Source organism: Dermacentor andersoni, chromosome 8 (genome assembly GCF_023375885.2).
Source record: "Dermacentor andersoni chromosome 8, qqDerAnde1_hic_scaffold, whole genome shotgun sequence".
Taxonomy (NCBI): Eukaryota; Metazoa; Arthropoda; class Arachnida; order Ixodida; family Ixodidae; genus Dermacentor; species Dermacentor andersoni.
Genome location: NC_092821.1, coordinates 130,522,740 through 130,594,667, shown reverse-complemented (window position 1 = coordinate 130,594,667; position 71,928 = coordinate 130,522,740). Strand labels below are relative to the sequence as shown.

General features: G+C 45.6%; 3 protein-coding genes across 4 annotated transcripts in view; 1 reads left to right on the top strand and 2 right to left on the bottom strand.

The window, feature by feature from the left end:
- Window positions 1-9,869, bottom strand: part of LOC126525666 (uncharacterized) — an 18,764-nt gene extending 8,895 nt beyond the window's left edge. Inside the window, exons 1-3 of one of the 2 annotated variants that reach the window (XM_050173580.2) lie at window positions 9,331-9,869; window positions 7,139-7,363; window positions 1,761-1,979 (exon numbers count right to left, since the gene is read on the bottom strand). In XM_050173580.2, the coding sequence (XP_050029537.1) occupies window positions 1,761-1,979; window positions 7,139-7,363; window positions 9,331-9,768 (882 nt within the window). In that variant the 5' untranslated portion in view covers window positions 9,769-9,869. The remainder of the gene's footprint in view (window positions 1-1,760; window positions 1,980-7,138; window positions 7,364-9,330) is intronic. The other variant, XM_055067636.1, reaches the window with a different exon arrangement.
- A 14,135-nt stretch (window positions 9,870-24,004) lies between these two features.
- LOC126526073 (BTB/POZ domain-containing protein KCTD9-like) lies at window positions 24,005-47,180 on the bottom strand. Its single transcript, XM_050174067.3, has 9 exons — window positions 47,138-47,180; window positions 44,945-45,032; window positions 42,735-42,931; window positions 41,930-41,997; window positions 41,319-41,462; window positions 38,981-39,130; window positions 36,298-36,412; window positions 31,756-31,889; window positions 24,005-24,173 (listed from the first exon to the last, which is right to left on the bottom strand). The coding sequence occupies exons 1-9, from the start codon at window positions 47,178-47,180 to the stop codon at window positions 24,126-24,128; spliced, it is 987 nt and encodes a 328-aa protein (XP_050030024.2). The 3' UTR covers window positions 24,005-24,125.
- A 1,971-nt stretch (window positions 47,181-49,151) lies between these two features.
- LOC126525665 (nudC domain-containing protein 3) lies at window positions 49,152-70,049 on the top strand. Its single transcript, XM_050173579.2, has 8 exons — window positions 49,152-49,294; window positions 50,890-50,971; window positions 53,420-53,501; window positions 56,183-56,432; window positions 59,161-59,263; window positions 61,519-61,698; window positions 63,735-63,923; window positions 67,380-70,049. Exons 1-8 carry the CDS (start codon window positions 49,185-49,187, stop codon window positions 67,488-67,490), a joined length of 1,107 nt encoding a protein of 368 aa, XP_050029536.1. The 5' UTR covers window positions 49,152-49,184; the 3' UTR covers window positions 67,491-70,049.
- Window positions 70,050-71,928: the final 1,879 nt, after the last annotated feature.

Below are 71,928 nucleotides of genomic sequence, written 5' to 3'. Positions count from 1 at the left end.
CTCACCTTTCAAGGTCCATTAACTACCATAGATGAGAATTCGATAGGAGGCAAGAAAACTGAAGTGTCTGCGCATGCGATGACTGAAAACAATAAAGCTAAAGGCTATGAGCGAAGAGGGTGAAGAAATTATAAAGCGTCTCCGTGGGCTTTCGTGGAAGAATGGACCTTGGCGCAAGGACACTGGATTTTCAGGAGAGAGCTGCTTCGCCTCCTCGCGATCCTTTTTTTTTTTTTTAGGACACTGACAAATTGAGCGACCGGTGACGTTTAGCAAGTAGTCACCACTCCTATAATGCAGTTGATAACCTCATTGGATAGGGAGTGACTCCTCGTTGAGTCCTAATACATCTGTATGCTGCAATGAACTGCTTATCTACGCGCATGTGTGCCCTCGCACGTTTAAAGGAGATGCTTGGGCCGAGAAATTCCCGACATACTCTTGCAAAACTAGATCTACCCTTCCCCCCCACCTCCGTAACTAGCTCCATTCTTCTCCCCCAGGGGTGAGTACGCGAAATTTAGAATAATGTCGAATAGCGCTCGCTAATCCATCTGTGTTTGATTCGAGGTTCCCTGTTCGAAACTGGAATATTCTTTTTTGTTATTATTATTCGACTACAAAGGATAAAAGCATTAATTCGTTTAGAATTTCAGAATGTCTGGCTAGTTGATAAGGATTCGTCTTATAAAAAACGTTGGGCGTGCAGATACTGGCACAATGAGAGGGAAACCGTGCCCGTCTGTGTTTTCACTTCGCTCTGTTTTGTGTCCGTATCTGCACACCTAACTTTTTTTTTTTCTAACTCTTATTGATGCATCCGCGGAGAAAGATAAGTGCAAATGGTGACAGTTACGAATGACAATATAAGTACAAATGGTGACAGTTACGAATGACAATATAAGTGCCAATGGTGACAGTTGCCAATGACAACATAAGTGCAAATGGTGACAGTTCCGAATGGTTCTGCTGCAGGAGAGTCGTGGTTGCTTCGCAGAAGCACTTGTTTCTGAGCAAACCGATGGAGTAGATTGCCTGTGCTGAATAACTTCCACAGGTTCATTAGGAATACCTCGCTTTTAGGCAGCCCAGGAATTCATTGTCTCTGTTTAGGCAAAGCGAATACTGTTGCAGTCTTACTATGTTTGCACGGCTTTAATATTGTGCGCGGTGATCAAGTATTACCGCGGTTTCCCTCACCGAACACAACATTTTACGAGCATCTGGGGAGAGTTTACGAGCATCCAATGCACTGGTGCAAAAATAACTAAAAACAGTTGTCATTTTCTAGGCTCCTCAGTTCACCGGGCGTCAGTTGCGAGCGGCATTACATGCATGTACCACCAGGTTATGTAAGTAAGCCATCTTTATTTACTAACCAGACTCCACGAATATTTTTAACATTCCTTTGCTTAGACATAGGAAATATTCGTCACTCGAGTCGATGTTCGAAGGTCATTTTTGTCGATTATTTGTGATTGATTCTGAGATTTCACTATTCAAGCATTCCTCACGCTTCGAATAAAGCTGCGCCCGAAAGAACTCACAACACCAAATTCAAGTTTTCCTTGCATACGGCACCACCGATGTACAGTTAGCGTTACAAATTTACCGTCCGCAAGACCTAAGAAAGCGCGACTGACTGTCTGTCTGCATAAAGTCGTCCGGAACGGCTGTTTCAACAAAGAATCAACTCCCCGGCCCCGGATTCAGCGCATTCCGAGACACCGGCAAAATACAGAAAAGTCGGCAACCCTCACATTAACCCCTTCGGCACCGGATGACATAACCTCCAGCATATTGGTCGCCTGGTGTTTGACGGCGCGGCCCACGGCCATCGAAGCCTTGCGTGCGGCGTTCGCGAAGCGTTGACGAGGAGACTGGGTGCCCTCTGGCGACTGGACGGGGGACTCCGCGCCGAAGCGAGCCCTGTCGGACTGCGGCACTACACTCCTTTTGCGATCCGGAAGGGCGTTCGTCTGCGAGATAAAGGAACTGACCTAAACGGTTCTGCATACAGTGCAAGGTACGCTGACAACTATACTCCGTTTCATACATCAGGTGTAACGCTGTGGAGGCTAGGGATACTTTTTGCAGTGGCTGCGTTCGTACTTAGAAATAGGTCGGTGTTTCTTACCCAAGTTTTGTGAAAATTTTCTTTATACAAGCTGTGCTGAATGAAAAAAAAAGGAATTTACTCTTAGAAACAAATAAACCATTTACTCTTACGGCTGCTAACGCATTGTTTTAAATAATTTGCTTTTCGTTTGCGAAAAGCAAATAATTTGCTTTTCGCGAGCAAGCGCCTCCTGGCGTGCACCGAAGCATAGACGGGAACGCGCGGAGTGTTAAAATTTTGTGACCGAACTTCTTGCGTAGCTTCCACAGCGTTGCACCTGATGTATGAAACGGAGTATATATAATGGTAACATTTGGTGAAACGACAAGAAAACAAACGGTTTATATGTGTTGCAAGAAATAAAACAGAACAAAAGACTCGTACGTCATTGTGCGTCTCCAAAGGGACTCCGTAATGCAATAGTGACATGCCTTTCGTGTTTTGTTCTGCATCCACCCACATCCACATCACCTTCTTCCTCGGTCCACGGTTCACGTTCACACGTTGACTGTGCTACTGGCCTTCTGATTCCATCCACTTCTTGACTCTTGAACCTGCAGCTACGTCACCAGCGTCCGCTCGCGATGCTCGCAATCGGTCTCGGTGTTCATGTGTAATTACTGCAAATTGCTGTAACTAGAACACCACATATAGTTGAAAATGACCAATATGTAAATTAACAAAGCCGTTCTGAGCTAAAGGCAATGCTTAGGCAAATCCAAACATTGTCAAATATCCCCGATGTGAGCTGAGCCAACATACTTGCAGTTGCTGTGCAAAAAAAGGCAAGAGTTCTCTCGAGTATCTCGTTTAACCGGAAGCCTTAACTCGGGCCCAACGCCGAGGCGGCCTGTTCAAATGCATGTAAAATGCAAAAACACTTTTCTGAGATAACTCCTGGACTGATTTTAATGAAATTTGTTGGATTTGAAAGAGAATAGTAAATTATAGTGACTGTTGGAAGCGGAATTTCGATTTAAGGCCTGAACTTCTGGAGAAAAAAATTAATAAATTCGAAAGTTCGAAAAAAAATAGAAGCACGAAGTTTACAAATTGTTAGCTCTGCATCAAAAACAGATATTGCGGTTCTGTAAACAGCATCCGTTAGATCACTTACAGCGGACAAATTCGATTTGTCATTTTATATCTTACGTGAACTTGTTACGTTGGTTACAAGGGTTCTGAAAAAGCTGTATTTCAAATACTACCGAATTTTTTTAGATCCATGTGCAACACATCAGTTTTGTCCGCTTTAGATGTACTATCGAATGCAATTAATAGAATTGTTACAATATTTTCCCTTGCTGAGTTACAGAGTTGTAAACATGGTAGTTTCGTTTTCTGAAAATTTTCAATTTTTGCAAACCTTTAATAAAAGATTGACGACCAAAATCGAAAATTCGAAAGCAATTATCCCCATATATTTTAAATATTCTTTTAAATGCAACAAAGCTCGTCAAATTTGGTGCAGTGGTTGCCGAGAAAAACGAATTTTCCTGTTACATGTATGTAGGTAGGAGAACCCGAACTAAAGCTTCTTCTTAATTAACCCTGCTTTGACGTGCCGTCGAATATAGCAGCGTCGCTGGAATCTCGGAAGCCACGCTACTTGGCAGGCAGCACTTAGACGAGTGACGAAGCTTCGGAGCAGCGTTGCTTTTGCGCATGTCGGTTGCATCAACAGCTTGGCCCCGGATGGTGCAATAGTAATTGCTTGTTAATTCATTTAAATAGTATATAAAATCAAGGAACACCTGACCGGCAGCCAGAGCAAGAGCGACTGGGTATAAGAGGAAGCGAGAAAGAGAGATATAGAGAGAGAGATGGGGGGAGGGAGGGATAGCCAAAATATGTAATTTAGGACCAGGGGCAATTATGACAATCATGAACGACCAGGGGAAATGACTAGTTATGAAACCACATAAATGGTTCGTGACTTCGATAAATCGTTCACTTTGCGTGCATGGCGCTGCAGACAGTGCTCGTTATGTGCTCTGTACACCGTCCCGTACGCACTGTTTCTAGAGAAGCCAGAGCATGAGTCCAGGCTGCTTTGCGGACATGTTCCCAACATGACAAGCACACACTTCGTGTTCACTTGATCGGCTTCCACAATCTATCATATGTTATGCAATCTCCTCGATGCTATGAAGCCTTCTCCAGACACTCCGCCGCAGATGTGCAAAGCGTTCGTCTGCTCCTCCCGACTAAGCGTGTATTCCATCAAGCTAGTCTAGAATCTGTCTGTCTGGCTATCAACGCAATAGGAACACGTTGTCTCTGTACAAAGGCCCTCACCGACTGCTGTCCTCCGTACCGTGGCTCTAGTTACATACGAAATTGTCCCAGTCGTGCATCATCTAGTGCCTCATCTGCAGCGCAGACCAGTGACGTTGTGCATGTCGCAGTCCTCAAGCCTTTAATGCGAAATCATTATATGCCCCATCACGCGAAAATCCGTAGATATTGTCGGCGTGACCGAAACAGGCTAATAAAAATGGCCGAGGGCGCAAACAGTAAAAACACGTCAAAAAAGATCAGCGATGATCACGATACCCCCTAATGAGAAATTTGAGCGCAGCTCTATACTTGTTTTCATTTCGCGATATATTGGCTGGCGCGGATAATCTGTATCGTGCGGCACGTTGCAAACGGAGCGAAGTGAGGTGCGACTGCCTCGCTAATCAGGAGATTGCGAGAGGCAGAGCGTGGGTGACGTGTGGGCGCGATTCACAGCAGCCGCCGCAGACAGACCTCCGCTCACGCAGCGCTTTGTTTCCGCGTGTGGTATCGGTGGACGCGCTCGCCACATGCCTTATCGATGGCGTCGTCGGTGAACAGACGACGCGCGATACTCTGGCGCCATCTCGTAGCGGTCGTCGCCGCAGAGCCCACCTTGCGTGGCAATACGCTTTCCTTCACACGCTTTTGTCATGCCTTCCTCCTCCTCTTTTCTCCTCCCGCTCTCCTCGCTATAGCCGTCTTTCATCCCCCGCTGCGCTCCACGTTCTCTCTTTCACCCTTCGCTGTGCTCGGTTACGCCGAGGAGGCCGACGCTCAGAGCAAGAACGGGTGCCTAAGATCTGCACACTAAGATGCTCGGACTGACGTCAAATTTTTCAGGGAAGTTCCTGTAAACAAAGTAAACTGGTTTAAAAAGGAAAATCTGGCAAATTTAGGTATGGGTGGGAATCGAGCCCGGGCCTTCGGGACGCGAAACGAGCACACTTCCACGACACCACGGCGGCTCCACGGTTCTGGCTGAGTCATGATGTGCCTAGTAGAGATGTAAAATTTCATGAAATTTTGAGGGGCATGAAAGAAACGGGTTTCTTTAATGCTTTTTTCAGAAAAATACGAAAATTGAAAAAAGGACGATTGCGCACGGAGCTATGTAAAACCCGACATATTTATTTCTCTAACGCAGAAAAGAATATAATTGTTACCTTATTGCATCACGAAAGTTCCAGCAGAGCTTCCGTGTTCAAAATCTAGGCACGATTTCACGTCAAGGCATTGATTTCGCATCATAGAGTCAAGACCGACATTTGTATCAATCTGCGTGCGATTCATTTCCGCTTGGTGCGCCAGTGCTTCGCTGCGCAGCGGACGAAGACTTCCGGACCTTGAGGTTCGAGTGCACGTACACAAGTTCTCGCAAGCGATTCCCTGCAAGCCTGTTGCGTAGCGTGGTGTGCACGTTTCCAAACTCGGACCAGTTTGGTTCACATGCCGCAGAAGAAGAGGGAATCTGCAGTACGCGACAGGCGAAGGGGCTCAAGGGTTGGTTGAAGCGAAGCCCTTGACACCACATGGATGGACTCAGGTGCTTCGCAGACTCCGCAAACTCTTTCTTTTGACCAAACTTTTAGATACGTAGAAAGGAGTCTCATCGCAGCAGAGGAATTATGCAGGGAAACTGCCTTTTCTTTGTTTTTTTTTTAATTTCATCCTGGTTGAAAAAACACGAAAAGAACCTGTGTTTTTGCGAAAGTTTCAATGTTTCCTTTTCAACCGCTTACATCTCTAGTGCCTAGTGCGTGCGTCATTGCACACGTCACGGCGCAGCCATCTGGCTGACTAAAGGTGTGGCCTAGTGCCTGCGTCATTGGTCACGTGACGGCGCATCCAATACCGAAGAGGTGGCGTCACGAGTGTATAACATGAGTGCGTCCATGGCGCTCCGAGTCTACAAATGGTACAATGCGTTCGCATTCCCACGAAAGCAGTCTTAAGTATATCTGCCGAATGTTTACTCCCCCATTAGCATCGATATCTAGACGGCCGGGACGGAGCTGCCGATGATAACGCTACGTGCATATTGCGTGCTTCTCTTGGGACGATACAAGCGTGCGTCCCGACGAAGAAGGTGAATTGTCCGTGGGGCTCGAGCTGTCGGATGAACTGGCCAGCGCTGCAGTTCCGTTCTAAATGTATCTTGTATATAGTCACCAGTAGAATTATAACCTTGTTCGCGAAACATTTTGGTAAATACTGCCGAGATACGAATGAAAAAGTAGAAGTAACAATCTCGGTATTCAGCACATTCAGGGACCGTCACGTGACATCAAGAAAAAATTGAAAGGGAAAAAATTGTCATCCACACGAATCTTAGCACGAAGCTACAAAGGAAACGCGTACGGGTTTCTCAGAAACAAAGCCTCGCAGTCGCGAACAAAAAAAATCGTCCTCGCCCGGGATTTTTCGAATTCTTTTCCGAATGTTTTCTTCAACTGCAAGACTTTGGTTCTGTGAAACCCTTTAGGTTTCCTTAGTACCTTCGTGCTACAATTCTGGTTGATCGCAACCTTTTTTTCCCTTTCATGTACTTTCCTCCCTCTAGGGGGCTTCCGCAGAACTGATTTGCCAATAGATTGTCTCAGGTTAGGGGACGCAAGGGGTCTGCGCATACGCACTACCATAAACCCTACTTCTTGCGTGTGGAAGCCGCTTGCGTCCCCTAACCTAAAGCTCTCTAATATCAAGGAAGGCGTGTCCCACAGTTCGTAGGACCCTAACCTGAACTGCTTCGCTGCCGATGGCCAGGGACTCCAGGATGTTGGTCGTCTGTAGCTTGACGGCACGACTCACGGCTACTGAGGCCCTGCGCGCGGCGTTCGCGAAACGCTGTCCGGGTGACCCAGCACCCCCGTCCGCGAGCTCAACGGACGCCGTGCCACTGTGAAGCGTGGGGGACGGCGCCTCCTCGGTTTCGGTTTTCTTGCGATCCGCAAGGGCCTGTGTCTGTCGGAGTAAACGAACTGAATTTAATTCGACAGGAAACAGACAACTAAATGAAGTGTCGATCGATTCGTGTAAACAAAGCAAAAAAAGTTGGAGTATTCGCGACGATTGCTCACAACCATCTCACAGCCATCCGCGGCGCGCCGGGTGTTTCCAGCCTGGTGGCGCAGCGTGCCATCTCTCGAAGGAGGCGGGAAAAACTCGCGCCGTGGAACTCACGGACCGCAGGCGTTGAAAAGAGGGCAGGCAATCCTGTCTCAGCGATAAAATATGGCAATCAAGTGTATGGTGCACTCCATCTGCCTTTTGAACGTCGCTATTGGAAATGGAAAATTAAACTTCAGCGTACAAGAAGTTACAGCTTGAATGATATTGTGAGCAAATATTAGGACGAAATCGGAAGCAATTTTTTTCTGTAACTTTTTTTGACGTTAAACAGCGTATGAAATGCGGTCCTGTACAAGATGTTCGGGGCAAGAGACTACATTTTCTTATGTTTTGACTGGTTGCCGGGATTATCTCATTTCCCACTCGCAACCATGCCCGGATCTTCTCATTTCGTCTCACCCCGTTCTCGTCCCATTCTTGTCTTGACTGCCTGGATAATGGCTCTGAATTTTGACTCAAGGTCTCTTGAAGGTCGCCGACAACGGTAGCTAAGAGCATTTCATGCTTAAGAGGAAGCTTTAGCTCAAGGCCAACTCCGACGCGGCCTATTTAAATACATGCAAAACGCAAAACCGTTTTTCTGCGATAACCGCTGGACCGATATTGATGAAATTTGCTGCATTTGAGAGAGAAAGTTAAATTCTAGTGACTGTTGGAAGCATAATTTTGATTTGGGGCCTGAATTTGTTACAAACACTTTCAGAAATTCAAAAGTTGGAAAACAAACAGAAGTGTGTGTGTGTGTGTGTGTGTGTGTGTGTGTGTGTGTGTGTGTGTGTGTGTGTGTGTGTGTGTGTGTGTGTGTGCGTGTGCGTGTGCGTGTGCGTGTGCGTGTGTGTGTGTGTGTGGGTGTGTGTGTGTGTGTGTGTGTGTGTGTGTGTGTGCGCGCGTGCGTGTGCGTGTGCGTGTGCGTGTGTGTTACGCCTTAGAACTGGGTGCGCTTCCCACGAAGCGACCGTTTCACCAGCCGGCCTTGACGACGACGCGGCCTGGCGCCGATGGTTAACGGGCAAACGAAGAATCTCCCTTCGAGGTGAAAGTAAGGGGCCAACGTCGACGACTGCCGCGGGAACAGCATCGACTTGAGATTCCCAATCTCCTCGTGGTTGTGCCGCATACGTGGGCGATTGCGCAACATCAGAGGCGCTGTCCAGCACGTTGGTGTGACTTCATGGGCGCACTGCTGAGAACACATGGGCCCTTCTCCTCGGCCGGGACAGAGTAATCGAATTCCCTCGTCTAGTGACCTAGAGAGCACGATGTTTTAATTAAAAAACACGGATCTTGGGTGTGCGTGCAGTGTGCTCATACATTCGGTGTGCTCAGACATGTAGTGCGATCAGACATGCAAATGTGCTCCGTTATGGAGTGTGCCCTCACATCCACGGAGCCAGTTGTGAGTTGTAAAATAAGCACATTCGTTTTCTTCAACCTCCTAACCTCAAGTCTCCTTACCAACAAGCAGCTCTCGACAATAGAGACGGACGATGACGTGAGTCCGCTTAGCACAGACTAGCCGGTATATATACCGGCATAAATACCGGTATAAGTTATACCGTGAGTCCGGTATAGCACATACTAGCTATCATGCTGTAGGCGCTCCAGCGGCGTAGGCAAGCCGCCGCCTGTGTCTCCGAACCACGAACCCAGAACCGGATCACAACAGTACGTACATGCGCATCCAGGATGTATACGGCTGTCCGAACATGGTCGAGTCACGACTACGGATTCAACGCATTCCTGGACACCTCCACAAAAAAAAAAAAAAAAATAGAGGACCGTCTGTACGTAGCCCTTACCTGAACCCCTTCTGGAGCGGAAGACAGGGCCTCCTGCATGCTGGCCGTCTGCTCCCTGGCGGCAATGTTCCAGCCCACCGAAGGCTTCTGGGCGGCATTCGCAAAGCGGCGTCCGGGGGACATGGCGCCTCTAGCCACCCGCTCGACGGACGTTGCGCCGCTGGGAGACTTGTCGGACGCCGGCTCAGCGGTCGGCTCGGCTGCATTCCGATCTGCGAGGACCGGTGGCTGCGTAATCGTTGCGGCGTCTCCCGTCGTCGTTTGCGGCGGGTGCGGAACCTGGGCGACCCCGCTCGGTGCCCCACCGCCGCCAGACGCTTTCTCGGGGGAAGGCCCGTACTTGCGCATCAGCAGCCACAGCACCACGAACAGCGCGATGGCGCCTATCAGGATTAAGGCCATGATGAGGACCTCGCTGTATGGCTCCGTGGTGTCCATGGTTTGCCAGCGACCGAGGACTAGAGCTTGCGTTGGGGCACGTATAGGAAATGTCTACGCGTTCTTTTCGACAGCGAAAAGGCTAGTCTCGAACGCGTGCAGCAACCGCCACTTCTTCTACTTCGTCTTCTACTTCTTCTTTTTGAGATGTATGCCATCCACGCATACATTTTTAAAACCAACAATTGCTCATACCCACTTCGCGGTGCCAATGCCCCCCCCCCCCCCCCCTTCCGTAGTAGGTATGACCTTCCCAGTATGAGGTTCCCAGTATGAGGTTCTCTCGAAAATTTCTCTAGAAGAAACATTATCTTCGCGGTCACTTATACAGGGTAATCATTTTTAAATTTTATGGAATCTTTAACAAATCGACTGTTGCAGATAACATAGTCGCAGTCCTTGAGCGGGATTGTTCACAGAGGCGGACATCACTTGCGCAAAAAATCGAAACACATTTCCCACTTATTAACGAAAAAACATCGAGGTACCTTCTTAATTATTTACGTTGTGGCACATATTGCAATTTACTAATTCTAGCCGGCGAGCTTGCAAGACGCAGCATCCACTTGAAATGAATTTCCGGGATGACACGAGTTTGGAGATATTGTTTCCCAAGCTTGGGACGAAATACGTGGGCGTTCCAGTTACTTTTGTGCTTCAATGCATAAAATAGCGTTTTTGTAAAAAGCTAAGCTGACCAACTGTGCTTTTTTATGGCAAGTTTGATGGCGCATATCTCCAAACCGGCGTCATTCTGGAACTTCATTCGATGTGGTTACGCCTGGCAAGCTCAATGGCTGCAGTTTGTAAATTGCAATATGTGCCATAATGCAACTGTGAGAAAAAGTTAATTAGTGCATTTATGTTAATTAGTTGAATATGTGTCTCAATATTTCCCGCAGGTAATATCCACCTCTCTTAGCAATCCAGTTCAATGACTGAAGTTATGGGACTTGCAACAGGTGATTTTTTTAAAATTCCCTAAATCCTAAATACGATCACCCCGTATAATGGCCAAGAATCGTTAAAAAAAATAAGGACGAATGCAGACATATTCAAATAATTATACAATAGGCTTGACACGTGGGTAAACAGTAATTTGCTGTACATTCTACAAGGGCGTACGATTTAACAGAGACGGAAGGTTAAAGAGTGCCTTTTGACGACCGTAACTACTTGGAAGTCATTAGAATCTGCCAAGTAGTAGAATCACAAACATTGGGAACACTTAATTTCCATTCTAATTTTGGCACGTCGGCCGTCCGCAAAGTGAGATGACCGGTAGACCAGCGGCCCGCATCGCCAAGCGCGGATAGCTCGTAAGCTCGAAGCACCGGAGCATTCATTACTTGGGCGAGCTCTATGGAAATCATGGAAGATTTCTCTAGTAGGAGGACGACTCATTGCCTCGATGAGCAGCAACAATCGGGCCAATCTGCAGTTCGTAAAGCTCCCTCCGTTGGATTCGAAGCGTTTCACTTGGGGAGCAAAGCTGAAGAGAATGCTTAGAAATTACCACGTTTACTCAAGAGCACTGCTCGATGTAATGGTCACTGCACTTTCCTTTTCACGGCTTCCGAGGTCTGGCGGCGGGTCAGGTCTCGGGAATATTTGCAGGAATCTGCAAATATTGGCCTCGTCCCACGACACTGAATTTCGGGCCATAGTGCTTTGAGACATGGATCCAACTACCGAGTCCTACTTAGTATATTGACACGTGTACTTATATATCTTTCTCGTGTGACCGCTTTTCACTGTCTAACAAATATGCCTATCAGTTTACACAAGATTATTGCTCAGCGCGTCCCACGCTGAGCGATAGTCGCTGAGCAGTGCGGCTCTTGCGCTGTCTGGTGGACTCCTGCCGGCCCTTGATCAGACGGCATTCCTGGCAACGAGGTCGCCAACCACGTGGCTCGAGATTTGACCCACCGAGCCAACGCCGAGGAATCTGAGCCCGAGCGCATGCACCCTCTATTCTCGTACCAAGACATCACACAACACTACAAGCTAGCCCGCAGAACATATGCACCCCCACACAAGTCACTACCTAGAGAGCAGGAGCGATTCCTCCGAGCTCTACAGGTTAATACATTCCCTCATCCAACCACAAATCACGTCATAGCCCCTACACAATTCTCTCCGCAATGCCGCTTCTGCGCAGAGTCCGGGTCCCTCAGGTAGGGGGTTGCAGAGCGGCACCATTAAATCCGCCGAACCCTTACCACACCAACGAGCTTTGGGAGAGAGCCTTGGCCAGCTCCGACCTCGAGGATGAGCAACGGCTGATTGCGAGGGCCCAGGACGCGGCCCGAGCTCAAGGCATTCTGGAATGAGGACGCCTTTCCAAAGCTGCATTCACCCAATAAAAATGTTTATTCTCTCTCTCTCTCTCTCTCTCGGCCCTTGAAAATCCGAGTGAGGGAGTGGGATTTTCGTGCCGGACAATGCCCACATCCGCAGCAGGACTCCAAGGTGAACAGCCCCTAGTCGATAGACCAATGTAGGTAAGGGAAGTCGGCAAAACGGATCCGTAACCATGGGAAAAGTATTGGCTCTGAGGGCTGAGCCGGTCGGGCTGGGGTCCAGAAGCAGGAACGGCACTGCACCGAGACCTTCTTAGAAATTGCCTGAGCGATAATCTTGTGCAATCTGAGTGCATATGCCCCGGGAATTCTGTAGAAATTTCTGTAAGAGACGCCGGCACCAGCGATTACTCTGGAACCTTCGATGGCTCATGCATAAAAGCTGACGCGCTTGACCCGCTGATCAAATTTTTGACGAACGCCGACTGTGCTCACCGCTGTCGCAGTTCTTTGAGTGTAGCCTGTTTTTTAGGGCACCAGTTCGCCCAATAAAACGCTAGTTTCGTCATTCCCGGCTTTTCTGCTTTATTCGCCGTCACTACTACGTGACAATATTGCCGCAACCAACCAGCATGCATTTGTAATAAAACTTATGCCACTGGGCAAACTTACAGAACAGAAAAAATCACCAATTTTCTCAAAACAAGCAGGCAAGAGACGTGTGCGAAAAGAACGAAAACGCTATAAAACCCACAGCGAAAATCTTCTGTGGGATAATTCCCACAAGCAAAACCAGAATTACAGTGTGGAAGACGACGTTAAAGCAGACAGACAAAATACACGTCATAACTCTTAAATTAAATCAAATGCCCAGCACATAAAATTCAGTTTGCGAGATCACACAATGTACGCCAGTAACCGTGGTAGCCAAACGATTCGCTGAAAGTGTCCTCTTCTGTCAACTCAGAGCTGGTCCCCAAGCAAGCGGGTGGCGGTGGCTACCGGGCTTGGCTTTCGCTAGCGCTAAGCCGTAGACAAATCCGCTATATATCGGCTCGGTAGAGGAGACGCAGAACAAACTAATGACGCTGCTTCAACAACAGCGCCGTGAGAGCAGGCTCTTCACGCAGTTAGAGCTCCAGAAACCACCGGAGCTTGGCCTGGAGAGCTGCTTTGGCCTGGGTAGCTGCTTCCAGCATTCCGTAGTCGTCAAGCACGGTTATGCCGACATAACTACCGGAACCAGACTGTCGTTAGGCACTGCAGATCGTCGACTACATCAAATCTGCTGCGCCTAATCTTTGTCGGCGATGGACAAAGATTGCGACGCAGCTGTCTCGTCAGTCGCTACAGCCACGGGCTTGGCGATGCCTTCTGCACTGTTAGATACAGATTTAGCAGTGGCTGTGGGGATATCGGAGGGCGACCTAATGCCGGTCTCATTTGCGGCTACCGCTGCTGCTGAGGCGTCCACCTCTGACCCAAAGGCCGCCGTGCCAGCATCTTTCGGTGCGGGCGAGGATGTGGCCGACTTGAAGTCATCTGTACCTGCCGAGGTCGGCGTCGTCGTCAGCTTGCTATCGGGGATCTGATTGGGCGATGCCCGTGGCAAGGCTGTAGCGTCTGCGATAGTCGTCGAGGCGTCTTTAGACTGCGTTAGTTCGACGGCTCCAGCTGACATGGACGGCATAACGTGGTCTTGCGCCGTCGCCTCGCCACTAGCAGCGATTGCCTGGTAAGTGACAGGTGGCCCCGATGGGTTCAGCCCACCGGCGATTGGCGTGCCCCCGGCGTCTTGAACGACGTCAGCAACACGTGCACAGCTGGCGCTGGCGGTGTGCCTGCTGGTCTTCCCGTGCAGCGATCTCTCAGCGGGCTTTACTGATGACCGCTCCGCAGCCTGCACATTGTGTCGAAGTGTGGTGCGTTACTGATTAGTTAAATTCAAGGTAAATATGAGGTGTTAATTTGGGATTTCAGTCATTGGAGGTCTAGACTTCTACAGGGGAGATGAGAGAGCAAGGTAAGGTGAGGTTGGATTTGGGCGCCAACGTTTGAAAATAAGGATGGTCTTCCTTTCTCAATGGTTGGTCAAAGCAAGCCTTCCTGTTAAAACTTTCACCCGTTGCTCAGGCGCTCCCTTTCCATTTTTTCCCACACTTCTCAAATATCAGCAACTTTGTTGCTTGTTTTTGGCAATATTGAGTGTTCTAGTTCCTCTGCAGGTACTGTGATCACAACTTACAGATTGCATCAGCAGATCTGAATGCAGCCTTTCCAAGTGAAGCAGATTCGCTGTATATTCTGTACTGTTTCAGATAGACGCCGTTCTAGCAATCTAGACCTGTAACAGTGAAGTGTGACAAAGAAAGCGTAATGATAATAGTATGCCTTCATAAAGAACGACATCAATGGCAGGACATACATTCATAATATTCGAACAGTCTTGATAGGATTACAATGACTAACTCCGTGTGCACGGCGAAGACGGCCAAACCGCTAACACCTAGAAAATGGAGTTTCATACAATAATTACTAGAAAGAACTCTGGCGCCAGTGTCTATGTGAGCTGCAAGAGGGGCGGTTCAGCGAGCATGGGAATTACGGGAAGTACATGGATTTGCCTAGGCTTAGCCCCTCTAGTTTCAAACGGCTTCGTGACTTTGTAAACTCGTCATTTTCAGCAATGTACGGTGTAATAAATAATCAAATAAACGTTATTAGAATTGTTCGACGGCGGGATTGAACACAAGGCATCTAGCACAGAAGCCCCATGTTGAAACCATTACGCCATGCACGCATGCATAGACAAGGGACAAAAAAGCCATTACGAATTTATCGCGGACAAGCCAGTGCTTTGAGGCGCTTGGCGCGTTTCGATTTGGCCACCTCGACAAGCTGAACCATTGCGATAAGTAGCGATCGTGCGCGTTCGCAGCGTCTTCAGCACATCGAAAGTGTAGACTGGTCAGAAATTTACTACAATGAAGGCATATAAAGCGCAATAAACAAAGCCACAAGAACGTCTGAATCCACAAGCACAAAGATCAGACAAATCCATGTACTTCCCATCATTCCCACGGTGAGTGAACGATTAGAGCGCCAGAGTTCCCTCTAGTAATTATAGTGTGAAACTAGAATATCTAGAATAGCCCTTTTCCCGAAGCTTCACAGTCGGGATCACATGGTCGTCTTTTTATATTCATGACCAGTGGGACACCGCATGCCTTCTGTCAACTTTTCTATGAGTCAGCTTTATTACTGTAAAGCCGTACGTGCCGCCACCACACAGTATAATACATGTTATACTTACTTCGTACTCGCCCTAAAAGATCTGCTCAGCCGGCCTTTTCCCTCAATCTTCCAGCTTCATCTATAATCTTTGCACATCAATCTCTCTTCGGCTGCTCGACCACCTAGTATCTACGGTGGCAGCGTTTAGCGTTCGTGCCTGCCTGTTCTGCATGTCCCTGACGGTTGTTTGTTGCGTTGTACGAGATTAATGCATACTACTTCGGGCAAGCATCACTTATGGGCTCCTCCCGAGATTTCATGACCAGTGCGTCTCACTGTATGCTCGAGGGCATCGGAGTGGACATGTGCTCCTGAAAGGGACTTCTCAGTGAGGGCTTCGTCGAGGAACGTTATTGAAATGCCTCGTCTGCGTCAAACTATTGTGTGCCGCTGTCCTGAACTCGCGGTGGAACATGGAAGAAATTGAAGTCAAGGCGCGTTTTGCGATTATGGGGTATGCATGGGACCGTCCTGTAACATGATAGCTCCCAAAGATTTCGTCCGCAGTTGCGTGAAGCAGCTCGCAAATTATCTCTTTCCTGCTCCCGCTGCTTCACTAAGGATGAACCTCTGTTACCTTTGAGGCATCCTGCATTGCGGTGGCCAAGCCGACAAGAGCGGGAGTGGCAACCGTGCTAGCGATCCCGGAAGCCGAGGTGCCGGCAGTCACATCTGCCACCTCCTGTGGAGGAGGAACAGATGACGCCACTTCCGGTTTGCTAGCGGCGGAAGGTTTAGCAGAATCCGCCTCCTGGCGGTGGTGCTTCTGCTTGCGCCTGGTTGAGACTGTGAATGAGTAAATAAATAAATAAATGGGTTGTGTATAAATGAGCGGATTAGTCGCTGGGTGGCCTGCATTCCGCCCAGATGGAATCTTATGAAGCTGCCTACAGTTCTTACACGGTGAAACGCTTCCTTACCAACAGATGTCTTCTCGCTGTGACCACCAGACGATTTTGTGGCCCTCTTTTTTTTTCGCCCCCCCTTGGACACGTGGTGCTCTTTGAGCCCGGCCGTCGACTTCGTATGATCTCCGGCAACCGAGAGATCCGTGGCGGTCAGACGCTCGATCTTTAACTCTTCCTTGGCCACCGACGGCGGTTTCCTCTGACCGTCGGTTTCTGGAACGTCCTGGCGGTGCCTCCTTTTCAGTCGACTCCCGGAGTGGCTCGCTCCTTCGGGTGGCCCATGCCTCTTCGGTTGGCCGTGCGGCTTCGCCGCCAGCTGTCGACTGGCCCCGTCGTCCGATTTCGAAGCGACAGTGGACTTCGATGCGACGGTGGACTTCGAAGCGCTTTCGGCGAGCCGATCCGGCGATTCTCCCGCTGCCGACGACTCTTTCGCGTGCACCTGAGCAGAATATGACCATGAGTTCGCCGTATTGTGCAGTTGGCACTGTTTTAAGCTGTCGCGAAGTTGTCGATGAGTACACGCGGCGAACGGATACGTCTGTCATCACACCAGTATGCTTTATTATCGATAACCAAAGCGCTTAATATCCAGCTCGCTATCGCTGTCAAACGTGTGAGCATTTGCGTGGAGCGGAGGACGCCAGGACCGATGGAAGGCCTCTAAACAGAGCAACGAAATGTACAGGACTCAAGGCGGCAATTTGTGCGTTTTGCAAGCTCTCTCTGCGCGACCAGTCAAAAAGCACGCGAGAGAAACGGTACTGACAAGAGAATACGTAGTTGTTGAGCGGAGGAACTTTGGCGTCGCAGTAACCTGGCTATAAAGAGGTGCCTATGTGCAGATTAATCTGCGTTGGATAAAATCTAGTAAAAACAACATGCGAGGCACTACCCTGTTTACTCTTCTACGCCGAGACAATTTGACATTTTTATGAATTTGTGATGGGTGCTCGGTTTGCCTCGTGCCTGGGACCATCGCTGTTAAGTGTGAATTGTTGGTGGGGGCAAATTAGGTTTTATTTCTTGGAAACTTTTTCTGGCAAGTAAACACGATAGCTGCGACAGGTGACACAAGAACTGCGTGCAACAAAGTTTAAAAATTTGGGCAGCATGTTGCAATCATGTAACACGTGAAGGCGAAAGCCTACTCCAAACTTGGTAATGCATTAAGTTATGCGATCGGAGGTCGGACTTCTTGCGAGACATAACGAGCCGCAGTGTGAAGTAAACGTGTGGCAAGCCGTGGTCAGCGAGCTTCGGCCTCCTCTCTACGTTGCCGCCTCGCATCGTCGCGTTGCTGCTTTCGCAGTTCGGCTTCTTCAGCTCATTTTCGACGCTTAGCTGCGGCTTCGCGCGCTCGTATAGCGGGGTCAGACTCGCGCCAACGACGATCTTCTTGGACTTTACGTTGCATCCTCTCAGCAGGAGAACGCAGCACTCGCGGTCGAACGCCTTGCTCCCGCCGCTTCGCACGTCCCACCTCGTTTCTCACCTGGCGAGCATCCTGGGCCGTAGCGTGCTTCCGAGAGGAGTATGCAATGCTATATTGATGGTTCGGATGCTTGTTTTGAGCTTGTTCTTTATTGAAACTTATGATGTTCTCTGTGTTGTATGGGTGATTTCAATGAATGTATGCACTGTTCGCTTCTCTTTGCTGAGCGCTTGTAGCCTCTGCCTTAAGGGGGAGGGAGGGTATGAGCCATTTCATTTTTTGTTTGCTGCTCACAGGGGTATGAACCATTGGTGATGATGAAATTTTTCGTGCCACTTGACTAGACGCCGCATTTTTCGGGTATGAGTCATTGCAACGAGCCACTTAAGGCTTTCGCCTTAATATTATCGCTGTCAAAACCTCGCAGCAGCACCTATAGGCTACGGAGGTGTGACCGGGCAGAAATCGAGCATTATTTTGGCCCCGTGGAGTTCTCTAACCGGCTCGCACACGTAGGTGCATGCATGTATTTTCATACCGCTGAAGCCAGGGATTGCACCCAAGGCTTTGTTGGTCATCAGAAGACCGCAATGACCACAGTGTCACAGTGGTGGGTTGGCCCTGTTAGAATTCTATACCGCAATCGTAATAAAGCTGGGCCGGGATATCGTAATGACTCTGTGACAATGCCATTTCTGTTCACGCTTCGTGAGTGGCGCTCCACCTGCTTAATCGACGGGGTCAACGGACCGTGAACGACGAATGATAAGGAGTGGCATAGAATCAAGCGGAAGGGATCGCCACAAAATATCGTTCCGGGTGAAGCTAGCAATCTGACATTCGCACTGCCCGTGACGTCTTATCGCGCCGATCGTTCTATCACGTGTGACGTGCCTGAACACGAAGGCAGACAAGAGGGCGCGCTTACATCAGAGAAGTTTTGTGAGCACGAGCCCTCGATTGCCCAAACGTATCGGTGTCCAGGCGGCAAGGTGTTAAAACGATTGTCAGGGAGTTGCTACGGGCACTGAACACTGACCGGCTCCCTACACGATGTACCGACGCCAGCCGCTTGGACTCTACGCTTGCTCGAACCTGATAAACAAAGAATTTCCTCAAGCTCGTCAGCGTTCGAACGCATAAGGCGATGGCTGCTCTGGAGCGCGCGCCTGCCCAGACGCCAGGCGAGCGCTACACAATGCCCATGATACGGCAGGCACGCTTGTACTAAATACATGTAGAAGGTGGGACCAGTGCCTGTGGGCGCCCGAAGGTTAGCACCACAGAAAAACTTTATAAAGGCCTTACATACTCGGGTTATTATCACAGGATGGTCAATATCACCTCGCTAGAACTGGAGTTAACGTATTGCTCTTTCTTTCAATACGTATAAACTTCAATGCATTGTTTCGCAATCACTTTTTCATTTCGCTTGCTCCGCTACATTGGCATGTTTGTATATTGCTCCGAATTTCGGAGCTCCACAGCCATCACCTGAACTCACTTTGAGATAAAAGAAATTTTTGTTCAATAATCTTAGAAAAAAATTCGCTATGAAAATAGATAAATGAAGAGGAAGAAGGACAGAAGTGAAGCAAGTAAGGAAGAAAACTGAAATAAACTGGACAGACCCCTAATAAAGGCGAGGGCAGGGGAAAACACAAACCTACGACACGGGCGGTAACCATATATATATATATATATATATATATTCGCACGCACAATGTGTTAAAATACAGCGATTGATAGTCGTTTTCTTTTTGCCCTTCATTCTGTTATCTAGACAGACAGATAGACAGACAGAGACAGACAGACAGACAGACAGACAGACAGACAGACATTAGATAGATAGATAGATAGATAGATAGATAGATAGATAGATAGATAGATAGATAGATAGATAGATAGATAGATAGATAGATAGATAGATAGATAGATAGATAGATAGATAGATAGATAGATAGATAGATAGATAGATAGATAGATAGATAGATAGATAGGAAGTGGCAGTGAGCGGTCTTACGTGAATGGTATCAACGGTTGGAGGCAGGTGTGCCCTGGCATTCTGCGCTTGGTTTGCGTGAGCCAGCGACGGCGAGTGCCGGTCGTACTCCTTGATCGGCGAGGAGTCCGACATGGGCGTCAGTCTCGGGCTGGCCAGCTTGGGCAGCGTGCAGTCCAAGCTGTGCGACTGCTCGGCGCGGTACTTGCGCACCAGCAGCCACACCACGGCCGCCAGGAACAGCGCGGCTGCCAGCACCAGCAACAGCCCGATCAGATCTCCGTACGGGTCGCTGGACATGACCAGCGCCGGCCACGGCAACCCCGCTGGCACTCGAAGTGCTTGTCGCTTACTCGCGTGGCGTTGGGGTCGACCTCGGGGGCCACAGCGTGGAAGGCCTTTTTTCTTCTTCTTTGACTCCTTCGCCTCGTTTTGTCAGCTGTAACTTGGGCTGACTGGAGAGCTCGATCCGGCGTGACCGCTCAGCCACGATGGCGTCTTTTTCTTCGCCTCACCACGTGGTGCGTGCCTGCTCGAGCGCCTCGCACTCCGTCTCGTTTTCCTCGCTGGCTTCTCAACCGAAACGAACTTTCTGGGGTTTGCCTTTACAGATGCTAAATGCTCAATAAAAGCTCGCTATAAGGACTTGCGATGGCAACTTCAGGCCTCTCTAGCACTTGGTAGCGTTGACGTACGGTAAGATGATAAGATTGTTCGATAATATATAGACGATATGTTAAGATTGCATTGACCTTGAACAATACGATACGAAGCAGGTACGACGATGATAGCTATAAAATGCATGTCGGCAGGATGTTGAACAGAGATTCATTGACTGACGGGCCGACTTGCTGACTGATGGCTGACTGGCTAACTCGCGAGAACGACAATTGGGGGATGTCTGGCACGCATCGACAGAAAACATTCTTTTAGGTTTATGGCCAAAATACTCCGCGAGCAAGCCGCGCAGGCCACTCAGGACACTTTCTAAAGCACTCTTTTAGGTTCGTGTCCAAAATACTCCGCAGGCCAGCGCATGCGGGCCATTCTTGGTTATTTTAGAGGCAGTGAACTTGTTATACGACTGTAATAAATATATCTGGTTATCTTTTTTATTCGTGCCTTTTGTCACCATCAATTTCTTCTCCTTTTATTCCCTTTTCCACTACTCAGCGAGGAGTAGTAGGCTTGAACATGCTATGCTCTATCACAAATGAAACTTGCAGTACTGCCGAGGGTATGAGGTGTACAGTCGAGCGATCCTTTAAACGCACATTCACACTAGGCCAACACGACACCATTTTCGGTCTGCCGACTGTCGGCGACAGTTTTTTTTTTCCTTAGTGTCGGCGCCTCTGTCCCACTGTACAACGCCGACAATCTGCCGACGGTCGGCGAACTGCCGGCATCGAAGCGCTAGGCCAACGACACTGCAAGGAGATAACGCAAGCTGCTGGCGGACGGAACCGGAGGTGACCTCGGAGACGTGACGAATGGCGGGGAGGGGGGGGGGGGGGGGCGACATCGACGACACAGACGCTCTTTTTCCAGCCAGTTTCGGTTTCAAGGAGCCTGGCAAGGGGAACTAATTGTTGGTGTAGCTCCCGCATGAAATCTGCTATTCAAAATTTAAAGCATTGGGATAGGTAGCGTCGAGGACAGGCCCCAATGTACTCACTAGCTGTAGCCACATATTGCTGATAATGAGAATGTTAATTACCCTAACTTGGCTAATTGCGCACGTAATTGCGGCAATTGCTCTGTATCTAGAGGCTGCCAATCTGTACACTAGAATGGTGAACATAACGTTACTGTGATTTATATTTTTCTAATTTTAAAATTTAGTGCAGCTAAAAAAACACCCTGTATATGGCTCAGATCCGTGGTTTTGTGGTGTCTGTGTGCAGAAACCATCATCGTGTGGGCCTGTCCTGGTGACAGTGCAGAAAAAAGGTTCAAGCTCAATGGCACACAACCCTGTTGGCTCGGGACCTGTAACGCACACTTGAACTACCCTTGTCACACCGGGGACCCACAGAGGTCCCAAGCGCCAAGGCAAATACAAATGTTTTTTGAAAAAAAAAGTGTTTCGTACAACTTTTTTTCAAAATGGCCCGTTAAAGAATTCGCGGCGCCAACCGCGCGAATACGTTCGTGCGACTGAACGCGCGTTTGTTGTAGTCTTCAACGGCCGGCTCCGTTGCCGCTTATCGTTCCTGCGCAGAATTTCACTTCTGTCGTCGCAATGGGGAGGCAGCGTTTACGGGGGAATGAACCATTCATTGCCTTGAGTTAAGGACAGATTTAATAACAGAGGTGAAAGGCGAATGTGTGTGGTGAATGTGGACTCGGTTCTGCGTAGCCCCGCTCTAGAAAAGCAAATCCTGGCCGTCCGGCGTGCCCGCGACCGGGCCGGTGGGCTAGACCTGCCGGTCCCGACGCGGGACTAGCCGGGTGCGTGACGAGTTCGCGTCCTCGCCGGACCTGCAATAAGGTTTCTTCACTCACTTACTCACTCATCGTCACGCTGACCACAGATCAGGACAATAAAAAAGTTTGTACCTTTGTTCAAAATTCTAAGTCACCTCTCTGTCGTGTGCTAAACGTATCATATTGGCCACTAATAAAGGCGAGAGCAGGGGAAAACACAAAACTACGACACGGGCGGTAACTATACATATATATATATATATATATATATATATATATATGTATATATTCGCATCCACAATGTGTTAAAATACAGCGATTGATAGTAGTTTTCTTTTTGCCCTTCATTCTGTTATCTTGCCACGCTGCGGCACCGCCACGAAGTCCGCGTGTGGCGCGTGTGTAAATATACATTAGGATGACTGATTATGTATGACTCGTGTTTGATTCCGCCCAGCACCGGACAAATTTTAACGACTTTTTTTTTTTTGTCAGTGAAGAACATATCCAGCAGTGCCTTCCCAATGTCCAAGTTGGCGTCATACAGGGGTATTCAAGAGCGGCACATACCTACAGCCGCACTTACCCAGTGACCTAAGTTGACTTCGGAGAGGTCCATTGAAGAGAGGCACATAAGCAGTGCCACATACCCAGTGAACCAAGTTGGCGTCCGAAAGGTTCATTCAAGTCCATTGTTGCCATGTCGCCAAGTTGGCTTCAAAGAAGTTCATAGAACAGTGACACATACTCATGGAGTGACCCAAGTTGTACCGGCGTTTGCTTTCGAACAATGTTCCCTCAGTACAGCACCCTAATGATCTACCCATTAGACTATTTACTACCCAGTTGGCGCGAAAACGGTTAGTTAGTTAGTTAATTAGTTAGTTAGTTAGTTAGTCTCTGTCTGTCCCGTCCTATCCTGTCCAATCATATAGATAGATAGATAGATAGATAGATAGATAGATAGATAGATAGATAGATAGATAGATAGATAGATAGATAGATAGATAGATAGATAGATAGATAGATAGATAGATAGATAGATAGATAGATAGATAGATAGATAGATAGATAGATAGATAGATAGATAGATAGATAGATAGATAGATAGATAGATAGATAGATAGATAGATAGATAGATAGATAGATAGATAGATAGATAGATAGATAGATAGATAGATAGATAGATAGATAGATAGATAGATAGATAGATAGATAGATAGATAGATAGATAGATAGATAGATAGATAGATAGATAGATAGATAGATAGATAGATAGATAGATAGATAGATAGATAGATAGATAGATAGATAGATAGATAGATAGATAGATAGATAGATAGATAGATAGATAGATAGATAGATAGATAGATAGATAGATAGATAGATAGATAGATAGATAGATAGATAGATAGATAGATAGATAGATAGATAGATAGATAGATAGATAGATAGATAGATAGATAGATAGATAGATAGATAGATAGATAGATAGATAGATAGATAGATAGATAGATAGATAGATAGATAGATAGATAGATAGATAGATAGATAGATAGATAGATAGATAGATAGATAGATAGATAGATAGATAGATAGATAGATAGATAGATAGATAGATAGATAGATAGATAGATAGATAGATAGATAGATAGATAGATAGATAGATAGATAGATAGATAGATAGATAGATAGATAGATAGATAGATAGATAGATAGATAGATAGATAGATAGATAGATAGATAGATAGATAGATAGATAGATAGATAGATAGATAGATAGATAGATAGATAGATAGATAGATAGATAGGAAAGTTTCATAGGAAAGATCGTGCTGCACCCTAAGCTTTAAAAATGAAAACAAAGAAAGAAGGCAAGTGGAGTCGTGGTGTTTCATCTACGCCATCAATTGGACGGGTTCATTTAGATAATTCGCTCTTCGGCCGAGATTGCGTCAGGACGCTTCGCGTGTCGCCAGCCACTAGCCGAGGACCACGTCTTGCAGGTTGCAGCTGGACAAGTTGCAGTCCTGCAAAGTTCAAAGACGCGTGCTGTCTCAAGGGAGGGAAAGTTTAAACTATAAAAGTGGGACAAGAGATACAGTCCTTGTCCAATGTATACTGGCTATGTTGCCCGCTTCCACCAGCCTTACCACAGGCTATTTAAGGAAGTTCCTGTGGCATGTCGTAAGTTACACAACCCTAAGGAATGAAGTGAAATCTCGTACCTGCTCACCATCCAGAATTAAGCAGTGCAGAGATATCAACGGGCACCGCATCACACAGCCAAACGACACATACGGTTAAGGTGCAGAGTAATGCGTATACATTTGACAAAAGCTATACATTCCTCTAGCCTAACCAAAGCATACTAGTAAGAAACCCGCCACTGCTGTTCTCCAATCACGGTTGCTGTGTAGATATATATATATATATATATATATATATATATATATATATATATATATATATATATATATATATATATATATACTCCACATCTCTGTAAGGTGCCTTGTGGATGTCTCGTGCTGAAGATGCCCTCTCGGTGAGCGCATATTTCACCCCTCATCTTTTAAGAGGTACAATACATACAAGCATTTGTCTAGCAAACCAGATTTTTTTTTTCAAGGGAATTTTCCACGTCTCAGTAATTTCTCTCGTCGTATTCGAGTGCTGATTGCCGTGTTATAGTTTGTTAACGAAGCTTTCCCTCAAGTCTAAATATTTTAAGGCAGTTTTCCTAGCCTCTAAAGCCGCTCGAGTTCGCTCTTCTCCTTGAGCGGCCATTTTTCCTAGAAAGTATGCCTTCCAACTACTCCGCCATTAAACTGGCTCTCTCAACTACTACACGCAGAGACAAAGCAACAGCGCGCGCATTAGATCCCATAGATGAGATGAGTATTTACAATTAGTATTAGGGTTATAATTATATTCGAGTGCTGATTGCCGTGCTATCGTTTGCTAACGAAGCTTTCCCTCAAGTCTAAATATTCTAAGGCAGTTTGTCGTGTGCGTATCATGGCTACGCACGCTTATATCGCATTCCGTTTTTCTACCACGGGTGCGCTTTAAAACCACGGCGCTGTAATTTTGCTTCAGAGACTTTCCTTCCCTCCCTTCTTCTCCACCCTTAAACTGGCTCTCTTAACTACTACACACAGAACAAAGCAACAGCGCGCGCATTAGATCCCATAGATGAGATGAATATTTACAATTAGTATTAGGGTTATAATTATATTCGAGTGCTGATTGCTGTGCTATCGTTTGTTACCGAAGCTTTCCCTCAAGTCTAAATATTTTAAGGCAGTTTGTCGTGTGCGTATCATGGCTACGCACGCTTATATCGCATTCCGTTTCTCTTCCACGGGTGCGCTTTAAAACCACGGCGCTGCAGTTTTTGCTTTTCTCTTCTTTCTTCTTCTCCGCCCTTAAACTGGCTCTCTTAACTGTACTACACGCAGAGACAAAGAAACAGCGCGCGCATGCGATCCCATAGATGAGATGAATATATATATATATATATATATATAGAAAACTATCAGTCATAGCTCTCGTAGTATAGCCCTCTGGGCCGTTTCCTTTTTTTTCGAAAGTAGTCCTATTAGGGTTATTATAATTACACGAAGGTATTTCGCCCTCATCAGCAGCAGTCCTTGGTATAGTTATTCTGGCGGCTAGCTTCCCACGCTATGCGTGCCGCCATCGCACCTGGTTAAGCTTTTCCTAGACGCTAGAGTTATGCTTTGTCCGCGCAACCTTGAGCGATCGGAAAGCGCGTTTCCCCCTCTTGGCCGGCGGAGAAGGGAGGCTTCGTTCCGGCCGCGAAGCTCTCCACATCTCTGTAAGGTGCCTTGTGGATGTCTCGTGCTGAAGATGCCCTCTCGGTGAGCGCATATTTCACCCCTCATCTTTTAAGAGGTTCAATACATACAAGCATTTGTCTAGCAAACCAGATTTTTTTTTTTTTTTTCAAGGGAATTTTCCACGTCTCAGTAATTTCTCTCGTCGTATTCGAGTGCTGATTGCCGTGTTATAGTTTGTTAACGAAGCTTTCCCTCAAGTCTAAATATTTTAAGGCAGTTTTCCTAGCCTCTAAAGCCGCTCGAGTTCGCTCTTCTCCTCGAGCGGCCATTTTTCCTAGAAAGTATGCCTTCCAACCACTCGCAAAAACCGACTATCGCGGACAACATGAGTCTCTTTCCACGTAAGTGTGAGGCTCGGAGCAGGAGCTGTGGCGCTTGAAAGTAGCCTGGGGCCTGACGAACCAACCGTCTGAGCTATCTTTACGGGCAACATCGAAGGGTCACGAGTTCAAATCACCTGTTATGTTCCTTTTTTTTTTTCGCCCCTTTTTCTTTCTTTTTTTCTTTCTTTTAATGTCTTTTCCTTTATTTTATCACTGTACGGGAACCCTCCTAAAAAAAAAAAAAGAAAAAAAAAGGAAGATATATATCTTCAAATATGTATGGCCTCACACTCACATGTGCAGGTCATAAATACCAGGTTCTCTAGCTGAGTGCCATCCATGCGGTATAACCGAGCTCAGATTGGTCCACCTTGACTGACCAAGTAGGGCACCACTGTAGGTTAAATGAGGCGTACAACTCCTGCGGGACCCGCCGTGGTTGCTCAGTGGTTATGGTGTTAGACTGCTGAGCACGAGGTCGCGGGATCGGACCCCGACCACGGCGGCCGCATTTCGATGGGGGCGAAATGCGAAAACACCCGTGTACTTAGAATTAGGTGCACGTTAAAGAACCCCAGGTGGTCGAAATTTTCGGAGTCCTCCACTACGGCGTGCATAATCAGAAAGTGGTTTTGTCACGTAAAACGCCATAAATTAAATTTTTAATTTAACTCCTACGGGGACGGTAGAGTATCCGTCTCCAGTGCAAGAGGACCGTGATTCAAATCCCAGTGCCGCGCTATTCTCCACTGGAAAATACAAAAAAAAACCGTGTGTTGAGAAAATTGCACAAACAGGCCTGGAGTGCGGCCTGATCCCGGTGACCAGAACCGGTAACGCACTCTCTCACCAGAGCAGGATTAGCCACCCTGGTGCAGTACTTGGCCACAACCTCCTATATGAATACAACAATCGAACCCCGGCCCTCAGTCCCCAGCAGCCGCGAAGCAACTGACCACGGCGGCGGTCAGATCTGTGACGCTGCAGAGGGTGCTAAGAATACCTGGCTCCGGACAGGCCGCCATTGGAATCTGAACCTGGCAACGTTTAACGTTAGAACGCTATCTAGTGAGGCGAGCCTAGCAGTGTTATTGGAGGAATTAGAGGGTAGTAAATGGGATATAATAGGGCTCAGTGAGGTTAGGAGGACAAAAGAAGCATATACAGTGCTGAAAAGCGGGCATGTACTGTGTTACCGGGGCTTAGCGGAGAGACGAGAACTAGGAGTCGGATTCCTGATTAATAAGGAAATAGCTGGTAACATACAGGAATTCTATAGCATTAACGAGAGGGTGGCATGTCTTGTTGTGAAACTTAGTAAGAGGTACAAAATGAAGGTTGTACAGGTCTACGCTCCTACATCTAGTCATGATGACCAGGAAGTCGAAAGCTTTTATGAAGACGTAGAATCGGCGATGGGTAAAGTCAAAACAAAATACACTATACTGATGGGCGACTTCAATGCCAGGGTAGGCAAGAAGCAGGCTGGAGACAAGTCAGTGGGGGAATATGGCATAGGCTCTAGGAATAGCAGAGGAGAATTATTAGTAGAGTTTGCTGAACAGAATAATATGCGTATAATGAATACCTTTTTCCGCAAGCGGGTTAGCCGAAAGTGGACGTGGAGGAGCCCGAATGGTGAGACTAGAAATGAAATCGACTTCATACTCTGCGCGAACCCTGGCATCATTCAAGATGTAGACGTGCTCGGCAAGGTACGCTGCAGTGACCACAGGATGGTAAGAACTCGAATTAGCCTAGACTTGAGGAGGGAACGAAAGAAACTGGTACACAAGAAGCCAATCAATGAGTTAGCGGTAAGAGGGAAACTAGAGGAATTCCGGATCAAACTACAGAACAGGTATTCGGCTTTAACTCAGGAAGAGGACCTTAGTGTTGAAGCAATGAACGACAATCTCATGGGCATCATTAAGGAGTGCGCAATAGAAGTCGGTGGTAACGCCGTTAGACAGGAAACCAGTAAGCTATCGCAGGAGACGAAAGATCTGATCAAGAAACGCCAATGTATGAAAGCCTCTAATCCTACAGCTAGAATAGAACTGGCAGAACTTTCTAAGTTAATCAACAAGCGTAAGACAGCGGACATCAGGAACTATAATATGGATAGAATTGAACAGGCTCTCAGGAACGGAGGAAGCCTAAAAACAGTGAAGAAGAAACTAGGAATAGGCAAGAATCAGATGTGTGCGTTAAGAGACAAAGCCGGCAATATCGTTACTAATATGGACGAGATAGTTCAAGTGGCTGAGGAGTTCTATAGAGATTTATACAGTACCAGTGGCACCCACGACGATAGTGGAAGAGAGAATAGCCTAGAGGAATTCGAAATCCCACAGGTAACGCCAGAAGAAGTAAAGAAAGCCTTAGGAGCTATGCAAAGGGGGAAGGCAGCTAGGGAGGATCAGGTAACAGCAGATTTGTTGAAGGATGGTGGTCAGATTGTTCTAGAGAAACTGGCCACCCTGTATACGCAATGCCTCATAACCTCGAGCGTACCGGAATCTTGGAAGAACGCTAACATAATCCTAATCCATAAGAAAGGGGACGCCAAAGACTTGAAAAATTATAGACCGATGAGCTTACTGTCTGTTGCCTACAATGCATTTACTAAGGTAATCGCAAATAGAATCAGGAACACCTTAGACTTCTGTCAACCAAAGGACCAGGCAGGATTCCGTAAAGGCTACTCAACAATAGACCATATTCACACTATCAATCAAGTGATAGAGAAATGTGCAGAATATAACCAACCCTTATATATAGCTTTCATTGATTACGAGAAAGCGTTTGATTCAGTCGAAACCTCAGCAGTCATGGAGGCATTACGGAATCAGGGTGTAGATGAGCCATATGTAAAAATACTGGAAGATATCTATAGCGGCTCCACAGCCACCGTAGTCCTCCACAAAGAAAGCAACAAAATCCCTATAAAGAAAGGCGTCAGACAGGGAGATACGATATCTCCAATGCTATTCACAGCATGTTTACAGGAGGTATTCAGAGGCCTGGAGTGGGAAGAATTGGGGATAAAGGTTGATGGAGAATACCTTAGCAACTTGCGATTCGCTGATGATATTGCCTTGCTTAGTAACTCAGGAGACCAATTGCAATGCATGCTCACTGACCTGGAGAGGCAAAGCAGAAGGGTGGGTCTGAAAATTAATCTGCAGAAAACTAAAGTACTGTTTAACAGTCTCGGAAGAGAACAGCAGTTTACGATAGGTAGCGAAACACTGGAAGTGGTAAGGGAATACATCTACTTAGGGCAGGTAGTGACCACGGATCCGGATCATGAGACTGAAATAACCAGAAGAATAAGAATGGGTTGGGGTGCGTTTGGCAGGCATTCTCAAATCATGAACAGTAGGTTGCCACTATCCCTCAAAAGGAAAGTGTACAACAGCTGTGTGTTACCAGTACTCACATATGGGGCAGAAACCTGGAGGCTTACGAAAAGGGTTCTGCTGAAATTGAGAACGACGCAACGAGCTATGGAAAGAAGAATGATGGGTGTAACGTTAAGGGATAAGAAAAGAGCAGATTGGGTGAGGCAACAAACGCGGGTAAACGACATCTTAGTTGAAATCAAGAAAAAGAAATGGGCATGGGCCGGACATGTAATGAGGAGGGAAGATAACCGATGGTCACTAAGAGCTACGGACTGGATTCCAAGAGAAGGGAAGCGTAGCAGGGGGCGGCAGAGAGTTAGGTGGGCAGATGACATTAAGACGTTTGCAGGGACAACATGGCCACAATTAGTACATGACCGGGGTAGTTGGAGAAGTATGGGAGAGGCCTTTGCCCTGCAGTGGGCGCAACTAGGCTGATGATGATGATGATGATGATGATGATGATGATGATGATGATGATGATGATGATGATGATGATGATGATATATATATATACAAGACTGCAAGAAAGCATTCTCGGGCAATTCAAAGGCAAAATTCAACTAGGTGGCTGTGGTCTAGAAGGACTCATAAATGTATTTCCCTACTTCTTCAAGGTCATCACCAGAGTTAGTGTTTAAGACGATTAAAAAGTCGTACACATATCTAAAGACACGTCAGTAAGCCCACCTATGTTGATCGTAAGGATCATCTATGTTGGTCGTACTCGCCTAGTTTAAGTAAGGCACTTCTGCCGTTTGATTCATGTCACTCTAAGCTGGTCAAATGGGGCGTTGCGTTGTCATGCTTGAGGTCATATCTTGCCAAGTCATATCACCTAAAGGTCCAAGCTAGTTTCTTCTCCCCGCTGTTATGTCTCCGTAATATAGGTGAGAGTCGCTGCTGAAGGCCATATGCCACCGTACCACTGACAAGGAGATTGAAAAAGGAGACAAGAGAGAGAGGCGAAAGTTTGAGGTAATGCCATATGTCCATCAGGTTTCACATGGGATGAAAAAGGTGGCCGGAAAATTAATTCGGTGTTCATGTGATCTTTTTGATCACCCTGCAAGATGTCGCGCTAATGCGCCCTTTTTAACGTAGATAGACCCAAGAGTGAAAGATGCGGCATGAATCCCAGACGCACGTATGTGCTGTGTAGAACACAGGTGGAGAACGAGTTTCCGCTGACCTGTGGAATGTTCAATGTGGGGCAAAGCGGAATATGTTTTAATAAGCTTTTAATGAAACACTTTAACTCACTAGAAGATGGCGGCGGAAAGGACCTGCCAGTTCATTGTAGGTAATGTGTGAAGAAGTGCAAGCCAATTTTCGATAGAACGAGGGTGTTAGAGCCAGCTAAGCATCAAAGTGCACGTGAAATCTTGGAACCTTCCTTGATAGCAAGACATGGCCCAGATAGGTGCGCCAGCGAACCATCAGTGTATCCTTTCAAGAAAGGCCTTGATTTTTTGGTAGATAGGGGCTTGGCGAGGGCGTATTCTATGGTCACGTGGTTATGATTGGGCTTGCGCATGCGCATTGTTTGAAGACGCAGCATTCTGCACTAGACCTGACTTCTACTTTGGTGTCTCGTCCCTAGCGCAGTTTAAGTTCCCAGAAAATGACTTGCCAACTAGCCTCCCAACACACTCTCCTCGAGTCCTACAGCGCGCCGCCTAATCTCTGAGCCCGTGCTATGCTTCCTCTGGTCAAGATGTGCATCACAAGACAGCGCCACTAACGCTGCTTGTTGCGTACACCATACGCCTCTGGAAAACCGGTATTCCGTAAAGGGAGTCCAGAACACCTAGCGCATGTGGAGCGTTATAATACGGTAAAACATAATGCCACAATATGCAAAGTAGGGTACGTAATATACGTGTGAGATAGTGCACGAGTAGGGTAGTGTACAGAAAGGCATAGTAAGGCCTCAGAGGTGCCTAGGGAAAGATCATACAGTGCCTGTGCCGGTTATTATGAACTGTAAATCGGAATCAAGCGGTAACTCACCACCATGGTAGCACCGGTAAGGACTGCGCTGCGCATGTCGCAGCCTACCATGCTGGCTTTCTTCAGAAGCGCCCCCTTGAGATTGACGCCGTACATCTTGCTCCCGTCCAGCACGGCGTCCTGCAGGTTGGCCCCTGTGACGCCGGTTTCAACGGGTCAGTCAGTTTATTCGGACATTTGTCAGGAAAAGAGACAGTGAAGAGCGTCACACGTTCCTACACGGCACAACGTGTCACTATTTACGGAATGCGGGAGACGCAGACGCGAGCTGCAGAGCTGGTAGCGCCATCTTGTGAGGATGAGTTTAACGAGAACGCACCAAAGTATTGTTGCTATCACGGGCTAGTACTAAAGGCATCGGCGGTGGCATAATCACAGATGCACACACATAGTTTCGTACATATTACAAGGCAATGCTACGCAGGCTCGACCTTCCACTGCTCGCATTGGCCAATAAATATAGCGCGTCACATATATAATATGCAGGAGACATTTACATATGCCACCTATACTTTCAGTCACATTATATGACACACTTATTACGTGGAAGGCCTCTCAAATCAGAAGCTACCGTATAGGCTCGTGCAAGGGCCGCAGTTTTGACGAGCTGCGGCACTTGCACGGGACCGAAGCTTTTGGTCAAAATGGTGCCGTTGCACCATTGTACCATTGCATCAGAGGTCAACGCGCAGTTCTGCGTGCTGACTGTGCCTCGGTAAGGCCCAATGAAAACGCGCCAAGCGTCTCAACGCCCTCTCTTGCCCGCGAGGTATTCATAACCCGAAGGACGCTCAGCAGCCTTCAGTTGGCCACTCGCACCCCCCCCCCCCAAAATCTCAAGTTGGCCCATACCCGTAATTCAACTTGGCCAACGCCCAAATTTCAGTCGCCCCTAAATCTTAAGTGGCCCACCCACATATTTCACGATGGCCCACCATTAAATTTAAGTTGGCCCGCCTCTAAATTTCAAGTTGACGTACCCACAAGTTACAAGCTGGCCCATGCCCAAATTTCAGTTGGCCCACCTCCGAACTTCAAGTTAACCCAACCCATAATTTCGAGTTGACCCACCCCTGAATTTCATTTGGCCTAACCCTACCATAATCTTTCCTATGTATTTTCTAATGAGCCATATCCCTCTTTATGGGTATTCTCTTCTTTATTTTATTCTTTGCTTTAAATTGTTCCTGATGGATTAAAAGCTACCAGTCTTTTACATTTATACTATCATAACGACTAAATGACTTAACTTTGCTAAGCATTTTTCTGCAGATGCAAGGCATTACTTTTCGCGTGACAGAGCTGGGGAGTTTATCAAAGAATGAAAAATTGCACAGATCGCGCAGACTGAGAGAATAGGTTTAAGCGTAGATTTCATTGGTGCTTGAGAATGACGAAGAACATTTGATGACGATGTAGGTGACAACGATGACAAGACCCCGATTCAGTGTCGAAGAAGGAATGACGACGACGGCACGTCGATGTGATATGACGACAGTGAAATGGCGACCAGTGCGTAACGACGATGGCATGGCAACAATGAGCTGATGATGCAGGAACCACGACGATGGCATGACGACAACGGGATATAGAAGCTGGAATGACGACGGAGTGACGTCGGCGGAACGATGGCGATGGAATTGAGAGCGACGGAACGACGGTGACGACGGCGTGATAAAAAAGAAACGACAACGAAACGAGGACGATAGAGTGAAGAAAATGGAACGATGATCGCATGACAACGAAGGAATGATGAAAATGGAATGCAGGCGATGAAATTGCGACGACGGAATGGCCCTGACGGCATGACGATAACGGTGTGTTTGTGGTGGAGTTCCCGCCGCCATGGGCCGCCCAGCTTGCACTATATTCGGCGCTGATTTGGACTACATTCGGTGCCCACCAATCATGCAAGACAAAAGTAGCCAGCAGCCAACATCCGCAAAATGAGGGAACTGGAAGAAAGTTTCACAGTTAAAGACAAAAAAATAACAGCACTCTGGGAAATGGGCCGTCACCAAGGGATAGGCAAGTGGTATTTCTAGTTGCCGAGAGCATGGAGAGGGGAAGAGAAGAGTGGGAAGAGGGTGCAGGTGAGGAGGATCGATCGGGATGGGGGCCTCACTAAGAGCTACGAAGGCTGTTGAATAAAGATTTTCCCTGACCCACTGCTCTTTAGTGCGCATCAAGTAAATTTCACACAGTGCTAGGCTGTGGCCTATACATCTCTATAGGTCAACGAAAAGTTTTCAGCTCTTTCCTAACAGCTATGTTTCTTTTTAGCCGGTCTGAAGAGTGAGGAAGGCGGAAACTGAGAGCCACTGGAGTACAGGGCAGTTATTAACTCTCTGAATTTCAAAGTTAACACATCCCACCAAATTTTTCAAGAAATAACGATGGTGTGTGGGACAGATGCCCCATCGTGTGGCGTCATTAACTACTGGCATCGGCAGTTCAAATGTGGATGGAACTTAGTCGAAACAGTAAGCACTCCCGGTCGACCTCGTTCAACCATCGGTGGGGATGCCAATACAAAAGTGAAATATTACCGCATAGCGATTCAAAAACTAGCCTAAATGCTCACGAACAGTGTATTGTCCGTAGAGAATATTATTCACGAACACCTGCACATGCAAAAGGTGTCGGTGAGTTGGGTTCCCATAGCTTGTTTTCTGCTTTTCGCAAGGAGCACCGAGTAAGCTGCAGCAGCGAACGTTTGGCTACATGCTTTAAAAAACAAAGATGATTTATTTTTGGAAAGTTTATTACGCTCGATGGAACATGGATTTATTGTTATGAATTAGAAAATAAATTCCACTTTAAACAATGCAACTACTTTGGCTCGCCGGCCCCCAAAAAGGCACGCATTCAACTTTCAGCTAGCAAAGTGATGCTGACCCTTTTTTTTTTCTTTTGAGATCAGCAAGAAGTGGCAATGACAGATTTCCTGCTGAAAAGTGTCACCTTGATGGAGACCTGTTATGTTAACTTGCTTAGAAAATTAGGGGAAGCCATCAAACTCAGCAAGCATGGTGTGCTGTGAAAAGGCATCCGGATCTTGCAAGACAATGCTCCTGCTCACAATTAGCATGTTGCACATATGGAAGCACGCTCCCGTAGACGGCAGGCGACAGCACCCATTCTCCTTGAAGTCTCTCCCTTTACAACCAGCCGCCACCGACAACAACCGCACGTGACGTCACTCTACTAACCCTTTAAAACTAACATGCCGAGGACGACGAGGCCGCCTTTGACGAAGATAAGTCCTCTTATCTCCTATAGTCTCCTATCGAAACCTTGGCCAGCTTTTCGGAGGCACCTTATCCCTGTTTATAACCTTTATACTACTCCCGTGGATATGAAATTCTTCACCATTCCCCGTACACCTCCAACCTTTCGCTCTCAAATTCCGACCTCTTTAAATATAGGAAGTTATTTTTCAAAAGCACGCAGTTTCTTGATGCTGACACGCTCATCGCTCAGGTTGTGTCATCGCTCCAATGTCATGACACATTGTCTAATGCTCCAAGAGTAGTATCTACAGCTGCGTAAAACGATGTCAGGAGTGCATGGCTCTCAGTGGCAACTATATAGAGAAAGCCCACAGGAAGTGGGTCAGTGGAATTTTTTTTAATTAAACGCCCCTCCTACCAAACATTGCCTTAAAAAGGCAGGGCAACCTTAGGGGGCCTACCTTTAAAGAGCCAACGCGCTGCTTCTTTACCGGTAGACAAATTACTAGACCCGAGCGAACGATGTCCAATTTAATTGCGTCACGGTCAGCTCATGCGGGAACTTCAAGACGGCTTCGCGACACATCTACCGTTTTCTGCGTCTTTCCTGGCTTATCAATTAATCTCCTCCAATGGGTAAAAGTGGTCCTGTTAGTGTTTCAGGAGCGTAATTCACATCTTAACGTTATGTCTCTGTTTAGTATTCATTCCAGTATGGCTAGCCATATAGTTGGGTTTAAAAAGTGGAAGACAAGAATTTTATTGATTGGTTCATTCATTCATTCATTCATTCATTCATTCATTCATCCATCCATTCATTCACTCATTCAATGAAGTTCACGTCCCAAAGCAGCAGTATGGGAGAATGGAGAGAAACCGCAGCAGTGGGCTTCGGATTTATTTTCGTCATCTGTCATTCTTCAACGTATATCTAAATCCAGACACACGAGAGTTTTTGTATTTCGTCCCCCGTCAAAATGCAGCCAGCCTGGCTTGGAATCAAAAACTCGACCTGGCACTGAGCAGCAGACTGCTATTAGCACCATCGTGGCGGTTAGGAAGAAACTTTACGAAGGGCATTAAATTGAAAGAAAGTCAGCAATGACTACATCAGCAACAAGATTCAGTGGTGATACAGCGTGAAATGCGTCAGCATTCCGTCGCACCTCTATGAGAGCCCGGATCCACGATTTATGCCACGTTCATCACATTGCAAAGTACGTGCCGTTCAAGAGCTCACTTCGACACGTTTAATGCTAACGCATTAGAACTTGCAATGCAGCAGGCCCCAGCGAAGCAAGCGGCGTACCTTCGAGGTTAGCACTGTTGGAAGCGATATCGCCTTGTTGTCCCAGAACGCAGTGATTCATGTTGGCTCCAGACAGGTTAGCCTTGTTCAACTTTGCCCCGAGAAGCTGAGCTCTCTGGAAATAAGGGGCAACGCAGGCATAAACTAGGAGAACCTGGAGAGGTCATCATCATCATCATATTTGTTGTCAGTCATCTTTGAATATGCGATTGGCAAGGTACAGACCTCGTAACGACAGATAACGGAGATAGATAGATTTCGTCCGGAACGTAGGGAAATGCAGGCATCAAAGAGAGAGAAAAAAAAAATTTTTTTCACGATGTATTTTCTAGGTGTTAACTTCAGACATAGCACTTGATGCAGGGAAAGAAGGTAGCGCTTTTATCGTTGGCCTATTCTATGTTCACTGAAACACAAAAGCTATCTCCAAGTTACCTGATTTCATTTATCCCACATTATATTCTGGGGAATAATGGCAAAAACTTGCAATGTAGAAAAATATAGTTGGGCAGGCCACTTAATGCGTAGCGCAGATAAACGGTGGACCATTAGACTTACAGAATGATTACCAAGGGAAGGAAAGTGCAGTCGAGGACGGCGAAAAACTAGCTGGGGTGATGAAATTAGGAAATTTGCAGGCGCAACTTGGAAACAGCTATAGCGCAAGGCAGGGGTAATTGGAAATCGCTGGGAGAGGCAAAATCGCTGGGAGAGGCCTTCGTCCAGCAGTGAACATAAAAGGAGGCTGCTGCTGCCGATGATGATGTGAATCTATACCGTGATCCACAGGCGTTTTCATGCCCCTTGCACCCATTACATAACAATGAACATCCACAGACCCCGCGGAACTTGCAATCTAAATCACGCGAAACTTCATCTTTAGCTGCAAGCAGTCTGTGTCACGAGGGAAGAGGCGGTGTATGATGCCTGTCGACGGCACGATGATGAGAGGTGTATACACTGATAAGTACGACAGATATGTAAATACGCTTAGCATCTCTTCAGCACTTTCGTCACAGCTGGTACATAACAATTCTGAGGAATCGGCCTAAAATGGGTAGATTGCCGGTGGCCGCAAGTTGTCTATTCGGGCACGCACACAGTCGCACATACCCAGAGGCGCATACCAACAACCAGAAGTTATATCGTCTAGCTACTAGGCGAGCAGAATGCTACGACCGCAAGAACCCGGAGAAGAGGCAAAGGAAGCTTCGCTGAAATTAATTACGGGTTTTTTCTTACACCACCTGCCCACTTGCATTCCTTCCTCTGGGTGTTAACATGGTGATCGTATTAGAGACTGTGGTCGTTGCCTGTTTTCAATGTGGTCGGGCAGGCGTTATATTTCATATCGTCTTTCCTCCTCCCCCCACGTTATAGAGTAGCCAACTGGACGGCTACTCTGGTCAACATCTCTACCTTTCATCTCCTAATTCATTGTCGCTCTCTCCCTCTAGATTGCAATGAGTACGTCAGTCACGTGTCCTTTCTCTACTTTCATTAAGACTACGAGAGGCACCGTAGTTGAGGACTACGGATTAATTTGACCACCTGGGCTTACTTAACGTTCTCCGGAAACATGGTACACTCTCACGTCTGAAAGTGAAGCTTTTCTTTGCCCCTTCTATCGCTTCCAGGACGCCGGCTCCTGTATTGCTGATAATACAACAGCTTGGGCCACTGTGTATGCGTCAGTGGAGACATGCCACCGAGTATACGCCCGAACTGACGGAAGCCTGGACCCGAGCAAGTGCCGTTGAGTATGCGCTAGAATAGGCAACCTGGGACACTAGGGTATGTGCAAATAAGTATGTGAGACTAGGCACGTAAGTATATATGGCCAATACTGCAGAATCGGTATTCGCTGGTGGGTAGGTGCCAAGACAGATAAGCCAAGCAAGGGGCAAGAAGGCAAGAAGTCGGCAGCAGCAAATTGACCGACTCAGCTGCAGATAAGGGAAACAGACGTCAGCAGCATCAAATTGAACGAGTCAGCTACAGCTAAGGGAAAATGAAGTCGGCAGTAGCAAATTGAACAAGTCAGCTGCAGATAGGGGAGACGAAGTCCGCAACATAAGCAGGCCAGTGCGTAAAAAAAAGACAGCAGACTGGGACCAGAGCGGGCATTGGGCAATCTATTATAGGTGTGTTGAGGTACCTATAGTAGAATAATATAGGAGTATAAGAAGAATAAGACGTGAACACATTTCGGTAAGCTTAAGAAAGGCTTCGCTCGTCACCCACATACCCACGTGGGTGGTATCTGCCATCTACATTTTTTTTTTTTGCATTCGGTTCCTACAATAATGATGTCACCGCGACCTGGAATCTGACTCGCGGGCTTGATCGTGCTTGCTAGCATGATCGCGTAGCTACTAAACCACTGTGATGATGTTTACATGCGCTAAAGCTTATTTGCTTTTGCACGTTACCCCTAACATTTTTTTCAAAATTATCGCTTCTTTGTTTCCTTCTTTTTTCACCTCACCTTTCCCGATTTCCCTTTTTCTCTACACCTTTGTCAGCAGAAGGATGTTCCCTATTTAACTCGATATTAGAAGTGCTCCGGCTATTCAATGATAGTTTCCGATTTCGATCAGGACTTTTTTGATGTTTCGAAGCGTCCCTAATTTTCGAGTTGCTCTGCGCACACGTGGTGAAATCCATGTACAGCTGTCGTCACCTCGAGCTTGGCTCCGCTCAGGTCGGCGTCCTCGAAGCAGCAGTGGCTGAGGTTGGTGTGGGACAGGTTGCAGTTGCGCAGTTTGGCCCACTTGAAGTTGATTCGGTGCAGGTCCAGGCTCGAGAGGTCGGCACCCGTAAAATCCGCGGCCTGCATTAGCGAGTACGGCACTTTGATTGGTCCGCCGGGCTTTACCTATCCAATCCATCGTAGGAGAGTTCTTTGTGTTTCGTTTCTTTTCAATTTACCGCCCTTATTTGTGGTAGAAAAAATATCAACTGTCATGCATTCGTCTGCCTTCAGTGCCGCAATCTACAGCTATCTTGAAGGGGTGTACGGTAGCGCGACACACAGGGACACACACACAGCCCACATTGCAACCCGCATGAACTACAGCTATCGTTCATTAAAGAATATACCACTAAAGTGAGCACAAGGATTACATGGAATAATTAAATTATGGGGTTGTACGCGCCAGAACCGCGATATGAGAATGAGGCACGCCGTAGTGGGGGACTCCGGAAATTTGGACCCCCTGCGGTTCTTTAACATGCAGCTAAATCTAAGTACACGGGTTTTTCCGCATTTCGCCCCCATCGAAATGCGGCCGCCGTGGCCGGGATCCGATCCCCATGGAATAATTAAGCTATCAGGTGCTGCGCAAACAGGTGTATAAATGACAGAAAGCAAAGCTAAAATGTGATGATATCCAAAATTGAACTGTTAGAGCAACAAATGTACGAAATGCAGCTTTAGTAAACAGAATTTACTGAAAAGTAAGAAAAATAATCAGGAAATACCCATCAGTGCCCTCCTCAATACCTGCAAAATATCTCTAAAGATATACTGCCTGTTCACTAAAATATTTCAAAGACATGTGAGCAATGTAATATCTCAAACACGTCTTTTCTGCAGGTGGAGAGCAATACTTTCGCCACTGTTCTTTCTGAGCTGTCGTCATCCAGGATTTGCATTTAACGCCAAAATATGAAAAGTGTCAAATGTAACATCGGTAGCCCCTTAGAGGAAATAGTAAGCCAAGTTATACTGATGAATCATTTGTTCTCTCACCGTTTTCTTAATGATGTATCATTTTCTGTGTGCCTATATATGACTTTGTTGCATACAATATTGCCACCGTAAATTGTCACCGAAGATGCTGCTCTTCCATTTGAATCACTCGCGTCTAAACAGACAACCTGACGTAATCCCCACGTGTATTCCCTCTTTCCCGCTTTCTTTGGAATCGGCCAGTGCGGACGTCAGATGACAGGTGCCCTAGTTCAAGATAGGAGACGCCAATTCGATCTTCCCCCTACGAATGACGACTTCCTTGTTACAGAAGGTTAATATTTCAGTCTAGTTCAACTTAATAGTTTCCTTCGATGTCCCTTTAAACAAAGTTCTATCCTACGCCTTGATCATGTCACAGCTTTGACTGCTGTATTGCTGTCTACATTAATGGAAAGCCTTTCTGTCTATGACGACCATGCACCTCTTCGCAATGCTTTCATTGACTTTGATACAATTTCTGTTTTTGACTGTTCGTTCTTCTGTTTTAACCCCCATTGGCATTGAAAGCATGTGTAAACAAAAATAGTGACGGGAATAATCTGTCACCTGATCACCGGCTCTCCATCGAACACCTGGATGCTATTGCTTAAACTACTTTCTACGCCCTTTCTTTTATTTTACATCGTCACATCAGTTTTTCTTATTTCATATTCGTCATTTCGCCGAACATACTATTGCGTACATTATCTATGTATTTTCGCTTACAGGTGTAGTGCGGTGAGTTGCAATATTTTCCGGTAACCTTGACATTGGCGCATGTAGCAGTTTCTCATTTTGAGGTCCAATATAACTACGACTGTTTTCATGATTCTTCTTTCTTTTTGTCTTGTGTAATATTGCATTCCCCTCATCCTTGAGCCTTCTGGCTTGCAGTACTCCTATTAATTAATTTGTTCGCTAAGTAATTCATTCATTCATTAATCATTAATTACATAATCAACCGGTAAATAGCAAATCTGCGCGAAGCTTGAGCGCACGATCGAGCCAGTGGTTCTGCCGTGAGTGTCACCTGTATGCCTGGCGCTGCTGTTGAGGCAACATTCCGTGCGTATCGTAGGAAAACCGAGGCTCACAGGAACGTGGATACTTTTTTTTTGTTTAATGTTACCTGCAACTATCGAACAAGCAATGTCTTCGTAGCCAATGTTTCAACTAACGTCTACTAACGCTGACTCCACGTAAGGCCTCCATTACTCGACGTTGATGTGTTGATCATTTCGCCACCTACGATTCGCAAAAAAAAAAAAAAAAAGGATATACATACCTGGAAACGAATGTCGGCAACGGGCATCCTCGCAGTGGCGTATATGACGTCGTCCCGAGTAAGCGGCCGGTTGCCTGCACGCTCTGCCGGGCCCGGACCGAGTCCGGGCTGGACGTCGTTCTCGATGCCGGTTCTCTCTTCCTCCTGCGAGTCGTTACCGTCGTACAGAGCTCCCTACAAGAAAAAAATTACCAGGGCGAACTATGGCGTCAGTGGCAAGTGACGAGCAGTAGTACAACATATAGATTTCTTCCATTACCTTCGTCCTTCCGGCTTCAAACGGATTCGCGACTTTGAAGAACCCGCCGCCCAGGGGGTATGGCGCTACGATGCCCAGATCGACGAGCTCGAGCTCGCGGTTTCTTTAACGTGCACCTACAACTAAGTGCGCGAGCATTTTTTTTTTTTTTTTTGAGCGTCAGGTCATCGAAATGCGGCCAGGGTCGTACCCGGAACCTCGAGCTCAGCCGCGATGTGCCACACTAACTGGGCTGCAGCGACGGGTGTGTTTCGCTTGAGCGTCTCTAACTGAATACTCATAGCGTGTGGCGGGTTAAGACACTGCGTCACATCCTGCGAGCAACGCAGCGTGCAAATCGCAGGTGCGTCACCTTGCTGAGGGCTTCGAGGTCTTTGACCAGGCTCTCGATCCCAAAGTACTTGGCTTCCTCCAGAACACCTGCAACAAAACAGGTTCTTCTGAATTAACTTTCGAAAAACTCGAGTGAACAGAATTTTATAGGTACGGTACTCACGTAATGAGACACGACAAATAAAAAAAGCAGCCTTTAACGTAGACCCACACCATACGCGCATTTACTCGGGAATGCGGCGTTACGCCGATGCGAATCTGGCACCGAATTCACAAAGCTCATCGTTCCCAAATCCACTTCGACACTGCCCTGCCGCCTTCGCTAAAGTAAAATGTGCAGCGTCAGGATTGGCTGGAATTTCTCTTTGCGAACAATTCCTGCGCAGCAACTCTTTTATGAATACGGAGCCTGACGATGGATCTGACCTGTGTGTGCGAGCTACAATTAAGCGTATGTCACCCAATATGGATATGGTCCATAGGCGTTAGTTATCCCTAAGACGAGGCGCTTCGTTCTGTGTCTGTGTGTGCTGTGCGTGCGCGTTCTTATTCCTGCCTATACTATGTCGGGCTGTATGAGCATATTTTACTGACATTCATTTTCGTTCACTCTTCTCAATCGCGATTTCTATTCTTTCTTTACGCCAGACTATATCTGCTCCATTTGCTCTATATGTCGTTTATGTAAAGCGATAACGGTAATGCGTTGCTTGGTTCGCCTTAACCAGTGCCTCCCACCCCCACCCCCCCTCCCCCCAAAAAAAGAAAAAAGCGATATCCGCATGGCATCCACGGGATGTGCCGGAAAGAGAATGAACACGCACCTGCTGCCGACACCCCCTTGTCGAGCACAAGCTTCTTGTAGCGAAGATAGTTGAGCAGTGGCTTGAAATACACCGGGTCGCGGTCGAACATGTAGGCGCCCTGTGCGTCCTTCTTGACAGCCAAGTCCGCGGCGTTTGGTCCCTGGGAAAAGATGCCGGCGAGTTTGGAACGGGGATCCGAGGAAGTGAGCGTGGTCCTGGAAAAAAGACGGAGCGGCTAGTTTAGAGAGGCATACTCAAACAAAACTCTTGGTTGGGCTAGTTGGGTCATGTTTGAATGAGTGAAGAGCAAGGCGCGATAGACCAGGACAGAAGAAGAACACAAAGGCGCCGGTCCCGTCGTTTGTGTTCTTCTTTTCTATCCTGGTCTATTGCGCCTTCCTATTTACTCATTCTAGTTTAGAGGGGACGCTTAAGCTCGGGTGACCTTATCTAAATGCAAAGGAAGCGAGAAATTTTTTTTTTCTCGCCACACAATGCACCGATCTTTAGTAAGTCTGTTGCGTATAAAAGAAGGTAAACTCTATAGCAACTGTGCCGAGTAGAATTCTTTTTGTTCTGTTAGGGCGTCGATTATTAAAGAAAAACGTTGAGATGTGTGAAACTGAAAAAAAAATCAAGCACTGCGTTATCAACTCTAACTCAGTATTAGATAACGACATCACAAATATGTAGACAGAATTTGCTAGCAAATCTAAAGCCGACAAAATTGGCGTATCACACACGGCCCTCGAATACAACGCCAATTTGCTAGCTGTGTATAGTTTAGAGACTTTCGAAAACCATCGCTGACGCTGAAACACACTCATATGTCATATTTCTTCCTTTTCAGATTGTCTAGCAGATGCAATTTATAAATATAATAAATATAATACTATTATTACCGGACATCGGCCATATACAGTTGCGACTGCTGCATTTGGTGCAGCGTTATCGATTTGTAAACTTCGTGCTTCCATTTGCTGAACGCACCAATTTCCGGCAATTGTTTTTTAGACTATGAGGTCCAAAATGAAAGTTGCTTCTTACGGTTGTTAGAATTTAACTTTCTCAATTGCAACAAATTTCTTGCATGAAGCATACAATTCTTGCACTGCATGAAGCAGATATATTTATTCAGCAGGAGGCTTTACCAACGGGACAACTATATATATATATATATATATATATATATATATATATATAGTTTCCTTGATCAAATAGATGTAAAACGGAGTAATGCTCTCGTCTGACAATAGCAGAATTAATACGAATGAAATATGCTGCGATTTATGGTGTAACATCTATTACTGTTGCTGGTTCAGCAGATTCGGGCCGGAAGAGTTGTATTATTCTATTAGAGTTGTATTGATTATGTTAAGTATTGTATTATTGCGATAGTAAACATATGGACACTCCAGGCGCATTTCCGCTGCCGGCGCCGTGATGTTCCGTAAAAAGTTCAAGTGCGATAACATCGTGGCTGCATGCCGTATGCTGCGTGCGTGCGTGCGTATGTGTGTGTGTGTGTGTGTGCGTGTGTGCGTGCGTGCGTGCGTGCGTGCGTGTGTGTGTGTGTGTGTGTGTGTGTGGGGGGGGGGGTGTCCAAGCTTTGTTAGTGGTGGCGCTGGCTAACACTCCCAGTGCTAGTCCTAGTAGTAAAACATAAATACCCCAGAAGGCGGACGGGAAAACGGCGCCGCGGAAGCTCAGTTGATAAAAGCATCGCACGGGTAAAGCAAAGACGTGGGATCGTTCCCCACTTGCGGCCAGTAGTGTTTTCCTTTTCATCTATTTCGATTTCCATTAATTTATCATTCCTTTAATTCAGTCAAGCTCAAGCATCTTCCCCTATGTTGCTCTTGGGGTCCTTGTTTGTTGGCTTCTTAATATATCATTAATAAAAATCGGGCCCCTCGGTTCCTTTCTTCTCGTTCACACACACACACACACACACACACACACACACACACACATATATATATATATATATATATATATATATATATATATATATATATATATATATATATATATATATATATAGGGAGGAGGGGTTCAGCAGTCCGCCACCCCCGTTCCCCGCCATCGATATACGCCGCTAAAAAAATACAGATCGTAAACATACCTACTCATCCAGACTTTTGACAACCCTCTCACACAAACGCCATTTCCCGGTAAAGTATCACCCTTACATGCCTATGGCGCATCACAAAAGAATTATCACTCACTTGGTGGTGGCGAAATACTGCCCGCCCACGTTGAGGAGAACCCACTCCGAGTTGCCAGGCGGCAGAGAAGGCACCGGCATTGCTGGCGCTAAAGAACAGGAGACAAAGAGCAAATACTAAGATGTTAAGAAGAGGTTTTCTTCAACCTACGGGCCCATGGCTTTACTTCTAGTGAGCGCAACAGCACTCCACACTGACATTTACGAGTCGAAGCAAATACACAGAGCATCCCAACTATCGTGCACCAAGATTTTTAAATAAATATTCAAATGCCACGTAGCGGGACAGAACCAAGGTAATGTTTGCCGTCACTTGGAGATACTCAGATGATTTCTTGCATTTCGCCTCAATACATATTTAGTTTCAATGAATTAAACAACCTCTCAAATATTATATTTATATTAAAGGTGTCAATGAGAGAATTGTAGAGCAACATGCGAAACTCTCGATACCGCTTTCTGTTGCTCAATACGTTCTACATTTTGCTTACTATATTTCCTTGTGAAGTGGCCCGTTTCTTTTTGTATGTACCACCCCTGCTTTGGCTGCCAAAAAGAATCTGGCAGTATAGTCGAATAAAAAAATAAATAAATAAATAAATAAAAGTATTTTTCCAAGCGTGAAAGAAGCCCGCGATACATGCAAAATTGCCCCTCGACTGGCTGCTCGAGGCACATTGCGTGTATTCGCGGGCTTCATTGACCCGAATGAAGTGTTCCGAACGAACCGGTATAGCATCAGCCAACTTTTCCCAATACAAAGTTTCTTATCCAAGTTACTCTCCGATGCACGTCGCCTGCTTCTTTCGCGAAAAGATGAAATTATTCATTGCTGTCTTTCCAACGGGAAGACACGCATATAACCCTACACAACAAGGCTTTCGACATCCGTATTTTTCATTTCCGGGCTTGTGCGCGGCGGCATCAGGACGACTTGAGAACTACGAGGCAATAAACGCATGCCGCGATAGCAGGTCGTCTTTCGTTTCAAGTTTGAACCTGGATGGGCGGTTTCTCGGCGCGACGCCTAGGGGGCGAGCATTTAGTTGGAGCCGCCAATATTCTTGATAACGTACCACGAATACCCGACAAAGTGGACGCGAGGATGGCTACTGAGGATGCTTAATAGGCGGTGTCCAAAAGCTGACGTCTATGGCGTGTTTCCCGCTCTCACAATCAATTCCGCCGCGTGCAACCAGCAGGAGCATAGCCTTCAAGATCTGAAGCATTTATCCAGAGGGCGCCACCACTGGAGCGTGGATTTGGACACCCCTTATCGGTCAACCAACGCACGCGCAACGTGGAACATGTGTGTTCGCTTCCCACTTGCGGTAAGTTATCGCTTCGTCCACTCCGATTTTTCTGTTGCTTATAATTTCTACATTTAAATTTAACAAATGATTTCTCCTCAGCCTTATCTGGCTCCATTGACGGTCTTCTTCACAGGCTTTCCTCTAGTAATTTTAAAGCGCAGATATTAGGCGCCCGATCCTACGGCGAATGTAGGCGTTGTACCTCGTACCCGAGTGAACGAGTACAGCGAAAGATGAAAGCGAACGCGGAGCGCAGCGGGGGATGAGACGAAGATAGCGAAGAAAGCGCGAGGAGGAAAGTGAAGGAGGAGAGTGCAGCGGAACCATGAGGCGGAAAGGGGAGGAGGAGGGTATGGCGAAAGCGTGTGAAGAAAAGCGTTAATGCTGCGCAAGACAAACTTTGTGGCCACGATGGCTACGAAACGGCGCCAGAGTAGCAAGCGCCGTCTCTATGGAAACAGAACGCTGCATGAGCGAAGATGTGTCTGCGGTCGCTGCTGTGAATCGCGCCCACGCATCCACCCACTGCTTGTCGTGATCTCCCGACTAGGGAGGCAGTCGCGCCATACTTCGCTCAGTTTGCAACGTGCCGCAGGAGACAAATCGTCCTCGCAGGCATTATATCGCGAAATGAAACTTCGTATTGAGCTGCGCTCAAATTTCGATTTAGGGAGTACCGTAATCGTCGGTGAATTTCTTTCTGTTTTCTTTTTTCTTTTTATAGGAAACTCTGTATGGAGGAGCTGGTACTGATTTCTTAGGCATGACACCGAGTTAGGCAAGTCCGGTGACTGTAAGCGCTCAGCATCATAAGGCTGCCAATGCAAAATAAATTTGATCTTCTTCCTTCGCGAGAATCTAACAGACGAGCTGCAGCTTACCAGATATGAAGCCCCCGCCCGACGAGACGTAGAGGACGTCCATATTCCTGAAAGGCACCGAATTTTGCCGTAAGTCAACGATTGTAGCTCTACACGCAACATGCTATATTAGGTAACACCGAGACGCGTTTTTTCCTGCAGGTAAAATAAAGCAGTTGCGTTCTTGCCGCTACTCTAATATTGCTCACATTCGCAACAGATCGCCATATTATGGTCCGTATCGTTAAAAATTACGCTTGGTACTGTTGTTCACGGCATTTGTCATGTTATACTGAGCGATGCGAGCTATAAATTGAGGGGTCTTGCTGTGAAGATTGAGCAAAAACAAGGAATCGCTATGCGCGAAATTGATTAATTGATTCATGATTGATTTATTTATTTATTTATTTATTTATTTATTTATTTATTGATTGGAGGGCGAAATGCAGCGCTTTGTATTGCCTGCAGGCTATGCAACGCTATGAATCCACTCAGGCGCTAGGGTTAACGCGAGTGGCATCTGAGGACTTGCCTCAGCTCGTCGATGCTTCTAATCTCGCCGCCATTCTTGGTGAAAAGGCGCTTCGCTTGAAGGCCGAACTTGGCACCTATCTCCTCGAGCAGCTTGTCCAGAGAAGTCGGGACGGTGAACACCTTCACAGACGATAAAGTGATGAATGGCGTACAAATCACAAGACGACGTATGCGCGCATACAACGTACAACCTTTACAAACAAAAAGAAGTGGAACCACCGGAAGTGCTCACGAACTTTGTCAAGCCCTTGCTAAATTTTGCCTAGGTCTTTCATTTACCACAAGGTCTAAGACTTTCTTTGATTTACCGCAAAAAAATAAAAAGAAATAAGATGAATAGTTGGAATGGTCATGTTAGTACCTAGATGTCTATACACTGTGACATATATAACTAAGCCAAAGACTCCAAACCGAATATTACTACCTACCTGCCATTCAGTGTTGTTTCCGTTGCGGTAGACGAGAATTCGTTTCGAGTCATTCGCGTTTGGATCTGCATCTTCATCAGTTCGCGGTCGTTTAGCATTCGACATGTCGCTTAGCTTGATCGAAAGCCACAAGTAAAAGGCGTTGTAAAAAAATGCACAGAACGGTGCTATAGAACGGCTACACGCAGGAGCACCACAGCACGCGACATCCCTTCGGAATCGCGCGCGGAGATTGTGGTGATGATGACAGTTCGGCTCTCTCACCCACTTCTTTTACGGCTTCCGAGAGCGGGCGGGACCCAGGGTTTGCGTGGAGGAGGAGGAGGAAAAGAAGGAAGGCAAGGTAGGGTGGTCAACCAGACGCACGTCCGGTTTGCTACCCTACACGGGGGAAGGAGTTTAAGGGATAAAAAGAAAGAAAGGACAGGGAGTGAAGAAGGTACTCTCAGTGTGAGCAGGTGCGGTTGTCTATCACTTCACGCCTATAATGGGTCACTGAGGCCGGTCAGTCGATTTCATGGTTCGTAGCCATGCCCGCGTCGCTTTGTGCGTGTTGTCAATCACATAAGCAATGTTTTCTTGTATATGCGCAGACAAGCGACGATGGCTCGAACGGAGTTTTTATCGAAAATAAGGGAAAATAATATAGAAACGGCTATGCATTGTACCGACGGCTTCGTAACGATAATAAAGGAGACAGAAAAATAAATGTAAACAAAACTGATATTTTAGGCGCTGTAAAACTTCATAATGTTGCGACAAATTATGAAATGTCCTTCAGTTTTGCGTAATACATGGCCTTCGAGACACATATGGTGCGTTGTTGCAACAGTGCGGTACTTTTTAATCTCAAAGTTCGTACGTTTGCCGCTTTGCGAAGGTGAGTTAAAGCCACCAAAACCAATTAGAACGACATATAATTTAAAACGAACAGTTCTGAACATCATTTGGGTGTAAATTATCTTTGTTTATAAAAGGATCAAAACGAACCTAAAAGCGACGTTAGCGCCACATTAGGAAGTGCGGAGATAGTCGTCAACAAGCCCCCGCGCTTCTTCTAGAACTTCCGGTATTAATGGCGTTCGATTGAAAGAAGCAGACGAGCCATGGATGCCTCCCGCCGGGGCATATATGACGCTGCCCTCATGGGCATCTTGTCCAACGAAGGTCAAATATATCCGTTCCTAGATGCCATCTTCGATTTCCTCTATCGCCGGTGAGTAAACGATCTGTTACACACCCTGTGCTAAAGTCCGCCGATTACGGCGCGCCGTCGGAGGCTGCGAAGATCCGCATCCAAGTATTGAAATTGGCAAACAGCTCGTATTAAAGGCATTGCGATCAATGAGCACATCTGCTAACAACATGCTAGCGAAATGTAATGACAGCTGTGTGGGATGGTGGCACTAAAATGTAACTTTGCTACGGTCTTGGATCTACTGAAGCAGCATTCCTAATCGACTGGTTGCTTTAGGTGCAGAGCCGATCTCTTCTTTTCCTGTAAGGTGAACTAGTCTTTTGGACTTCTTACGAATAGTCTACGCACTCTGTTTGTATAGGCACAACATAAGCTCCTAAATTGGCTCGGTAAACGCGTTCTTTCATCACTGCTTGATCACCGCGCGGCTTTGTTTACACTGCAGACGACGATTGGCACCGTACTGACTCGCGAGATCTCGCGCGAGCACGTGCGTTCCATCGTCTGCTGCCGTGTCTCGTGCTTCAGTAGGTAGTAGACGACGTACCCAATTTTCTATATTCTCGCATCGTTACCAATGGAGTTGGCTTTGTACGTTACTAGCGCATGCTTAACCGGTGTCTACGTGGTACTTTCAGGTTTTGTTTGCCAACTAGTGTCACATTATTGTAGCTGAGTTGAAACACATGTTGAAAGGAGGCCTTGATAAAGTCGCCGAAGATATTAAGGAACCATGCCTTTGTGATCGATAACTGCTTGGTTGAGTGGAGAAAAGAAAGGGAATAAAATTGGAATAAGTGCAGTGAAACATAATTACTGGACGCATGCATTATGTCTCGTGTGATTAATCCCATGCGAGATATTTATATGTTCCAAGTAGTTGAACAGCTGGTTGCTTACTACAAGCTCTCTAACAGACAAGCATTAACATTTTTCTCCCAAATAAATGCCATATGTGTAAGGTTAATGCCAGAAAATATCTAGGGCCTTAAGCCTTTTTATACCATTATACGTTGTATTGCTGTAGATGCACACTTTTAATGACATTAAACGTTGCAATAACAAAAGATACAGTGAACCAGTGAACTCCATAAGTTTCACAATGCTAATATATATATATATATATATATATATATATATATATATATATATATATATATATATATATATATCAGGCAAATGTTTCCAAAGAACACTAAAAATATTAGTAAACATGCAGAAATGTATCTTTCACCTGCAGCCATAACTGCAAACATTGGTAGCGAGAGTACGTATTCAAAGGCCAAATGGGCTGTGAGCATGCTCTGCGCTTCAAGTTGCATTGAGATTTCATGCCTTTAAGTATGTCCATGCGCTACTGCATCAATGGCATTAAACTTTCGAGGCATTAAACAGGTAATTAACTAATGCCTGTGAGGCATTAGTATTAATTTTATTGAACGCTATATAGCCTCCTAATATAAAGGCTAGTGTTCGACAGAAATAAGTGTTCTAGCCTGCTCAGCTAAGTAATTATATTAAAGGACATATAGTCCCATTAGTAAAGCATTCGAATCTTTCAATGCACAACAGATCTCATTTGTGTTCTTTTGATTATTGCATTTCTTGTGCAGTACTGACTTCTACCGAATCAAGTCCTCTCCCTCCGACAAGCTTGGATTTTCTCCAGGCGTTGCAAGGCGCATAGTGAGAGCGGTAGGTGTATTCGGAGTTGTTCTTATGCGCATATTGCAATGTAGTAAAATGAAAAAAAAAAAGCATGCAACTCAGAATTTTATTGCTTTATACAACACACGCCTGCAAGGGCGTGCAAGGATTTAATGTTTCAAATCAAATAAAATGTGCTTTTAACAAGATAATCGAGGGGCGACTTATGCAGATGCTATCGCTACTAAAAGCCAAGTGCAACAAAATTTCAGATTATACCATCTGAAAAGCCTAGATTCAGGTAGTAGAAAGTTCTTTAATCCTTTACTAGTAACATATTTCAAATCAGTCAGCTACAGTTAAAGCTGTGTAAAACAAAGGGCTAGAGTTATATTTACACAAATTCTTTCACTATAGTTAAATTTAAGCCAGTGTATCTCTGGAATCCTCTTTTAACTAAACGGCCTGTGTATGCATAAAAAAAATGCAGACACAGCTGGTTTATTATTATTTAAAATGTGTTTGGTCATTCTGCGATTCAGTACAATTGTGCTTCAGGTTTTTCTTCTTGTGCAATTCTACCATCGTATTCTCCATCGATCACTTTCAGGGATACCTCTTCACATATGTGTGACCTAACGACCAGTGTGACATGATCATTGACATGATACATGCCCTGTTCACTGGTTTATCCAGCCAACGTGCACTGGATAACCAACACAACACTCTCTGCTGCCCTTGAATCTATTCAAAATCTCACTGCTCATCCTATTATATCAAAATATTCACATTGTGCCGGTGTATCATTGACAAAGAGTGGATTGCCTTACCTGAGCTTTCACAGCACCATACAATTATCTCGCCTTTATCTGTACCACAACATCTGTCAATATAATTCCAGTTGCAAAAGTGTTCGTTTTCTCCTCTCACAAATGCATCATCTCACTTGAACCGTAGCTTGATAGTTGGTGCCGTTTTGCTGAATTATTATGTATAAGAAATGTTTCAGCTTCAAAACCAGCAGTGAATGAAACAACCTACTCGCCTTCAACCCCAATATCACCAACATGAAGAGCTTCAAAACTGCCATTCATTAAGTCATTAATTAATAGTGTAAAGGAAGCAATATCGCTTCAGACAAGGAAAATTCTTTTTAGTGCGCAAGAGAGAGAGCAAATGATAAAGGAAAGGTAGGGAGGTTAACCAGGACTGAGCCCGGTTGGCTACCCTACACTGGGGAAAGGGAAAAGGGGACGGAAAGATTAAAAGAAGAAGAGAAAGTCTACTGGGGATATCAGTCGGTCACTCAGTCCGAATCACAGACACTGACTCAATCTAGTAGCTTTCAAATATCGCAGCAGCGCTTTTGTGGCCCTTTGTAGCTGCGATATTTTAGTGTGCAAAGTGTGGAAGGAAGGAAAGAAGGGACAGGACAGAGTGCACTCGCACCCTGTCCTGTCTTCTTTCTTTTTTTTTTTTTAATTCCAAGTTGCGCACCCTAAAAAGGATTTTCCTTGCCTGATGCGATGTTTCATCAACTAGCCAAAGCAGCCACCCATTTGAAGTAATATTATCATTATCTTCTTACTTCAAAGTATTTTGTAACTCCCCAATCCTCCTTCACAAGATGCCCCCGCGCATTGAAAATATGTCTAATAACTAAATGGATAAAGTGATTACCATATTTACTCGAAAATAGGTCAAACACTAATATAGGTTGGCTCCTGTGTATTGAACTCACTGTGAAATAAAAAACAGTATTGTTCGAATATAGGTCGACCCATATCCCTCTTTATTACTGTACCTTTATTTACCTTAAACATTGGCTTCTAAACCTTCCTAGTCGATTCCACAAGTGGCATCCATGTCGGAACTGCTGGAGAAATGCCAGAGGCATACTCATAGCTGTCAAGTTCGTTGGATGTGCAGCATTTCTTAATGCCAGCCTGCATAATCTCCAGGCTAAATTTACAGGGGTCACGATAGAGGAACTCTGATACCTCGGTACTTTGCTAGCTTGGTTCGCGAATAACATAGGCCGATAACAGCTCATCTTGAATCACATTTACGAAAGAAACAAAGAACACGACCTGTATTCAAATAAATACAGTATATAGCTGACAGTGATTGTCCGAGGAATGCACCCTAAAAGAAACTTGCTCCCTTGGGGGCTTATCTTGTGTCCAAACAGTAATCGTCATCTATCTTGCCTGCCTTTCCTTTCTTTAATGCGTGCCCAGTACTTTCAGGTCGTAAATGGTATGTGTGTATTAGTTTGACATGGTGCTAGACAGGAAAGTTGCAAGTGCCAAGTCTTGAAGAAAGGAAATGCGCACCAGATGGACGATGATTACCGTGCGGGGATAATTTAAGCTCCAAAAGATGCAAACTTTTTTTAGAGTGCTTTAGTGTTATACACCTTTTGTACAATACATTTATGTTGCGATACACAAATTTAGTGCTATACACTGGTGCCCAACTTGCCCATCTTTACAGGCCTTCGAGTCGTACAACAAGCTTGCAAATGAGGCCCAAAAGAAGACAGGCCCTGCTGCCCCGGTCATAACCCAGCCTGAAGGTTTGTGCACAAATCCGCTCACTTACCAGCATTGGACAAGGCTAGGACTAGTACCATGGGCTTAAAGTGCTTCTGGTGCCACGCCATTATTCCGAAATCTGGCCAGAAATGGCCAAATTCATTTTTACTGTGGAATCCTTTATGAAAAACAGTGTACAATGCAATACAATGTTATTCATTTGGATACGCACATACCTACAATGTGCCGATTCACCGACGCACATTGCGCTTGTTTGGCAGATCGGGCAATTCATGGAGTTAGCGCGTACAGTTTACACTTATACGGAGAAAAATATTTAGTGTACTATATGTAGCACTAGCATTTGGAAAAAATGCAAATGAAAACAATGCAATGGAAAACGAACAACTCTCAACATCCACTGAATGAACATCAACAAAACAACTAAATTCAAATAAAAACAGTGAAAAAATTTTCCCAGGTAAGAAAAAATTTCAGGTAATTTATATGGAAACTACAGTACATCATTTTCTTTTTGTAGGCAATGTTTTAAGCATTTCTTGTTGAAAATCTTTGCAATTTATTGCAAATTTAAAGCTTAATAGTGCTGTAGTACAAGGATATGAAAATTGGAAAGTGTCATATTGTATGAGGAAATTAAAAGCGCTAGAAAATAAGAAGTATATAGTCAAGAAGGTGAGCTGATCCTTAACTGCTTTCTCCAGAAATGCGAGGGCGAAACCAGCCTGCCCATCTCACAGAAGGGGCCATGTACTCGACCAAAAATAAAGCCAAGTTGATCTTGACGGCACATTTTCAACCATTTAAAGGTGCTTTCAGGAAAAATGCCGCATTTGATTGAATCTAAGCCAGCTTTTATTCTAAGCCAATAACTAAAAAGCTTAAATTATTTACTGTAATATTCTTTGCTACTTGGTTTCAGTAACCGTAAGGTGGATGCGTTAGGGCATCACAATACATTGGCTTCGTCTGTTTGTGTGATTGCTACAGCTGGCGCAAGAATGCAGCCTGAATACGCTCACGTACCACTCTTGTTTACTGCTTTATGAGCAACATCATCATACCCTAACCTTATTGCTATCACAATGTCAGTAAATTTTGCTCTGTGTCATGACATCACGTCATTTAGTGTTGCTAGCTGTGGCATTTCGAGACCAGCCTCATTATCAAATTAAAATATCTTATAAGTGTTTCCCAGCCTTCACACTTCCCAGTTGTCATTACGTGGGAGAAGCATGTAGTACAGTTTTTACAACTACGGATATAGGTGTCTTAAGATTCTTTTAAATGTGTTGCTGTGTGTTGGCAGACAACATAATATTTCCTGCACACGCCCACGAGTACTCTGTAGCGCTAGGAGAACATTCGAGGTTTTAATGGCTAACTGCAGTAAAATTTTGGACTACATGAAAAGCCTAGTTTCACACAGTTGATTTAAAGGCCTCGCTGCAGAATTTTACATTTTAATTAAGAGTGGATGCATTATGAAAGGCTTGCAGAAGTATAATTTTTTATCACTGAAACTAGCTAAATGTGTAGCCGTCACTGCTTGCCTTAAATGAATAGAACCTAGGTTGCTGAAAACTTGGGGCACTGCCAGGGCGTGACCTTCGAGATTGGGTAGCACTAGAGGCACACTGAAGATCTCAGAGGCCATGTTAAATAATAAGCTGAACACATTAGTAAGAATTTATGGTACGGAAAGGCAGACCTACAGTACGCCAAGATGTGAGAAGAACAGGAATGACAACACAAACATTGACTATAAGGTGAAAGCTAGATGTGGCATCCACTGCAGAATTCCGTGGTGAGGATGAGTGCATTGCTAGGTACTCGTCTTCACCATGGAATTCACCAAATGAATACGCATAAGAAAACTATTTACAGGATGTATTTAAACAGAGGGAGCATTAAGAGAGGCAGAAGAGAGCAGAGCCAGGCTGTGTCGAGTTTTCGTAGTCTTCGGAGTGGTCGGCATTCTCTTTCGTCTTCACTTCACCATAACAGTATCAAGAAACGAAGTTATGCAAATAAATGTGGTGAGGCATATTTTATACATAAACTTGCTGATCCACTGATGGAGCTCATGACTGCTAACATTACTGAATAACTTGAACCACTAAGAGAGGAGAACAGTCTCAATTTTGTTTATTTTCTTCTTAACCTTATGTTAGCCCTTGACCCTAGAATGATATATTTGCCCACTCTGTCCACGATGCACACACATTGTTGAGCCCATTTTCTGACTTCCTTTTTTTTACATGCACAATATGTTAATTGTAACTGAGTCTTACCTGTGATAGTTGGATCTTGTTATAACAAAGTTACATCTGACACATTTATACTTTTGTTATATCCAATATTTGTTATAAGCACATACCTATTACACATTAATATAATCAAGATTTATATTTACTTTGTTATAACCGATAATTCGTTACATATGTGTTCATTATATTGAGGTTCAGGGGCACGTATAGCTTGAAACTTTGCTTATTTCCTCATATACAGAGCATTGATGGCATGTTTGTTGTTGTATTTTGTTCTTATTTGTAAGCTTCACATGCCTCTCCTGCTTAGACCATACTGCAGTCCACAAGTATGTATCAAATGACTGAAATAACTTGGGCTAACTAAAATTTTGTTGCGATTGGTGTTGGCCATGGGACGTTCACTGTGCTCTCTTGGTCTGCGTTTGCAGAGTTGCTCCAAATCGCTACTGAGGTCGAAGTTGAGACCACCACCTCGGACGATACGATTGAATCGACTACGAGTGAGAGTGTAGCAGCTGAACCGGTGGAGACCGTTGCCACTGCTGCAAAGTCAAAGTCCCAGTGCTCGCAGAAGGGAGACGCTGACAACGTCGAGCCCACAGAAAACGGCAAGGCGGATGGCCCCAGCATTAGCGCCCCAAAAGCAGGCGATGAAAATGGGGATCCCGACTATGATCCGTAAGTTGTGCTCACGTTTGATTTCGTAAACCCTCGTAAACATTGTAACAATATAAGCTAAGTAGCAAAGGTGTATATATCGCATTTGTCCACTTTCGATGCTCTAACATGCAGTTTACAGAACTGCTTTATATATCTGTTTTGGGTGCAGGATTAGAGATTCATAAACTTTATGCTTCAATTTTGTTTTTAACTTGAACCGGTTGTCTGCAATTTTTGTAACTTATGGCCCTAAATCAAGCTTCCTTTTTTTTTTTAACTTTCTCTTTTATATGAAAAAATGGCATTAAAATCGGTTCAGTAGTTGTCTGATATGAGAGCAATTCAGCGTTCTGATTGTAGTTGAATAGTGAAATAGCGGTTGGCAACAAGCTAAATGCCCCGCCAAACATTACACCGGTAATATTTCTTTCTATTCCTTATTGCATAACCCATGGCATTCTTCCAGGCCTGTGGGAATAGTAATTTCTAGGGCTGAATCTAATCGAATATTAAATCCCTTTTATATCATTAATGGCCATTCCTCAATAACGTTAAGCAATCATATCAAGTCATGCATTTGGTATGTGAAGTTTAAGAAGGTGGTTTTTCAGGGCCAGTTAGCATCTCTGTTTGCCATTAAAACTAAACTGGAAATGTGCATTGTCTGTGGCAGTGTCAAAGAAAAAAAAAAGAAAAAAAGCTGACTTTTGCTGTAGTTGGGATAGCCGTAGCAGATGTTGCCACTGTCACATCAGATAATGTTACAAAGACGGGTATTAAAACTTAATCTGAAATTCACAAGGATGGCTCGGTGGGCCAATCGGTAAAACATCTTAAAAGGTTAACAGCGCACACAGACGGGGACAGTGTGAGGAACAAGAGGACACGGCGCATGTGTACATCTGTGTATTCTGAAGAGAATACACAGACGTACCATCCGTAAGTAGCACCTAGGAATGATCACTGCTGAATTCCAATGTAATTTCACAAAAGTCTGGTTTCCTGAGGCAAAGCAGCATGCTCTACTGCGTAAATTTTTGTTACTCCTACTACAGAAGGGATGAAAGCTGTCTCATTTTTTGCATCCACTATGTCTGATCAAGTGCAGTTGACCGCATGGAGCATTCGAAAACTATTAATGCAGTTGGATTTGGAGATGGCGACTATTCAATTCATAGTATGATTGAACAAGGATGGTATTCAATTCGTTATTCGAAATTTTCAAATATCTGCATGCCCCTGCTTTCTTTATAATGCTAAACATATTGTGTACATATTAGCACTGGAATAAGGTGTTGCGCAGAACTTTTCCAAATAGCACAGACACATGTTTGAAGTTTTAGGAACTGTCATATGTATCTCGCTCCTGAAGGAATCACTTTTAGAAAGTATGAAGTTGAGAAAAAATAAGACATTTTAATTCATACCAGAGTTGTCTCACACTGCTGCAGCTGGTGTGACTGACATTATCAGAACGCCATGAAACAGCAAAAGTTTCTAACGTCCTGTTGCAATAAGACAAAGTATCATGATATGGTGTGTTGTCGTACTCTTCCGGGACCCTTTTAACAATTTTGTAGAGTCATGAAAAGTGCGTAGATGTATGCACACTGTCTTAAGCATTCATACCTGCATGCACGAGTGTCAGCTGCAGGTATCACAGGAACAGAGCCAGGTATGTTTGTAGTGTGACATCATGACATGTTCACCTCCTGTTTAATGAAACCAAAAACTGGTTCATAGAAACTAGTACAGTCAACTCCTGCTAATTCGACCGTCACGGGACCGCAAGATTTGGTTCAATTATTCGAAAGGTCAAGTTAACAAACGGCAGCAAAATTAACAAATTCAAATCTGTTTTTTTTTTCTTTGCTTCAAAGAGCCTGTAGTGTCATTTTGTTTCTTGTACTTGAAGTGCCACTCAAACAGCATAAGGCGAAGAGTGCTGGCATGTTTAAACGTTTGCTCAGTACGACACGGCACAAAACAAGTGCCAACAGGTCGCTTCACGGGTGGAAGGAACCACTGAAAGATAAAAGTTCATTTATTGAAAAGGAAATTTGAAAGAGTTTGACACCTAGTGAAGGGCAGCATCATCTGCTGAATTTCTTGCATTTTCAAGCTTATGGCAACCACTGCACGCCTGAGAGGGTGTGGGGAAGCGGTTCGGTGGGGATCTAAGTAACCGAAGCAACATGCTTTTGAGTTCAAACTAGACGAGTTTTTCTTCCATAGCAATGTACAGTTTCTCGCCAAGACAGGTAACTGCTTTCAGATTAGGTGAACAGTCGAACGAACGGGGGTCGCCTGTATCATAGTAAACTATTTAGGGGCAAGTCAGCACTTGCCAGTATCTTTCTTAAGGTTTAGGACCTTCATTGAACCTAATAAGATGCCAAGGCAAAAGTGCCATGCCATTTCTCCTTTAGGCACCCTTGTCTGCTGTCGATGTACACTCTTCATCAAAAACTTGCAAGCTATGTTACCTGCTACAATGAGTCTGTTTAAAGCAGTTTAAAGAAATCCCTGGAGCTTGCAATAAGTTTCAATGCCCTCTAGAATGAAAGGAACCCTCATACTTATGTTCTAGTGGTCTGTGTTGTCAGGAGCACTGCAGGTACTCAAGTAGACAGCCAAGCGGCATATATGGTGCAGGCGTGTAGTGACCCGTATTGCTCGTTGTGCAACATCTTATTCTACTGCAAGCTTGTAAAGGATGCGTAAAGCATTTGCAGTGCATCTTCAGTGTGCAGGCCAAGTTTCAGAGCCATCCTGAGAGTTACAATGGTGCCATCCGCGACAACTACTGCTGGAGCCAGAGCATTCGAGACCTCGATGTCCGAGTCAAGGTACGGAACCTCTGAACAGGTAGCAGGACACGTCTCAACATATAATGATAGTTGGCTGTTGAACTTCGGGCACAAAACAAAAATAAATGTCTAGAATGTCACAAGTTATTTCTAAAAATGAAAGTGCTACTGCTAAAGTATCGTCCAAATTTAGTAAACCACACAGTGTCTTTCAAAGGAGAACTAATAGTAATGGTAATAAATATGCTACACTAGCTACTCAAAATATGCATGCACAGGCGGTTTAAGCACTCTAGGGGACACAGTTTTTGCAACAGAAAATAAAGTCGTGAAGCAAATAACTAGCAAAAGCTTCTTAACATTTCTGCTATTACAATTATGGTAAAGGGTTACATTGGAAACATCAAAAAAGTTCGGCAGCATGTTACACTCCTGTGACACGTGAAGGCGAAAGCCTGCTGCACACTTGGTAATGCGTCGCATCGCATTGTTGCATTGCTGATGTTGCAATTTGGCTTCTTCGGCTTGCCTTGTATGCTTAGTTGTGGCTTCGTGCACTCATATAGCGAGGTCAGACTCGCACCAACAATGTTTCTCTTCAACTTTATGTTGCATCCTCTCAGCACGGGATTGAAATGTCTGCTGTTCTGTGTGTTGTATGGGTGATTTCAATGAATATGTGCGCTTTTTGCTTCACTTTGCTAAGCGCTTGTGGGCCTATGGGGGTGTGAGCAATTGGATTTTTTGTTTTCCTTATGGGGATATGAGCCATTGAGAAGGTCACATGTTTTTTTTTTTTTTTACCACACGACTTGGTGCCGCATTTCTATGCCTTGTATGCATGATTCCAGTAGATCTATACACTGTACACTTCACTTTGCTGAGTGCTTGTAGCCTCTGCATTATGAGAGGAATGAGTCATTGCATTTTTTGCTTGCTCGGGAGTGAGGGGGGGGAGGGGGGGTATGAGCCATTGCTGGTGATGATAGTTTTTGTACCATTGGACCAGACGTTATGTTTTTTTCAAGGACATCGGGGTTATCAGTCACTTGAGGCTCACACCTTAATAATACAATCGTATTTAAACACAACTTCACTTTGTTTCTCACGGATTGTTTCTCTTCCGAAACATTAATCAAATTTGACACTCACTTAGCTAATTTTGCATTCAGGGATGTGGATCTCAACACGTCAAGCCCTCATTTTCACTAGTAAATATCTTTAAACAGAAGCATTCCAGGTGAAGCAAAATGAATTTATCTTTGTATACGAGTGTCTTAATATTTCAAATCTAAACATATTACCATAATTATGATTGTGAGAAAGTTATTAATAAGTTTTTGTTAATTATGCATTAGATTACTCTAATTTTTGGTCAAAATAATCTCCGCCAAAGCTCACAAACCGCCTGTGCAAATTGAATTTTTTAGCTTTAGCATTTAGTTTAACTTTGAAGACTGTATATTCAAAAGCATCAACATTTATTTACCCAATGGAAATGTGGCGGCCTCACGGTCGCACAGCAGCAGCCAGACACCCTTTCCCCTTTTGATTCGATAAAATATTATCGCGGAGTGTGCAGGAAAGGGAAGTGGTGTGAGGGTGTGCAACCGAGCCGTAGAGGCTGAACGAATACAAAAATAAAGTGAGTTGTTGATTGTTCTTCAGGGATGCCCGGGCTCGCGTCCCGCACTACAGAAATATCAAGATAAAAAAATTCCTGTGGTTGTAGTGCTACAGTGAAATGGTCTATAATGTATTGGGCTGAAAAAAACATCAGTGATGATTGTCAGTGTAAACAAATAGCCAAAATCTTCTAGAAACTTATTCACATTAATAAAAGAATCATGTGCATGAAGGTGTGTATTTGTTGCAATGAAAATATTTAGGTAGCGTGGTTTTATTGTGCAATTCTATAGAGAGCAGAGCTGTTAACCAGTACATCTGTGGCAGCTCTAACAAACACAGCACGACAGCATGTGCGTCTTAAAGAGGTATAACAGTTGGTGTTTTGCAATGAACACTTCGTTGCGGCACGAGTACCGCGCCCTTTACATCGGCATCCTTGCATCAGTGGTGAAAGACCGACCACCACAAAAACGGGCAAAAATGTCAAAAATAAAACTTCTCGCTTTAATAAATGTTGAGGACAGTGTTTTCTTAGAAAAGCTATGCCAAATCATACAGGAAATTCATATAAAGAAACCCACGATTTTGACCGTATGACTGCCCTGCCAAAGTCTGCTGCCATAATTTCATCATGTCCAACTCCAATGCTCGTGCTCCTCTATTAGGTTGGCCCTGACGTGACGTCACGAAACCAGGTCCGAGTGACCATCCACCCGAACCACCTCAAGGTGGAGCTGCTGGACCTCGTGACAAAGACGTGGGCGGTGCACGTTGACGACGACCTGCACTCCCGCATCAAACTCGACGAGTCCATCTGGACCCTGGTGCCCGGGGACCACGTACTGGTGAGTGTAATGCGAGTCATACTGGAGCTCTGCCCCAACTGCGCTTCAAGTTCTCACAACGTACATTTATGTTTCCTATTAACTGCATAATGCCTACTGTCACTGTGCACCTTTGCACGTCTGCCAACCTGCAAAATTTCAAGTTCGTAAAGATCCCCCATCTACGCCCCTGTCGACTCCCCCTCCTTGGGGTGCGGAAGGATATGAATTTTCTTTTTATTTGCTGGCTTCTTTATTCCTTGCTTCTTATTCTGCTTGTCTGTCCGGGCACCTACAAATTGTCACATGCCCAGTTGCACGTGTCCAAGTTGTCTGTTCTGAAGCTGTCTATTTAGGTACATACCCAGTGGTGCAAAGTGGCATGAAAAAATTTACATACAAACATACTGCAAAGGGAGTGCGTGAAGTTCCCAAAGAATGCTAATCGCATCAAGAGAGCTCTAGAAGTCAACCAGTGGCGTAACCAAATCCCATGCTGTCCCAACCCAGCTCCATTTTACGCGTTGACTTAGTCACGGGGAAACCAGAGCTTAACCTACGCATGTCAACAGCAGTGCCGGAAAAAACAGCCTGACGAATGGAGGAGACGCTTTTAAGTAGCAAATTGTGAAATTTCACTGCTTCTCTTGATGAACATGCGTCTCACTTCTGAGCTGACCGAGTACTGGCATGTTAAAATGTTGGATGCATGCACCCTTCGCAGTGTGCATAGCCACGGATCGAGCTTGGCTACAGGCATCGAGCTAAAGCAAAAGTTGGTACAGGTGCACATCTGTTATCGTCCTGCAAATGTCGCGTCATTTTCGTGGCCTACATACCAGATGGTGTCGCCATATTCCATTTGTGCTCAAGCTGACATAGCACATCCTGGTTCCACGTAGACAAAAAAAAATTTTTTTTTCTATCTTTATTGTTCAAATTACCGCTCCGAAAACCTGTAGATATGTGTCGTTTTACATCCTCGTTTCACATACGTGGCACGCACTTTCCATCTTTACAGCTCTTCAGAGCTGTTAGCAGAATTTCACCCCCGTCATGTTGCCACTATTGACTACAGCTTTGTTTGTATGTACGGTCTTTGTCAAGAGTATAGGGCCACATTGCCTCTGACTGCGAGGCTGACTGTGGACAATGCAGTTAAAGGCAGTGCAGTCACAAACTACAGGGACAAGAAAGGAAAAAATTGTCATGCTGCGTTTTGAAAGATTACAATTCCATAATAACAAATTTGTCATTTATAGCAAGAACAGAACTTTAGCAATTGAGAAAATTACAAAAAGAATGGAAAATCATGGTGGTGCCAACTGTAGTGTACTGTGGTAACTCTCATATGAGTGCGCAATGTGTCAACCTGCGAGATTTGCTGGTACCAGAAAAGGAAACTGAATGCACGCCACCAATGACACAGGCAGGCTTTCACTGCAGGGAAGCTGCCTTGCCGGATGCCTACTTCTCACGATTGCACTTGCCTCGCAGCTTTTCTTGTTCACATAGGATGTAGCAGATGGAAAACGTATGATGTATTGAACGTTAATGCTGAAAGGCTGTGTTTTTCGGGAAAGTATTATTGGTTAAACAAGAAGCATTACTGTATTCAATCATTTTTTATGTCATCGATCGCGAATGTTGGCACCAGGAAATCGTACAAAACTGAATTGCATCAATGAAGTTCTACTATACTTACAATTGAACAATCTGTCAAACTAGCGTGACTGAATATTTTCATTTAGTGTCCCTTTGAGGAAGTTTCTTCAGTATGCCATAGGTCGCAACACCTGTAGGAATGAAAAAAACTTGCATACTCACCGTCAAAGTGCCTGTATTGTGCCAAAGTGCCTGTATTGTGCCGTCAAAGTGCCACGCAGCCAAACAACATAAGTAATGGAGGCGCAGAGTAGTCTGTATTTTTGCAAGAGGCTGTACATTTCACAAGCCCTTCGCTTTTATCGAAATGCCGTTCATCAACTTCTTGTCCTTGCGTTTTTGTCGCAATGAGGATTCACTGTGTACACCACAAGTGCCTGGTCTGATTCCAGGTGAACCTGGAAAAGGCCACCGAATTGTGGTGGGACCGACTGCTCGTGAACGAGCCCAAGATCAACATTCGTGCCATCGACCCGACCAAGCCCTTCGAGGACCTAGACCCAGAGTCTCAAGCCAAAATCCAGGAGCTGACTTACAACAACATGCTCAAGCAGGCTGGACGCAAGACTCCCCAGGAAGAGGTTCGGTGACCCCTTTTCTCCTCTTATATCCCTTTCAATCACGCCGTTCACTCACTTTTGCATACATATGTAAATGGGAATTGCCAGTACTCTCCAGCGTAAGGCTTCCTGCAAATGTTACCCGAACTCTGTTGCCGCCATCGTTTAGCTACCATGGGAAGTAGTACATGGATTTGTCTGATCTCTGTGCTTGTGGCTTCAAACGTCCTCGTGACGTTATTTATTACACTTCCTCTTTCAACATTTCCATGAATTCACAGTATCCTAAAGAGAGCAAGCAAATTTTTCTCTTTGCGCATGCGTAATCATTGTGAATTGTTGCATTTGTAAAACAGTATGCTGTTGAAAATGATAGATTCGTAAAGCTAAGAAAATCATGGCGGTTTTCGTGCCAAAACCACGATTGGATTATGAGGGACACCGTGGTGGGGGATTCTGGATTAATTTTGACCACCTAAGGTTTTTTTAACATGCACCTAAATCTAAGTACACGGGTGTTTTTGCATTTCGCCCCCATCGATATCCGGCTGCCATGGCTGGGATTTGATCCCCCGACCTTGTGCTTAGCAGCGCAACGTCAAAGCCAGTGAGCAACCATGGCAGGTCTCAATTCGCGAAGTCAAAAAGCCATTAAATGCCAAAGGATGAGGTTTTGGCAAATCCATGTATACGTACTACCCGTTATTCCTACGCTGGCTGAACTGTTGCATTTGCAGCTTCCTTCCAGTAATCTTTGTAGGAAACACTGTGCTGTCCCATGGTGATAAGGAAAAAAATATGATGAACCGACCCCAGCTACTATCCAAGAATACATTTAGCATGCTTTGACAAGTGGCTATTTGTGGCACTGTTTCACCATGTGTTACGGGTGGCACTCCCCTTACCATCATGCCTTACCCGTACACGAGAGCCAGCCACTACTTTGAGTAGCACTCCATGTGTTACGGGTGGCACTCCCCTTACCATCATGCCTTACCCGCACACGAGAGCCAGACGATACTTTGAGTAGCACTCCATGTGTTACAGGTGGCACTCCCCTTACCATCATGCCTTACCCGTACACGAGAGCCAGCCGATACTTTGAGTAGCACTCCATGTGTTACGGGTGGCACTCCCCTTACCATCATGCCTTACCCGTACACGAGAGCCAGCCGCTACTTTGAGTGGCACTCCCTCAACTTGCAGGCGCAGCATTTTAAACGACAGTGTTTGCATTGTCGACCAGGAGCACAGCCTTTCAAAACGCTACTAGTCATGAGGGAAGAATGCGAAAATGCTCCTCGTGTTCCCATGCCACCATGCGGTGCCACGCCGTGGTACTGTACTACTGGCACCGCCTGCAGTTAGTACCGCTGTGTTAGGCTACACTAGCTTCGGGATCTCGAAAATGGTTAGACAGTCACAATAAGATTGCGATTAGAAGTCAAACGCATTGAAACCTCAGACATTGCACTACGAGTAAATTGAATTCCAGTCCTGCATGCTGTGTTAGGCATGCTGTGTTAGTGCATGCGACCACTTTGACAAAGGCACTATCCGTGTTTGACAGACAGGACGTTTGACATGTTGCATTTTGATAGCAGTAGCGACAGTTGTCTTTCCATTATCATAATGCTTACAGTTAGTGGCTTACTTGTTCCGATGCTTTGAGATGGTCAGTCAGTTCTCTTATGAAAAAAGGTGACACAAATGATTGTGCACTGAATATGGCACAATTGAACCTCTCTGTGGCCAGCGGTAGTGTGGTAGCTGGCTTGTTCCTATTTGGCCAGACAGTCACCGCAAGTGCGGGAAAGACACAACGAAAGCTTTGCTTTAAAAATAAAATACTAATGTTTGTGAATGTGTTGCTGCTAATACTTTATCTCAGCAGCTAAGTAGGACATGCTTGATCATTGATTGCAATAGTAGGTCTGTTTCATACCCCGTTCAAACTCTGCACCACAAGCCGGCACCATCAACATGGGTGCTCACGTTTATGTCACTGGTAACCTTATAATCCTGCAAATACAGTCAAACCCACTTATAACGATGCCGGTTTTAACATCATATCGGTTGTAACAATGAAACGTTGCTGCACCATCAACTTTTGTATGTTTTCCATGGGGAATTTCCCCGCTTACTACAATGTCCTCATGCCACATTATCAGTTATAACGATGAAGTCTGGCTGCTGGGTGTCCCTGCCAAAAGGTAATGGAATGCAAAATCCTTGAAAAGAAAAAGTGAAATGCGAGCCACAGCACGATCGCTTGCCACCCCAACTATCGCCAGGCGCTTCTCTCCATGAAAGATGCACGCCAGCCTCACGCGCATTTCTACCGTCGCCCTTCCAGCCTTCCGAACACGAATTGGCTGCACCCATTTTGCTCTGCACAATGCCACCCTCTGAAACATGGATGGACCGTGCCAACTGCGCTGACAACGCTGCTGGCGCTGCTCCCAGAACTGGGTCCTAACAGTTGGTTTTTTATTCTAGGACCCTCATTCTGCGCAATTCTGCTAACAGATTAAGTCGCTCGTGCTTGTCTTTGTTCGTTGCATTGAAGTCGTTCCTGGCCACATTGTTTCTCAGCCTCGTTTGACTCGTCGCCGATGTAAAGAAAGTGCCCTGCTATGGATTTGTAAACAAATTACTTCTAACTGATGAGGCAATCATTGAAAATGTGCTTACATTATATAGCAAGAGTGACGGCCACGACGGCACCACTGACGCGGTAGCGCAGGCTGCCTCAACATTGTCTCCACGGTAAGTTCTGTAGATGATTCAGTCCCTTCTGGACTTGTTTTTGTGAGGGACCTTCCGCTTCACTACATGGAGCACCTGGATGCCTTGGAGAAGGATGTCGGCAAGCTTCGTGTAAAGCAAGCAAAGCTGACGGACATGCCGTTTTCTCGTACAAGCCAGTAGGAAGTACTTAGATGGCGAGATGCTTGTGGTGATCACGTCCCAGCATTTCTCCTGGATTTCTCAAGCTGAGATGCTGCCACAGCAACCTTCCCGCATTTTTTAAAAGGTGCCTTTTGGGGCCACCAAAGCGATGCCTCGACGTAGCTTACATGTCACTTGCCGCCTGTGACCTCTCTTTGCAGTTGTTATAGCAGTGCCATTCTTGAACGCCGTCAGCCGCGGCTTGTTAACAACACGCGATCAGAGCGCACAGGAAATAGAGTTAAACAGTTAAGGGAGTAAACACCATGGGAAAGTGGTGGGAAGGAGAACTGGCTTCCCCACCATTATAGTTTTCTCGGAACAGCAACGCCATCCCCCATTTTGATTTTTTGTTTCGTTCAACTCGGTTATAACAATGAAATTTTCGTGGTGCTTGAATACTGTTGTAAGTGGGTTCGACTGTATAGGGAAGCGAAAGCTCTCTTGTGTTTGCATAAATACGGCAATTTCATTTTGTCACCTGCTCTTGCCGACACCTGAATTTTGTATGTCGCATCTGTGCAGAAAGTGGAGAACCTGCTCCGCGAAGCTTGGGACAAGGATGGGTCGCCATTCAAGGGGCAGCCCTTTGACCCCAGCATTGTGAACTTGACGGGGTGCAACAGCAACATCTGACAACTTCTCTTCTTCGCTTGTTTTGCCATCTTTCAAGTTCCTATCCTTGCCTAGAGCACAACACTTCAACGGTGTGCATGTGTGTGTGTGCGCGCACTATTCACAACGACTGCGACACCCAGCGTTGGCTGAGTGGCTCACTGTGAAGTGTCTCTTGCATACCCAAACTTTGACAGCACCTGACCTTCTCCTCATTAAGAACTGACCTTTGCCTACGTGTGACAAGAGCCATATGCGACCACTGCGCAGTGCTCCTGATATCAGTGACAGTGCAGAACGTTACCTGAAACCTTGCCAGCAGCAAGAAAAAGGGTTTGAGAAGAACAGCATTGCACCGTTGCTGTTTTACAAACTCGGCACACTAGCTCCTCCAGTCTTTCTCAAGTGTGTGTGGTCTACGCAATTAAGGTGTTGGAAAGAATGCCTCCTTGCGACTGCAACTAGTCCTCGCAGTGACAGCCGCTGTTCTTCCAAAACTAAATTATTGTCGTTATTAAAAGTCTGAACAGCGTTTCAAACTTTAATGTGTGCCAAGAAAAGTGGTTTAGCAGGGATGCTGCTTGAACTTTGACCCTGTTTTGCAAGTTTTCGATGCCTCTGGAAAGAACAGCGTGCACTGGCAGCTCATTCAGTCAAAATAGCTGCATTTCTGATGGGGTCTGCTGCTGTCAATGTGTAAACGTTGTTCGAGACAGCATTCTGTCAGGTTAGCCTGGTACAAATTTCATTTATTAGGAGTGCTGTGCAATTTTGCAGCTGTCATGGGGGCACCAGCAGTTTCCCTTCCACTCCTGTGTTTACGGTAGTTTCATGCCTCAGTTGACGAAGCAACTAGTGGCCGAAGTCATGGTGTTTCTCCCTTCATAGCTACCGGAATGCGAGGAATAAAGCACGGCCCACACCTCCACACCACATGCGATCAAGAAAATTCTGTGCTTCTGCGTTGTCGTGCAGGGGATGTGTTCTGAATCTATCACTTTCGAGGATATGATCACTTTTGCAAGTCATCACTTGGCTGGTGTCTCAAGATCCTTTGGCTCTGTGCAGGATGCATTGGAGTTTATAGGCAACAGCCTTTCTTGCATGCTCTCTTGCATAGTGTCCCTTCCATAGCACCAGGTCTGCTGTCACCCACAGATGCCTATGGCATCAGGTGCCAAGCCACGCGAAGTCTCTGGAAAGTGATCACATCCCTTAAAGTGGTTGTTCAAGAATACACACCTGCCAAATCTCCCGGATTATCTGGGAGACTTTTGGATTTCGACCATTTCTTCTGGTTGTACAGTTGACAAGAAAATCTCCAGGAAATTGCAGTTGTGCCGTTTCTATCTGCATCCAGCGCTCTGTCTGGCCACATTTGCAAAAAAATCCAAACCAATCCAATTCAGTTTGAAGTATATGGTGCTTAGCATTTGTTAAGACAGACAGACAGACAAGAAACTTTATTTGGTTGCATTGTTAAGAAAGTAGTATGAAAACACTGCATGCATTATTTCGTTACCACAGCACTGCTATTTACGCTGGCGGGGTTGTTGGCTGCCCTAGTGGCCCTTGCCTCATTCAGCTAACTAGCGAATGCCATGTTCCGCAACTAGCAACACTAGACTCTTCAATGTTTCCGTCATCTTCAGCCGCTTTGGCATTACATAGGCCCACTGTCAGTCATGGCTTAAAGCAAGGAGCAAAAGTGCAAAAAGTATCTTCAAGTATTTTATAGCAGCACTCAACCGAAGTGACACTGGGTATTTTTTTGATATCACAGAGCAATGCAGTGTGTCAGTGGCAATTTAGCATTGTTAAAGACGAGAACAGAGTTCCGTTCGTTCATGTGTGACGAGACGCCGGGAAACGTCCTCCTTGCAAAATCTCAAAGAAATGTAATGCGATATAATCAAACATACTCTGAAAAAGCTTTGAGCACCTGTCATTATTGCTTAGAGTATTTGGTGTTGCACGAGGTTGCAGGATAGGATAGGATAGGAATAACTTCAATAAAGTGCCGGCAACCGACAGTTTAACGCGTCATGATGCTGGCCAAGCATCGACCTGGGGTTATACCCTACTCTGCACTACCCCAGTTGGGCCCGTTTGTAGTGGGTCATGAGGCTTGTGCTTTCCGAGCACACCCCGGGCCTGCTGGACGGCCCATAGTTGTGTGTCCTTGTCTGCAGACTGCAGTGCACCTTGAAGTTCAGGCGGGTAAGTCCTGGAGGTAGCTGTTGTCGGGAACCTAGCACAGTCCCACGTGATGTGCCATTGGTCCGCCGGAGGTCGCAGGATCAAGTTCCAACTGCCACGAGCGCATTTTGTACTGTCGTGCAGCTTGCATTGGATGTATGTTAAAGAACCCCAGGTGGTAAAAATTAATCCGGAGTTCCCCACTACAGCGTGCCTCATAATAAAATTGTTTGTGGCGCGTAACACTCCAGAATTTAATTAATTATATATTTAAGAAACCTTGAAGGCAATATCAGCAACAAGAAAATGCTTGCAAAAGTGAGACACTGATGTTCATGTGGTCATTTGTAAATCTGTAAATAAAGGTTCAATCAAGTTGTCTATGTGCAGATGCACTGGGAGTTCTTAAAAATATTGGCAGGTTTATCCGAACTTGGCAGGTATGTGAATACCATTCCAGGTCTTGGCTTACAGATGCGACGCAAGAAATCTTTTCCCTATGCTTTGCGTGCTATACTGTACATGCTACATCACTTGTGCAAATTCTTTTTTCTTTATTACTGTAGTGACAAATACGGGCACCAGCAGAAGACGAAGACGGTGGTTGTTGTTGGTGCCTGCGTTCACTTTGCTCGGCCGTTACCCGTTTCTGTGCATCAATATAAAACGCCGAGCGCATCTAGCCTTAAATGCGTACTATCAGCACAAACACTTTAAATATCGCTTGGAGCACACAGTGCTTGCCTGAGAATGCGTCGACATGGCCATCCTGGAGTACTGGCCAGAGAATGGGTACATCCCCAGTAGCACATACCGATTGACTAAATCATAGAAAGCACAGTAAATCATAGAATCTGTGAAATATAATCCGCCACTCCATTAACACATCGCTGTGCTTTACAGATACCTGTGATTGGCTAGCGCTAACGTTTACAAGAGCTCCAGGTCCAGCCAACATGGCAATGATGGGTAGTACAAGGATTTGCCTAAACTACGTCCTTCCAACTTCTAACAGCTTTGCGATTTTGTTAGTTGATCACTTTGAACAAAATATTGCATTGTAAAGTTAATGGTTTGCAATGACTATGCATGTGCAAAGAAACGTTTGCATTCATGTATTTAGAAATATACAGTCGCTCGGAAGCGGATGTACGACCTCAGCATCGGTTAGGACTTGACACACAACCAACACTGCTGTTGGTAGAGCTGGCACAGCAGTCAGCTTGCTCACTCGATTGTTTGTACATGCCGATGGTCGCAATTTCCAGAGAGGTTCGATTGGTGTCCGTGTAGACCCTGCAAACACTTGTTTTGTGTGCTTCGACAGTCTTTTGTTGCTGAAGTTGGTCAAATGCCCCTCAGAGGAGTTGACTGGTGGGACAGCAAGCAACAAACAGATATAGAACAGATATACCATGCGATGGTCTCAGGTGTGTGAGAACGCGGAAGGGCCAAACTAAAAATGCAATAAAATACCAGTAACTGACCAGGGAATATTACGTATCCTTTCAAATTAGGAGCTGTAAAAAACAAAAAAAAGGTATTGTTTTCTATTTCCCACATAGGAAAACGTGAACAGAACTGCGAAACTACTTCCAGCAGTGGTGAAAGAGGCATGCTTTGGTTCTGTAGCCTTCACTTCGTAGCCAAGAAAAATGCATCCGGAATTGCAACTCTGGTTGCCGACGAAGCCTGAAGCGGCGTTGGTTAGGCCTAGCGGTCCCGCAATGTGGCTGTCGGAGCGGCATGGTGACAAGCCGTCGCAGGAAGTTCTTAGCCAATATGTTTGCGCTATTAGACCTCTTCGGTGTGAGATCAGATGCATGGGCTAGACTGACGGGCGTATGAGCGGAGTACAGGTCCGCGTGCAATGTTCTCGGTGTTCTCCGTGTGTGCTAAAAGACTGGGGGTGGCTTGGCTAGGTCGGAGCACACTCGGCATGCCAGCACACTGATCCCGCATGACGACGACAATCGCACAGTTGCGCATTCCCAAAAGCGCAGAGCGGCGCGTGTATGTAATTAGTCGTTTCCATGTCTCGGGGGTCATCAAAGTCTGCAGTAGACCCTTTGCTGACCCATCAGAGCTACGGGTGTTTCTTTAGAAATATCTTTGCCAATATCTGCGTGTGTGCTCATAACGAAAGCATTTTCGTGGCCGGTGCGACTCCTTTATAGCGAGGTTCAGTTGTATCTGGTAATTCGTTATATCGAGGCTTGACAGCACTACCCGTTCGTTCAGGTCACTGAACAATCGCGGC

What these genes read in the sequence shown, in the direction of transcription:
- LOC126526073 (XM_050174067.3), bottom strand. Translation starts at nt 47,180, where the DNA reads ATGGACGTCCTCTACGTCTCGTCGGGCGGGGGCTTCATATCTG. An exon ending in TTGCCGACATTCGTTTCCAG is followed by an intron (nt 39,131 to 41,318) that starts GTATGTATATCC and finishes TCGCTAATGCAG; the next exon opens with GCCGCGGATTTTACGGGTGC. An exon ending in CAACAGTGCTAACCTCGAAG is followed by an intron (nt 31,890 to 36,297) that starts GTACGCCGCTTG and finishes CCGGCGTCACAG; the next exon opens with GGGCCAACCTGCAGGACGCC.
- LOC126525665 (XM_050173579.2), top strand. Translation starts at nt 49,185, where the DNA reads ATGGATGCCTCCCGCCGGGGCATATATGACGCTGCCCTCATGGGCATC. An exon ending in GGTCATAACCCAGCCTGAAG is followed by an intron (nt 53,502 to 56,182) that starts GTTTGTGCACAA and finishes CTGCGTTTGCAG; the next exon opens with AGTTGCTCCAAATCGCTACT. An exon ending in GCAAGACTCCCCAGGAAGAG is followed by an intron (nt 63,924 to 67,379) that starts GTTCGGTGACCC and finishes GCATCTGTGCAG; the next exon opens with AAAGTGGAGAACCTGCTCCG.